This window comes from Glandiceps talaboti, chromosome 7 (assembly GCF_964340395.1).
Source record: "Glandiceps talaboti chromosome 7, keGlaTala1.1, whole genome shotgun sequence".
NCBI classification, from domain to species: Eukaryota; Metazoa; Hemichordata; class Enteropneusta; family Spengelidae; genus Glandiceps; species Glandiceps talaboti.
In genome coordinates this window covers 6,802,902-6,863,849 of record NC_135555.1, presented here as the reverse complement: position 1 = coordinate 6,863,849, position 60,948 = coordinate 6,802,902, and the positions used below count along the sequence as shown (strand labels likewise).

The following is a 60,948-nucleotide window of genomic DNA, read 5'->3' as shown; positions in this document are numbered from 1 at the left end:
AATATCCAATCCGCCCTTTTTCAGACATTTCCATGTGTGCAAACGTTGATATGTGCAATCAGAGAAAAAAGAGTTCAATAATGATATAATTATTTTTACCAGTAAAAGCTGCAGGATTAAGATTGTTGACTTGATAACATTATATTTTAATATTATAAATAATGGTCAAATCTCCTGTTGTATTAAAGCAATAAAACAGAACATGGCAATTACATTTAATACTCAATCAAGTAGGAAATACTAGATGGCCATGCAACCGAATAACAATTTCTTCCCGACAACAACAACAACAACAACAACAACAACAACAACAACATCAACAAAAACAACAACAACATGGGATCAAATGACTTGTTCTTTGATTTGTTGAGGACTTGGTTGATATTTGACTTACTGACTCAATAATGAAAAGCAAAAGGACAATTTGAAAGAAATTAGTATTTTGTATTAAACACTGCAAAAATGGGTTTGCATTAAACACGTTTTTTTGCAACTTTACAATAATTCATTATTGAAGAAAACAATCACACAGAAACGTCAAGAAAGAAGAAAGTTAACAAATCTCACCATCACATGTATTATTCGCTCTAAAAAAATTCAATTTAACTACAATTTTAAAATCTTCAATTATCAATGTTGTAACCGCTGAAGTAAATGTAGAACACCATCATATGTATTATTCGAGCTGATCATTCAAATGTGTGCATATCATATAGCTTTCGAGAGTAAAGTAAAGCTCTTGATTTACAGAAATAAAGTGTCACTGTGGCCTTTATCTTTCCTCAGATGTAAAACTGATCTTTTCACATAAATCTAATTGAAAGGTGTTGGTGAAAAGAGACATTCATTGTCTCGTGTAATATACAACACAAAATACAGTGATCAAAATTATTGTTGGTGCTACTAGAATACAAAATCCAATTCGAAATGCGTCATGAATTGTCCACTCCGGTTCTGCTAACATTATTAACTCTACATTAATAGTTATCATTCAAAATGATGGCAATATAATATCCAAAACGACTATTACTTTAATGTTCACTATACTATCCAGTATGTTAAATTTCTTAAGTGTAACACAGAAAATCTTTCAACATGGTATTTTCAATTAAAACACAACCTCAATACAAAATCATTTTCATGCAAGAAAATGTCCTGTGTATTTTTTGCGAGTAACCATAATGAAAAGTACAAAAGTAAAAATGCTATAAAATGGGACATTAGTTCACTCTTAAAATCGGCCTTCTACTTTGAATATATGTTTGTCTAGGAGATATCCGTGATTTCGAATCATTTTCCACGTTTAGAGGAACGTGAAGCTGAGATGAAAATTCAAATAAAACCAATCACAATGCAATTAACAACATGCTTCTGTTAATCAATCACATGCACAGAATTCTGCTCAATAATAAGTTAGTGTTTATCGTGAACAATAAAATAACGTCCCAGCATGGTACATTTGTCATCTCAGGACACTACTTAATGGACTGTTCATGTCATTCTAACATTTGGAGGTTTACTCGTTTGATGCACAACGTTCTGTTCATGACTTCTGATTTCTCTAGATTTGGAGAAGGATTCAAAGCCATGGATAGTCTCTAGAATAAATATGTGTGGAATTGATTGCATGTTCTCAATGTATAGATGTTTCATAAACTGACATATAACGCCTAACAATATTAATGATAACATTTCCTAATATTTCTTAGTAACAAGTCTGGTCAAAGACGTTGTGAGCAGTATGTTGTACATTACATTTATTGTCAAACTATAAGAAAAATGTCTAGTTTCTCTGGGGGGGGGGGACACGTCATCGTGTGATTTTACGAGATCAATCCAACATGTCACTAGGGTAACACTTATGAATATTTACATACGACTTGCAATTTGTGTCTATGATAAAGAAAAAAAATGAACAAGAGTTTGGGAAAATACATAAAATTGAGTTTTGAATTAATCCAAACGGTTCACAGTCTTGCCCTAGTACAAATATGTAGATCGAAGGAATGACGGAATGAAGGTTACATGACTCGATAAACTTCGAGAAGTAAAATAATAAAAAGTTGCGGCCCCCCCCCCCTCCTTGAAATAAGTATGGGTATATATTTGATTGTTAGTTCTAGGTATTATTATGCATGGTACATAGGTAAGCTGTCATATTATTTAGATAATTATTATTACTGCATACGAATGGGTGATCTAAAATAAGTGCTTGACTTGGATGATAATAAAACAATCCGTGTATTATTAAAAAAATGCAAACGTACAATTCATTCAATGTTTTGAATGAGAGATATTGACCTTCCTTCGAGCGCTTTCACTTCGTTGACTCAAGATTACTCCTTTATAAGATTGATATAATATGGCAATATTGTTGCTTTAAAAAAGAAACAAGAACATATTGTCCCTCTTATGAAAATAAGAAAACAAACAATTTCCAACCTGTGATAGCTTCTGATAAGAGCAGTATTTATGGAAGATTAACCAGAATACAATTCAACTTTGATGTAGAATTTGGTGGTATTTTCGTCATACTCAATAGCTATACAACTTTCAAACTTCAAATCACAACTATGAAATATTTCGACAGTCGATGTGGTAATCTCTGTCTTCGAAGTAATTAGATGTTATTCCCAAATATTTTTTTTTCGTTTTAGCCATGGCAAATATGAATGACCTAGGTGGCATTTGTAACTACGAGTCGATATAAGAGTAGTGACAACCATTAGGTCACGAGTATTTTCCGGCTGAATGATTATACCAGCGCCAGTAATAACAAAGAGAAATCGGAGAAAGTTATTTTTATTTTGAAACCGTGCATTATCACTCATCTTAGACGTGCTAGTTCGATGTCTAGACCAATCAGATCTCTCGATTTGCGCCATCAATATACTGGTATAATATAATGTCCTGTATAGTGGATGCAGCTGACATATATAAGTTAGACAATCTCGAATGGATTATGCTTCGTATCGTCTCTGGCAAATAAACCTTCTACTGAAGTATTAGTGAAAGCATGTCTTCATGTCTTCATATACATATTTCTTCAAACTGCGGTGCGCAAAGATCACTTCCGATCCAGTGGAGGAACTATACTAGTCAGGTAAACTTGAACTGGACACAGGCAGATTACCCCTGGAAGTAATGACAGAGTGAGGGTACATCAATGGGTGAATATGATTTACTATGGTTTACTATGATCGCCATGGACGAAACCATGGCAAAACAGGGAAGGAAGCCTAATATAGTTAAGATATGATTACCACTGCATGCCTTTTCGAGCAATGCAATCATTGGGGTCTCTCTGTTGGTCTTTCTGCTTTAACGACCACAGCCTTAGAAGAATTTTGCTGTCCATGTGTAGTAGAGAATTGCTATGTCATACATTATACCTGGGACGTATGTCTTCGTGCTGAGGATATATTTCAAGTGCACACTTAAATCATTAACTGAAAGGAGATAACAGTTTTGAGAGTTGAAGACTGTGTATTAAATGTCAAAAGGGTTAGTGAGACATATAGAGGTAAATGATCACTGAACAAGTGCAATATTTAAAAATGGTAATTAGGTAAAAGTATGATTCCTACAAAATAACACATAAGGCCTAAACATACCTTAATGTATCAATCTCCACTTTGTCCTGCTCCAAGACATTCCTTACAATGTGGCATGGAGAGACCATCTCTGTTCTCACCTTCCTTTTCCAAAGTCATCATTTGGGGATTATAGAAAATATGATCATTAGGACACTTCAGCCAATCTCCAACAACCCAACTTCTGTACTTGTTGCGGGAAACAGCTTCCGGAGTTGACGGAATGATCAGGGTTGACAGAATCTGATTGTTCTCAGCTTTTAGTCGTCTCAGGTTTAACTGTAGATTCTGTATGGTACTATTGATACAGTGCTTGTAAATGTCAGTTGTAGGTTTCAAGACAAGTCGTTCAAAAAGTCGGAAAGAAGCAAACTGGAAAGCACTTTTGTACAAATCTTTCATTAGTCCAGTTGTCAGCCCTCCTGCCTTGTTCATCCATACATCAATATCATTTATAATTTGTTTCGTATCATCTTCAAATGATTTCGGAATGATACCAACTACGTGCGAATGATCCGATGCATGATTCTCAAAAGCCAGCAAGACATTTTGCAGATTACATCTAGCTAGGGCCAATTCTCTGTAGACCATTACGTTGTACTCGATATCAATGATGCTTTGAAGATCCTTAGCATTTTCAATGTTATCATTGAATAGACTTCGATGCTGTGGAAAGATGACTGCATTTACCATGTGTCGAATCTGGTCTTTCGCTCCATCAAGATAAAACTCATCACTTTCTTGCTCGAGTTTGATCATTGTCCGTTTGATATCCTTGAAACTCTGCTTTATGACCTGACTGTAACGGCTACAGTTCAAGATAGTTTTACTGCACTTTGGGCAACTTTTCATTCCGATCACTGTACTACTGGCAGCGGATTTTGCTGTTATTCCAACCATTAGGCGATCTAAGTCTTTCATTTCATATACATGTCCACAATTCAGCTGAACAAATCGGCTCTTCTTGGTGTATCTCCTTCCAAAGAAAGCTGCTGAAGCCTCCAATTGGGACCTGTTACACTGTCTGCAAAGGTTTGGGCAGATGTCTCCACACAGCCCAATGCATCTGTGACCATATCCACACCGCAACTCTAATGTACATGGATGATTGCATCGTGGTCGATCACAGGGTTCATGACATTTTCTATAACATCGATGATGGACACACTTCCAAAGACATGGTGAATTGCAATCTCTTCCACGGGTCCTATGTGCACAGAATTGATTGTGGGGCAATTCACAAGGACCACACGACTGAAAACACGGCTTGAAACATGTATGGCCACAGATGAGTTTTCTTCCACATTTCTGAGTGCAGAAATTGTGACTGCCCACAGCCTTGCATAGACCACATCTGCCACTGCACTTATGACCACATCTAAGCATGGCACCACAGTACATGGGACATGATACCATCTTCTCGCAGCATCTCATCATCACATTATGCCCACAATCCTCAACTTTGCGAACAACAACTTCCATACAAGCCATTATACAATCTTCATGGCATTTTTTGGTACATTGATGACCACATTGAAGAGATTTGTTGCACGACAGATCACACTGTACATGTTCCTGACCATTTTTACACTCCCCACAGCGGCCTTTACATGTATGGCCACAATCAAGATTACTATTGCATGGTATTGGACAGTCTCTTGCAGTGAGAAAACAAGGACCATTAACCTTATGACCACATAGCCAGTCCTCATGTACCACAGGAATATGGCATTTTTCTGAACATTTTTCTCCGCATTTATTTTGGCAAAGGTGACTGCATGAGAGATGCTTTTCACATGGTTCTCCACAGATATAGACTTGTGGGTCTTCTGAACATTTCATCACTTGGGTATGGCCACAACCTGGTATAGACTTTTCAACCTGCTTCTCACAGAATATTGGACAGGCTTGCCAACATAACTTTGTACACATGTGCCCACATTTTGATATTTTTGGACAGGGTTCTTTGCAATGGAACAAAGTCACATCTTGGTAACACAACATCTTTTGGGTATGCCCACAGCTTGGAATGACCTTATCAGTAAAAACTTGACAATCTGTGCATCCTTCATGGCATAGGAGAGGACATGGGTGTCCTTCTTTGCAGAGAATTTGGCAAGGAGCCTCACAGTTGTATTCGTTATGATCAAGGTCATATGGATGACAGTATCTCTTACACACATGTCCGCAATCAAGTCGGTAGTCACATGGTTCCTTACATCCTCCATCAGGTGAGGCATCAAAATCATCCTTGCAAGAACAGTTTATTATTACATTTGGGTGTTTTCTACAATATAACTGCAAAGCCTTGCCAATGTTGCCACGAGGACGAAGGTCTGTTATTATTTTCTTCCAGAGTTTGTTCTTCTCCAAAAGTAGTCTGAAATTTCCGATGCAATAGAAACCCATTCTTGCTCTGCTCAGTGCTACACAAACTCTGTTGGCGATGCCTAGAAATCCTATGCTGCCCTCAGGGTTACTTCTTACTAGTGACAGGAGAATGATGTCATTTTCTTCTCCTTGGAAATTATCAACTGGACAAACACGCACACCACTGAAGATGTCCTTAGGCATCATATGTTTGATTTCAATCAGCTGAGCTGTATACATAGTCAAAATAGTAATCTGAGCAGGTTGATATCCTTGTTGTAACAAGTATTTGCACAGAGACACGAGGTATGTTGCTTCATGGGTGTTTGAACGACTCTGGATTTCTTCCATAAGCTCCTCTTCCTCTTCATGTTCAATGAAGAAAAAATTCTTACCGATACCATTGATCTCTTCATAATGCTTCACAGAGTCATGATTTTGTAGGCTGGTATAGATGTGCTTCATCAATTCTGCTATTTCGGGTCGCATGCGATGCTGCAGAGACAGTTTGTCATACTGTATACCATTCTTAATCATCCTCTCAAATAGTGAAATATCCAGATTGTATGACCTGGCGAGGTCATACACCGATGGATTGGGCCTTAGCTGTTGATGGTCACCAATGAGGATTAGATGTTCACAATCTTTAGTGAGAGTAGTTATTATGTGAGATTCAAGAACTTCGGCAGCCTCTTCAATTATAACAATCTTAGGATTTACTTGTTTAAGGATGGACCGATATTTGGCTGCACCAGTTGTGGTCATCCCAATAATCTTTGCATCTGTCATTATTCTTCGGTCCTCTTCTTCATTGATTTCCTTTAACTGGAGAGAGAGTCTTTCAAACTCTTCAATATAATCCCTTAGTTTTCTTTCTGCATGTGTTTTGAATAATTCTAACCAATATTTATACAGCCTCCATCGATCAACTAATTTCAGAGACCAAACATCAGTGACATCGAGGCCTTCCTCCTGGGTCATTGGCTGTGTGCATTCCATTAGTTGGGTGAGCCTTTGTTTTAATTTCTTAGTCACCTTCTTTTTATTTCGCTTGTCTTCCTGAAATCCATCACTTGATTTCTCAAACACAAGACCCTTCAAGGTTTCGAGAATTCGTGATAAGGATTGTCCTTGGTCTTTAACACTTGTGCCTGGTGGTTGGATCTCCTCCTTGATAGGTATAGCTTTACTGCTTTCACCTTCAATAGTTCTCAATTCATTGAGAAAATCACCTTGACCCTCAATATCGATTGTTTGCTGTTTTCCATCACCAGTGTTCTTTAATGAGCCATTCTCAGTTGTTCTATCTTGCCTGTCATGTGAGTCTTGTTGACTTGGCTTTTGTTGGCTTCCTTCTTTTACGGTCAATGGAAGAAAGACTCCAATGTCTTCATCTTGTGTTGAAACAATTTTCTCCGACAACCAAAGTGCTATCATGCTTTTACCATCGCTTCCTTGAAGAAATTCCTTCTGGTAACCAGGTATAACAGATAACAATTCTTCGTCATCAAGAGCAACATTAATTTCACCTTTCATTCCATCTCTATATGTTTCAACCATTCTCTCTGTCGATTTCAATTCATGGTATAGACCATGTCCATAAAACCTACACCTTTGGTTTGATATCTGAAATTTCTCCAGTGTTTGACTCTTACTTCTGCTTCCTACTCGAACTATGCCTTTATCAAGGAAACGATAAATTCCTTCCAAAAACTGATCAAGAGCATGGTTTGTGTAACATACTATGAGAATGGGGAAGCCCTCTCTTCCTATGTCATCACCTGACTGCCATATGCCAGCATTACTTAGGAGAATTTCTACTATCTTCAGCCCAATATGTGTCTTTCCTGTACCTGGTGGTCCTTGTATAACTGTCACTTCGCGGGTGAGAGCAGATTGTAAAGCCTTCAGCTGAGAATCATCTAAATTCAACGAACTTGCTGTTGGCCAACTAGATCTTTCAAGAACTGGTATTTGCATTGAACCATTAGATTCAACATTTGCCTCTTGACATGTGTGTTGTCCAGTGGTATTTGTAATGCTATCATCATTGGACTGAGTTGCCCCTTGACGAGCATATCTACTACTGTGAAGACATCGGATGTCATAAATGGGCCTATCCACTCTTTTTAGGTATATGGGTATATCAACATCTGTTTGACATTCAACAATGTGCCTCCTAAATGGTAGTGAATAATCATCCAGTTCTTGCAGACCTTCAAGAACGTATCTGTAAGCTTCAAAGAAAGCTGTTGATTCAATCATTGTAAAGGTTTGATCCGGTGGTTCATCCAGGGATTCTTCGATATTCTGAAACTTCAACTTGGTTTTGCCATTTTCTAGCTGACTTACTTCCCGTCCTGCCACTGTTGCAAACAGGAGTGTTTTGAACTTGTCTTTGGACAAACAAACAAGAGATCCATAAAGTAAACGCTTACTGGTGGCCCATCGAACACGTTTCAGGTTGGCACTCTGGAAATCTATGACATGACATATGCCATCTACACCATTACATGTAGGACTCAAAATACGCACATCTTCATATATTCTAACATCACTTAGTCTTGTACGTTCTCCCTTCGGTAAATTTTGTTCTGTTAGGTACTTTGTTATGCCTTCACGCATAGGTGATATAAAATCTTCCCGAAGAAGTCTAAATTGAACATCTAGGTAGTGGTCTGCATCTCTGAACGCACCTTTAGGAATGTTTGGCCGCAAGTAAGGCTCTAAATTAGTCATAATATCTGCAAAGCCAGGAAATACTGATAGACACCTAAAGTCATTCGGAGGTTCATCTCTTTCTTTGAGATGCCTTTGATGTGTATATTCTTTCATCTTCAATTGCCCAGTGCGAATGTTTTCGACTTCTTGCTTCATATCTGTCTCGAGAGTTTCAATTTCTTCAATTAGATCTTCCTCTAAGTCGATTCCATTATTCTTCGCAGTGCTAAGTATTGTGGTAAGAAGGCTGATAATGGGTGAAATCTCCAAAAACTTGCTTGGCATACAGAGTAATGTTGACTTCAGGATCGTCACTGTGTACCGAATCATTGCCTCTGATCTGCTGTTGAATGTACCACGTATCAAATCAACCATCAAACCTGATAGATGTGGTGCAACATGGCGGTTGAAGAAACCACACTCATTCAGTATGCTAACAATGTAAATTACATTCTGGGGCACTGTGGAACAGGTGGTCGCTCTCGCTAAAACTCTAAATAGAAGTTGAAAGTAATCTTTGGTCATTTTCTCATCATTTAGAATTTTACGGAACTCTGTTGATTCTTTACATAGGTACAACACCACGTCCTTGGAATCCTTTTCATACAGACTATCCAAAGCCTGATAATGTAGTGACCGCCTTGATCTCGGTTTTGCTTCACCTGAAGACGTATCACTCTCCTTAGTGTGTCCGTCTATCTTGTCACCATTTTCTTTTCCTTGCTGATTCTTTTTGAAATATTGATCTCTGTAAGGCCGTTTACTCCTAGCACCACCACCTCTTCCATGTCTACTGGGCTGATCAGACCGGCTAGCTTTCTCGCATTGTGCCGGTCCCTGTTTCCCAAATGAAGTCCTTGTCTTCTGATGGTATTCTTTTCCAAAATCTGGTCTCCCTAAGGGTCCAGTTCCACCCATCATCTTGAATGGATTAGTGCCACTTTCTGCCTCCCCATCTTTACAAATGACAGGTTCAATCTCATCATCGTCAGCATCACTCATTATTTATCAATTATTTCTTGACGTGTATAGGTCTACTATCAGAGTGTGAAAAAAATGTTGATTGATGAAAAGTTAGAGATAAAAACAAAATAGCATGATTGTTAGGAAAATCAATCAATTCTGAATAGAACAAATCAATCAAATCTTGAAGATAACTGTCAAACTAATTGGAAGTAGTTTTATGTCAGCAAATATGGAAATATGTCACGAAGGAATCTCACGGGGTAGAATATAATATGCCATATTTCACTACACAAAATAATGAATTGTGGACATTGCTTTTCTCGAAAACCTAAATGTTAACATCTTAATAGCAGACATAAACAAAGGAAGGATTGACTTTAATTCATTGTTTGTGGACAATACTACAAATATAAATCCAACAACTAGATAAGGACTAAAATACGAATTGAATAAAATTGTCTGGCTCTTTCACATATATATATGTTGTGTACAAATGATAAGTCAGATTATAGCGTATACACCGTAGATGTTCATGTCGGATTTGCCTTACCTTGATATCAAAAACAGGGATCAGAGACATACATGCACACGCATACGCACACACACCCCCACATACATACATACATACATACATACATACATACATACATACATGCATACGTGCATGCGTACATACATACATACATACATACATACATACATACATACATACATACATACATACATACATACATACACGCACGCACGCACGCACACACGCACACATACATACATACATACATACATACATACATACATACATACATACATACATACACACACACACACACACACACACATACATACATACATACATACATACATACATACATACATACATACATACATACATACAAACATGTACATACAAATGCGAAAGCTCGGTTTTGAATTTGTTCCCATTTTAAAACAGTACTGTACTAGTCATAACTGTGGTATCATTTTCTGGTCAGTCAACCACAAGATATTCACTACAAATTGTTAAAATATCAATAATTATACATTTTGCATGTTAATCAGTGGTCAATATTATGAATAAGCAATACAGAAACAGGTGGAAATTGTGATCACCGTTGAGGGCGCTGATCTTTGGGTGCGGACTCAAAAACAATTTGATTTGACATCGTGTATAGAGCTACACAACTGTTCATGGTGTACAATATTTTAAGTTATTTTACCTATGAAACAAAACATTTGTTTTAGAAATTAAAAAAAAATTCTTCGTCCATTTAGTTATTACATTTACTCGTAAAATGCCATTAACAAACTTATACTTTTTCACCGAGCAGGTTTTTAACACACTTTCACTTTTGTTTAGTTAAAGTGAAAGCGTCTAAATCAACGCAATAGAAAATCATCGCAAACTGTCAACCTATTAAAACCTTAAAATAATCATAAATGAGTACAAATAGGAATGGTATTTAAAGACAGAGTACTATTTCATGCAACAATCAAATACCCATATTATTCTCCTCTCTCTCGATTTATATGTTTAAACCCCTATAGATTATGTAGTTGTATACACGCATGCGCAGTTCTGTGAATGTGTCAAGTTATGAGTTCATGAGAAAAAGAAACCAGGTAGTAGACACTCTATCTGTAGCTACAAAACGTTCTATTTTTACTCCTGGTAACTGACAAATGTTTTGTGAATTGTTCTGCCTGACTAATTAACTTGTCGTTAAAAGATAATTCTAGTCCTATCACAAAAATTCAATTCCAGTTGCCATGATTGGCATCAACATTATAACAAAATGAAAGTGATGAGTTTTCCATTTTTTAAATGAATTCAGATGTGACACAAAATACATTTACATCCGTTTTCAATAGTGTTTTGATTAGATAATAAATGATTATTAATCTAAACATATAACGGTCAAACATTATATTTATATTAAGATTTATATTCAACTTTCGCTTTAATATGTAGCATTTACATTGCCATGGTGGCAAAGCGTTTTAGCGGTCAAACGATTTCCTAGTTTCATTTTCCGAACGTCTGGGCAGTCCACTCACCAAACTCCTTGGGATAATGTAGTAATCCGGCGCTGAAAATGACGGGGTCCGGGCACTGCTCCACGGGGTTCTGGCGAGTGTTGAAACGCAGTAACTTCCCTTTTCGACGTTCCGTTGCCTTTTCTTTATCCGAAGTTACGCGCAGTCGCACAGAAGATATTGTCAGTGTTTTCGTAGAACTCATTATATATTCAAGTGAGCAGTCTTTCACCTTTACAAGGGACGTACGCATCGTTCAATGAACTTTAACCTTTCTTTGATGAAGTATGTATATATACCCATATATTTTAATTTCATATTTAAACCATCTCAACAATGAGATGAAGGCGTCTCATATATATATATATATATTTGCTATTACGTTCTGCCACTGCGGTATAGAGCACTGTATGTCTTAGCAGATTGATACTCACCGAGTTATATATATATATATATATATATATATATATATATATATATATATATATATATATATATATATATATATATATATATATATATATATATATATATAACTCGGTGAGTATCAAGCTGCTAAGACAGTGCTCTATACCGCAGTGGCAGAGCGTAATAGTTTTGAACTATATATATATATATATATATATATATATATATATATATATATATATATATATATATATATATATATATATATATATATATATATATATATATATATATATCTGTGTGTGTATGTGTGTGTGTGTGTGTGTGTGTGTGTGTGTGTGTGTGTGTGTGTGTGTGTGTGTGTGGACCTAATGCTAAATAAGTGTCCTCTGTACACTGTTTTTGGGAAGGAAAAGTGGTACAGGAACAGACAGGGGCAAGACAAACGGACACTCGACATATTGACAAAGACATTCAATGTCAAATTCATAAAGATAAGTTATGATTTCTCTGTCAAACCTCTCTGTCAATATTTAAGTCTTAAAGTTTGTGCACGTGGTCATCATTCACACCTCGTCTGTGTCATACATCAACCCTTTTTATTTGTTCACAAGTGATTATATAATTGAGACAGTCAATTGCGTAAATTTTCTACTTCGACACTAGTGATAATTCCTTCCTTATTTGTTCGGTGACTAATTATTTTAGTTTGTTCGGTGACGTTATTGTTTTGGTAATTTCCAACCGATACTGTACCCGACGCCGTTCAATGAGTCAACAGAGTTAATATAAACATTATATTTGAGTGCTGAAACTTAATTAATTTTGTTACAGCAAGATTAAAGAGCTGTTTCAGTCTGTCAAGGTTCACGGTGTGTGTGTCATGGTGTGGTGCTTCTTCAAGGAGACAAAATGGAGCATAGCCATCGTCTAATTCTTAGCAGCTTTTAGGAATGATTTACAAAGGTTATACGCACATTTCAAGCAGTTCAAATTTTTTTAGCATTGAGCTTACGATCTGTCCTCATCCTCATCAGAATGACAAATTCCATAGTTACAGCTGACCACGAGGTTTCGGAATATATTAGGAATGCTGATTTAGGTATATATGGTAAAGAACAAACACAAACTAGAAATAACAAATCACTGAAGAGCAGTATTCACATTTAGAGAACAGAAACTGTGAGGTTTTCAATTTCTCTTATTCATTGTGCATTATGGTCAATGTATTTCTTTTCAAGAAACACCTGGTGTGTACTTATTAAATATCAACATTTCTCTATTTTTATGCGCATACTTTGTTATGCTACAGATTGAAACACGTCGCACCCGGTAATGAGTGTACACATGAACAAATTCACACCTAGTAACCGTCAACATCGGTGATTAGACATGTTATAACAAGTCTTCATTTGTTTATTCAAAACACTTGTGAATTTTATTAATTTCAGTCGGCAAATTTTCCGTTGTGACAAATTAAATAATTTTGTATTTACTAGAAACCTTTGAAATTTAATTCCTAATGTTATGGTTGTGGAGTGTGATACGAACGATTGGCGTATGTGAATAAACTGATCAACCATCATTTGCTCTGAGTGGTATATAAATTAATATCCTGTTACAGAATCAATGTCCATGCAGAAAAACATTGGAATATTATGTTCATTGCAATTGGTAATGCATATTCATGATTGACGTCAAATGTCTGATGTCATTAGATTTGACTGAAATTATTAAGCCAGGGTATGCTATGAGTACAGTTTCATGAAAATAACTATCTTCAGGTTGTTTGCAAAGGTAAAGAATACGTCATCGATTTTACCATGGCAACACCTTGTATAATAATGATGTCATCTGAAAAATACGCTTATAAAATTATCTATGATTTATTAGATAAAGCACTTAGTTGTTCAAGATACTTCGTGTTCAATTGCGACACTGCGAGTGGTGCTAAGATAGGAATGCCGCAACCAGTAGTTGTAAAACGCTCAAACTGATGATAGTGTTGAAGTCTATATCGTCGAAAAAAGCTGAAGTCTCTGACCCTTCCCACAGTTACCGGTATCACTGATGATGAAGCATATTGTTTTATCTACCGTGTTTGCTTTTCTTGGATGGGCTATACGTGAGTAATATGAAGTCTTCACTATTCTGGAAACTAGGCGTGTATGCGTAGTTAGTTTCATTTCTTCAATTTATCATTTGCATTCCATGCTACGATCCCAGAAACATTTTACAAATCGCACTGTTGATGATTGTAGTAGTTCCTGTCAAATGATAGTAAAACATAGTGTAAACGCGCAACACAAATTGACGTGTACGATATATATATATATAGAGAGAGAGAGAGAGAGAGAGAGATGGGAGACAGACAGACAGCCAGACAGACAGACAGACAGACAGACAGACAGACAGACAGACAGAGACAGACAAACAGACAGACAGACAGACAGACAGACGGACGGACGGACGGACAGACAAAGAAAAATAGATAGATAGATAGATAGATAGATAGATAGATAGATAGATAGATAGATAGATAGATAGATAGATAGATAGATAGATAGATAGATAGATAGATAGATAGATAGATAGATAGATTAAGAAAGGGACAGGGAGCGACTAAAGACAGGGACAGAGAGAAAAGAAGGAGGAATAGAAGGAAGAACCGTAAGGTGGCTTTGAATGGAAAATAACAAAGTGGCAGGGACAGACACCAAGTGGGGTATACACCATAAAAGAGCGTCTTTGGTACTGATGCACGAGAACTCGTGTTTCTCGGATGAAAACTTAACTCTATGAAGAAAATATCATTTGGTAAACCAGAAACGGTTGTAGATCAATTTTTGTATTTCATATTTCCAGTGGCCAGTGAAGAGGTCGGAGCTTTCTTATTATGTGAGGAGTGTAACTACACTACTAACATCGACGAAGTAAGTTACTTCAAACACCGTTGCTTTTATATTACTCAATAAATTTTTTGGATGAATATTTAGAAATAAAAAACAATCCTCTTTTTTTTTGTGTGTGTGTGTGTGTGTGTGTGTGTGTGTGTGTGTGTATCGTGTGTTTGTTTCTATCACTGTGTTGTGTTTTTTGTTGACAGATGAGTGTGTTTATCTGTATTCTGTATGTGTACAAGTTTTCTTGCATGGTGTATAACGAATGTTTGTATTTACTCATGCTGTGTGCATGATTGTGTAAATAGTTGAAATTGTCTGTCTGTCTGTCTGTCTGTCTGTCTGTCTGTCTGTCTGTCTGTCTGTCTGTCTGTCTGTCTGTCTGCCAGCCTGCCTGCCTGCCTGCCTGTGTTTGTACTATGTTTTGTTCATATTCTTTCCTTATTTCGTAACTAACATTGCGTTGTTTGCGTCACCGTTTGTAGGATGCACCTGTAGGAGTTCAAATTTTCTCCTTACCTCTTCAAAACACCACTCTCGTCAAAGATATATCTATCAGGAGCGGAGACATGGTAGGGTATCGTGTGTGTGTGTGTGTGTATGTGGATGTGCGTGTGCGTGTGTCTGTGTATGTGTATGTTCGATATAATTTTATATTGGTCTTTGAACATATCGTTGGCGTCTCTTGAATGCTACAACTTTCATTGATATTATCAATTCTTCCTAGTAGTTATTCTGCACACCTTGACGTAAAGAGATGATGAATCTCCACTTACGTGTCATAATCTTTATTCACTTGTCTATGTCTCGAACAGAATGATATGTTTTCCGTCAACCAAGCTGGAATGATTCAACTAGCTAAACTACTTGATTATGATATTATCGCAGTGTATCGACTGCATCTATACATTACAACAACGACAACATTAACAACGGTAAGTCTGTCTGTCTGTCTGTCTGTCTGTCTGGCCGTCTGGCTTGACTTTCTATCTTTCTGCTAAACAGTCAGTCAACTAATCAATCAATAAAGCATATAAACAAAGAAACAAACAAGTACAATAACGCAAAGGAACAACAACAACAACAACAACAATTGAAGTGATATCGGTTCGAAACCATACAGTAGTCTTAGACTTTGTGATTTGTGTTCACTAATTATTGCTATACAACTTCATTCATACTGGTCTCTAATATTTCAGTCTTAATTTGTTTGCAGAATTACGTAAACACTTATGATGCTACCATTACAGTGCATATCAATGACGTCATTAATTGGCCGCCATTGTTTAATGAATCGTGTAATGTAAATACAAATTATGCCATGAAGTCGAAGGATGTGAGTTTTAAAGTGTTTATTTGATTTTTAAACTCGTTATGTATGGTGTACAATGTTTTTCATCAAATGTATTACATGGAATGCCATGGTATTGCATTGTATCGCATCGCATCGCATTGTGTTGTGTTGTGTTGTGTTGTGTTGTGTTGTGTTGTGTTGTGTTGTGTTGTGTCGTGTCGTGTCATGTCGTTGTGTTGTTTTGTGTTGTGTTGCGTTGTGGTGGGGTGGGGTGTGCTATGCTATGCTATGGTGTGTTCACTGTATGGCAATTACAACGTTAACTATATATATGCCATTTTTGTGATAATCGTCGAGATGAAAGAAGCCAAGTTTTGATAAATGAATTGGATTCCATTCTAGGCAGTGTTGTATGATGTATATGTAGGTTATGGCAAGGATCGAAAACCCCTAGAGGAAATGCTTCTGTTGAAAGACAAAACCAATCTGAAGCAATCGTTCAATGCTGACTCTTACAACGGTAACTGTGAGTATGTCTAACAGAATGTTAATAATCTTTCACTTTAAGGATTCATATGTATTTGTTATTAATCTTTTTAATTTGTTAATATCAAGTTTGATGTGATATGTTCACGTGTGTATGATAAGTGTGTGTGTGTGTGTGAGTGTGTGTGTGTGTGTGTGTGTGAGTGAGTGTACGTGTGTGTGTGTGTGTGTGTGTGTGTGTGTGTGTGAAATATTGATGTGTGCTAATGTCTGTGTGTGTTTCCTCAATCAAGTGGCTCTGAGAATATGTTCTCCACTTGGAAAGTTTTTTCTAGTAGCGATGCTTTCTAGTTTTTCCCCCCAAACGTATCAATGTTTGCTTTTCGGAATCGCAATTACATGTTATCTAGTCATTATTGAAGGCTGCAAAGATGTTTACCAGTACTGTAACAAACTTGTCTTACTGTTCATAAGTCGACCGTACAATATATTTATGGCAAGTGAGACCCTGTCTCTTCTTGTTTTGCAGGTAACGCTCGCCTATATTTTGGCGGACACCATACAGTCAAGTATTTTCAGAATTATAGAATTATGTGTGACACCGTAACTCAATTCTCACCTGAATTTGTTTCACCGGTTTGTATGCTTTATCAATTTGTAAACAGTGATTGAGGTGAAAATAGAAGTTGTTTACATATCATATCATATCATATCATGTTTTCTTTCTTTCTTTCTTTCTTTCTTTCTTTCTTTCTTTCTTTCTTTCTTTCTTTCTTTCTTTCTTTCTTTCTTTTTCTTTGGAAAGAATTGTCATTTTTTTCAATTTTCTGTTCGGCTTTAACTCTATATGTATCGGTGTGTCTGTCTCTGTCTCCCTCCCCCCTCTCTCTGTCCGTCCGTCTGTCTGTCTGTCTGTCTGTCTGTCTGTCTGTCTGTCTGTCTCTCTCTCTCTCTCTCTCTCTCTCTCTCTCTCTCACTCTCTCTCTCTCTCTCTGAGTCCGTCCGTCTGTACTCTGTCCCAATTTCTACACATCTGATATTCCGTCGCTTTGCCATGAGCTGGAGAAGATAACATAAATGTATGTATAACTCTTATGCCCAGGACGACAGCGCCCTCACCGGTAATCCATATGTAAGTAAGGAATGGTTTCCTGACTACAACTTAGTAGTAGTTGTTGGAATTTTACACATGATTACGAGCACAGATTCAGGATTTTGCAAGATGATTTATCATCCACTCAACGTAGTAGTTACCGACATAAAAGTTGAAGTTGTACCCCAAGGTAATTACTATAGCAATCCTCATATAATGCACAAAGGAACTCATCTTTCACCTAAATATATCTGTGTGTGTTCAATACTGCAGAATAAATAACATGAAGTTCAGCATGCATGTGTATTCGTTATGGTAATTGAGAGCTTATAAGTTTGTTTAGGAAATCGATAGCATGGTAAGCATAATTAGCATATTTGCATATGAATGATCTCGTTCAGGTGTTTCATTCTAAGTGTTGCTTAATTCATCATATGTCGTGAATATATTAATTGTATCAAACGTACATAATATGTATGTGTTGGTGTTGCTTGCATACTATATTACTAATTTTACATAATTAATGGTAATTGTATAGTAGGATTCATGCCAACAACGGATGTTGAGAATTTCATCAAGCTACATAGATAACTGACATGTTATTTATTAATTTTAAAAATATTATGATGGGTCTGGCATGACCAATTGTAATAATTATAGTAATACTTATCAAAGATGTGTTATATCGTAAAAGGTTGCTTAGTACGTCATGGCACACGTCTTCACACAAATTTGTTGGGTGATGTGGCTTGCATCTTGCATTGACTAATTTGCATAATTAATGACTTTAACTTAGTTGGAGGATTCATTTATATCATGAAACACAATACCTTATACATATATGATTGACGTGGCTTGCATATTAAATAGATAATTTGCATATAAGTAAAACAACCTATAGGAGACTGTATGCCAATAGATGTTCTTCTTCACTCTTTTGGGGGGGGGGGTATTGTCAAAAATGTCCTTTAGAGAGATGGATAACATGAAAGAAGCCCTTGAGAGAGTAGCTCAGTTTACACCTTCTTTGGTATATTTTATCAGGTTGCCCACCAGGAAAGTACGGCTTCAAGTGCGAGGACGAGTGTATTTGTCAAAATGAAGCGACGTGTCATCCATTCAACGGTGCTTGCAGATGTGCTTCTGGTTGGATGGGACCTGCTTGTGATATAGGTAACGTATGGTCATGTCTTGATAGGTGTTTGGTATATTAATAATTGAATATGTGAATGTTTATCGACCTTATATACGCATGTGATCGTCTGACACTCGCCAAATGCAACCATGTGTTGTCAGTAATGCTTTTGTACCTTTCCCTCACTGGCGGGGTGCCACAGATGACAAACTGGCATAGGAATATAGCAGCCAAAGACATATGTCAGAAAAATTTTGTAGTTGTGAGAATCAAATGAAAATCCACAATATAAGAGGCAAGGTCATAATGGAATCTGTTTTTTATCCCTAAATACAAATATTTCTTTTAAAAAATAATGTCAAATCGACAAATGGAGGAGTTTTCACTCTAGAAAATGTATAGCACTAAAATACAGCAAAGTGTCAATAAAAGAGCCCCTCTCCTCACTACATATTGGCTTTGTATTCAGAGTACTACATACTACTATATACTGGCTACATACTATTACATACTGATTTTAAAATGTATTATATTGTCTGAAACAATATTCAATTTTGACCAATTATTAGAGGGGGTCTGAGGTCTATTTATCGGACATGTATTGAACCAGAACTTCGACAAAATAGGGGATTAAAATACAACAGGATTGGTAAAGTTAAACTAACTATGCGCAAGTAATTTCTAATTTCACTAATGTTACGTTTCCTTTGGAGAAACTATTTACAACTTAGTATCAGAGAACTTAGACACAACAATTTGAAATATTGCTGTTTTGTTTTACAGCTATTAAGAAGCTCGAAGTACCAAAGGTAACCCACGTCGTTTATGATGAGTTTCTGACTCTCAACTGTTACCATTACAATATGAAGATTGAGAATGCCCACCATGGTGTTCGCTGGTATCATAATGGTACTCTCATCGACGATGACAATATTCCATTGGTACACATCCACACCACCAATGACGGGTAGGTAGTTGTGGCATATGTTTATGAATATGAATATAGATATGGATATGTAATACGAATATGAATATAACTATAGATATGAATATGAATATGAATAAAATACTTGTGTCACATTTGTTCTTGCCACATGGACTACAGTCTGGACATTCGTCTGCGCAGCCTGTCTGCGCATATTTATCGTGCATTTACGTTGAAATCCATTTCGATCTAGATATTCATAGAATTTGATGCTTTTTTAAAGTTTGAATTTTTAAATACGACATGGCAAGCATTATTATGAATAAGGCTCTCTGAGAAGTGGAAATTCCAGCAAATGTTCCGAAAGAATTACAACATTTTTATCGATTGATCACAGAGTGCATCGTGACTTATCCAAGTGACATATTTTTTATACAAAAAAATATACGTAAAGTGAAATGTTCTTTGATGAAAAACATGTTTACACATAAACAAGCAACAACAAAATCACATGGGATGAAGTTTATATCTGGAAAATACATGGGCCAATTGTGTTTATTATTTTTAAAACATCGCATAGAAATTATAACTCCTAGCTGATCAATGATGACTAAAACTGAATTATCGAAAATAAAAATCGCCTTGAAAGTTTGACTGTCATTTTACTTTATCGGCAAAATTAAAGACTGTGGTCAAATTTCGTGAATTTTCATACAGTTATTAACTGTGCGGCGAATTTTAGCATGATGCATTTTGATCACATTTTACTTGCATACGGACGGAAAACGAGCCGGTAAAACCTACAGAAGTCTAGAGTACGTTGCACTAAATTTTAAAAAACAAACAAGGTTACATGTTCAGAGATATAGTTGAATATCATTGCATGGACAGATTTTACGTTGCAGGGCTTCATCTGTGTAGAATTTAATAACAAATCGAATGATGTGTGTGACATGCTTAGCCCGTGAATCTTTCTCTTAGCCCAGGCCGTTTTACGACGGGTATGTTTTCTTCACGGAAGTGAAACTGAGAAATCTGAAAACGAACATCGACCAAACAAAACGGTATTGTGAAAAATCTCACGTAAAACTATGTTTTTTGAAGGTACAAAACATGTGAGTATGTCACTTGTAGATTGTACTGTGACTTTGGAACATTGTACATGTAGCATTCTAAAAATAACACTGTATTGTTATGTAGATAGCATCTCATGGGAACACATGAAATAGCGCGCCATTTGACGTGATTCAACTCTGACCGTATGCAAATGAGATCGAATGTCCAGACTGTAACATGGACCGGCGCAGTGGAGGTTCGCAAATCCCATCCATACTATCCCCACTTGAGCTTAGCATCACGTCACGTCACGTCCCATTACATCTCATGAAATCACATACTATGGTTCATTAATTTGGCTGATGGAAAAAAACTTAATGTGTATGCACCTGTATAATGACAAACTTTGCATTGGTCTATATATACTAATATAAACCAATGTGCACAACAAGCAGTATCGCATCATTGCAAGCAAGGTGCGTGAAATTTAGAAGAAGGAAAAAGAACCGAAAAGAATGAAGATGTAGAATCTGAATAACTTATTATTTCTGATTCCTTTTATGTTCTTAAGTTATTCGTCTCTTGGAATTCGAGGGATAGTTGATACTGATGCCGGTGTTTACGATTGTGAAGTAACAGACATGACAGGACAAACACAAAGCGCATCTGGTAAAGTCATTTTTGACGGTAAGTGGTCTTTTTTTTTATCAAACTTAGCTAGTTGATGATTACATTTCATTAAACGTTGACGCAAATGACGTGGTTGTTACGATGTGTTTATTGCATTATTATTTTCATTATCTTGTCATTCAGGTTGTAATGTAAATAGATGGGGAGCAACGTGTGAAGAGATTTGTAACTGCCAGAATGGTGCTACGTGTAGTAGGTATAGAGGGTGTATTTGTACGAATGGATGGAACGGCACCATTTGCTCGCAAGGTACGGAAGTCTGAGGGCGTGTAATGTGTACCTCTCGCCCGTTCTTACCTTCTTTCATTTACTTTCCCTTATCAGAATAGCACTTACATTTATGTTGAGTGAGACGACATACATGTGTACTGAAGCATGTGCAGTGTTAATGTGAGTTTTGACAAGATTTGTTGGACCAAACAGTAATATGTAGTTATGTTACTAAGATTTAGGTCGATATTTGTTGAGCCATATGGTAGGAATGTCAGTAAGTTTTACCCAGTCATACGGCGTTATGATTCAGGTACAGGTTAATTAGTTTTAATATACTGTAAACATTGTATTGTGCATTCTGAGGCACCTACACTATGACTTTGACTGTCGAAACTTTGTTGAGTAATCGTAGGTGACCGTAAATCATTGATGTTATACTTACACTTGAATCATTAGACATACAGACGCCAATCATTAAAGGTTGCCCTGGAGACATCGTTCTAACCCCGAATCAGCAAGACAACAATTTCACTGTGACCTGGAAAGAACCAATCATAACTGACAATTCAAATGAACTGAACACGACCGCAAATTTCCGTCCAGGTGACCAGTTCAAATATGGTAAACACAGCGTGACATACAAGGCAGTCGATGGAGGTGGCAACGTGGCTACTTGTGCGTTTAAAGTTGATGTTAATAAATCAGGTAAGGCACTTTACTGATACATTTTCTTCCTCCCAATAATGGAATAATACTACATTTTTGTACAGTACTGATATGTTTTGTTATTCAATTCAATTTCGTTTTATAACCCTTCTGCAAAGAGAATCCAGTAAAATGCCGCTCCTGTAGTCCCTGGTTTGAAAACTTTTAAAGTTTTAAAGAAATAAACAAACAAACAAACAAACAAACAAACAAACAAACAAATACACAAACAAAAACAGACATGTATGTACAAAGCAGTGATAGCATAGGAATGATCAGAATGTTAAATATTGATTCTGTGACAGAGTAAATATCTTGTGGTGTTGACAATTTTTGAGTAAGAGCAAAGTTTGGTGTTGACAATTTTTGAGTAAGAGCAAAGTTTGGTGTTTTGCTATGTTTATTACTAGGAGATGAATGCGGTGCATGTGTTGATAAGGAATTATAAACAGTTTACTGATATGTAAATTAGTCAATCATACAGTTTCTTAGTTAAGTCAGCAATTATTCACAAATATTCTTATCACTTTGAAAACAGGTGGTCTTCCCCGACCTGTCATCGGTGGGTTATCAGCGTTGGCCTTTTTGCTGTGTGTTCTCTGTGTAGTTGGTCCTTACGTTGGGTACAAATACCGACACGAAATCCAGACCTTAATAGCTGACAAGTTGCATCCTTATGAAGATGATGGTAAGCTTTTTTTCAAAATTGCTTTCTAATACCGATGAAGTGTCTTTGCATTGCAAAAATAATAGAACGAAATTAGTAACAATGAAATAAGTCACACTTGAACTGCGAGGGCGCTGCCTCTGAACTGTCACTGTCTTTGTTCTCCTCGGAACGGTTTTGGTTGTCATATCCAAATACAGAGCGATGACAAGGTATCATTTGTGAAGTTGTTTCGCTCTCACTAGTAACACAGACTATACATGCATATCTTGACCCTTTACAATCCGTAAGACCATCGTGATACAAGTTTCCGACGGATATGTGAAAATGAGACAGTTGTTCATTTTGCAGTATCCTCCTTGAACATGGTAAAAATATTTAGTTCCGCTTGTAAATTTGAACACAGACACAGCTTGTACATTGGGATGAATCAACTGTGATGTTTTTTTTTATCAAAGTCATCTACTTAACATTCTTCTTCTGATGGCCCTTTGAGCAGTTTACAAATTCAAAATACTAAATTTACCTTCTTTCACTCTCTTCTCAAATTAGATGGTAGACGCTTCGATGCCTTCGTGTCAGTCAAAGGAGACACGCCAGACGAAGTGTTTGTTTATAGAACACTTTTACCAACTCTAGAAAAAAAATACGGGTTCAAACTTTGTCTTCACCATAGAGATTTCATAATAGGGGAAGGTGAGTTCTACATATCGACTTTGTCTTCACCATACAGATTTCATAATAGCATATAGGGAAGGTAAGTAAAGTCAGTCATTCTACCAGGATAATAAACATAACAAGAAGATCTCATTGACAAGTGGTTAAGCTTCCTAAAGTTCAATTTTCCAAGGCAGTGAGTTCGAAGACCATACATGATGTCAGCTACAGAAGATGATAACTGCAGACGGCACAACACCATATACAAAGCATAAAAATGTAAAAGGCTTGCCAGAAAACAAAACACTTCATGACGCATGTACGATTCCACCGCATTATATGTTAACATTTGTGAGGTTCCATTCAAATCGCCTCTGTTCTCAGGAGTGCATGTGCAAGTCAATAAAATCATATCAAGACGTAACTTCCCCTGTGATGAGTAGTGAAAGTATTCCCACAGTGGAATTCCTGCACTGCTGTTGCAGCTGTGTCTTTATATTGCAAATATGTAGAGAGTTAATGACAACGTCCTGTATTATATTCTTTTACGTGTGTTAGCAATGATGTTTCTTATACAATGCTGTCACGTGTAAGACTGGAAGCTACGTTTCTAGTTTGTTTATAAAATATTATTTTTTTAAATATTATTTGTTCTCTTTTATTTTAGCTATTGTTGAGAACATTATCACGTCAATCAAAGACAGTCGTCGAACTATTCTCATTTTGTCTCCCGCCTTTGTAGAGAGTGAGTGGTGTGATTATGAGGTTTTAATGGCACACAGAGAAATGATTGGATTGAAACAAAAACTGATCCCACTAATGTTTGATGACGTCACAAAAATGGGAAACATCCGACCAAGTTTAAAGTCCATTCTCAACACCATCACTTACATATCATGGCCGGGAGAGGGCGATAATGTCAACGCGAAGGATGTTGACAAGTTCTGGAAACGACTTGTGAAGGCAATGCCAAGGAAACGAAAGCAGAAACCTCGTGGGGAGCTAGCGCAGTTTGAATTCGAAAAGACGTCTGCTACTATTTTCGTGAATATTTGGATGACATTAAGAAACGTGTTTAAGAGATGTAAGAAAAAGAGTGGTCTAGGTGAGAGGAACCAAGGGATTTTGGACATCAGAACGACCGAAGGTGACGACATTGCACCGCTAGTGCCTCCCGGAAATGACGTCATTATTTAAAGGTGATTCAAAATGCTCACATTCACTATCGCTAATTTGCTAGACGACATGTTTGTGAAATACATTCTGGTTTTAAAACTTTTAAAAAGCGTCTGCAAACACCTTAAAATGACCCTTTTTCAGTCAGTTCCCTTCGGATTTGCTTCGAGAGTTTTCGGGTATTTCCGGTCACACCTACACAATGGGATTTCATGACGTCATAAGGAGTAATGGTTAGCACGTAGCCTATGACGAGCGTAGTCACTAGGTGAATAAAACTCAACAGCATTGTGAAAAAATACATTGTTGGTGGTTGTAATAGACATCAGTAAACAAAAACTACACTCTACATGTCTTATTAACCAACATTTACCGATATTTACTCACACTTTCTCACTAATTGTCAGTGTCTGTGGGTATAAATGCTAAACTATTATCTCCCCATATTATGGCAAAATAAATCAAAACGGCTAGACTAGATATACATAAACACCTGTAATGTCGCGTGTTTCACCTTTATTGACTTTTATTTATCTGATTTTGTTATTATTTGCCGACAAGAAGCATTATGATACCGTCGTGATGCGTTGACGGCATCCCGCGCCGAGGACGGCATATATTTAGCCCAATAGTATTCGCGTCGCCTTTTGAACCGCACATTTAACAACAAAGTAAACATATTTCATCTCGAATAAATATACTAGCTATTTGGCTTGTGAACACAAGTTTACGTCTATTATTTTCGGCCAGGGCTGTCTAGGGCGCAATACTCTAGTCCGAGTCTGAGACACTTGTAAAACCTCAGAAACTCGCATTCGGATCGGACTGGAAAGAAGTACAAGTAGGTCTCATCGACTTGTTGGGGACTCGAATTATTGCTTGTTTTTATCACTGTATACAGGTGATTATTATATATCGGTAGGTGGGTAGTGTTGTCAAGTTTTGTGCAGTCACCGCGGCCGCGGCAGTAAGCTTATACTATATACTAGGATAGTTCCGCCGATCAAAGCTGAAGAAGTGTATGTACGTATGGAATCGGGAGAGCACATTTGTGTCGGGTTGAATTTATCTACGTGTTGATATAATCCATATTTATCAATCAGATATATTGTAAAATTCTTCAAGTCGTACAGAAATAACGTCTCTAACTTCAAAACAAACCCTGAGAAATTGGACCTGACGTGGCTAATTATCTAGTTGCAGGCTTTCTTTCATAACCATGTACTGGGGTCACGACCTTGATTGCCGACGTCAATATTGTCCAATCATATTTAATATCTTGAACACATCGCGATATTTGATTTGTTGGTTTCCTAAACTGTATACTTCGAATACCATGATTCGTTACAAAATTCTTCTAATGAATATTAAATAGGCTCGTTGTATTACGTGATATCGCAACATGGGAAACCATACAAGTTTTCTTCCAGACGAGTTGCTAAAGTCATGTAAATGATAACACGAAACTCACGAAATTTCCTCAATTCTTTACAATTTTATTGCTGATAATATGGGTAATCTAATAGCTAGTATATTTATTCGAGATAAATATGTTTACTTTGTTGTTAAATGCGCCGTTCAAAAGGCGACACCAGCGAGTATAGTCCAGTATAGTATTAGTGGGCTAAAATATGCTGTCGACGCCATACATGTCGAAGATATTGTAATGCTTCTCCTCGGCAAATAATAAAAAAATCAGATAAATAAATTGAAACACGCGACCGACATTACAAGTGTTTATGTATATCTAGTCTAGTCGTTTTGATTTATTTTGCCATAATATGGGGAGATAATATTTTAGCATTTATTATACCCACAGACACTGACAATTAGTGAGAAAGTGTGAGTAAATATCGGTAAATGTTGGTTAATAAGACATGTAGAGTGTAGTTTTTGTTTACTGATGTCTATTACAACCACTACCAATGTATTTTTTCACAATGCTGTTGAGTTTTATTCACCTAGTGACTACGCTCGTCATAGGCTACGTGCTAACCATTACTCCTTATGACGTCATAAAATCCCGTGGTCTAGGTGGGACCGGAAATACCCGAAAACTCTCGAAGTAAATCCGAGGGGAACTGACTGAAAAAAGGTCATTTTAAGGTGTTTGCAGACGCTTTTTAAAAGTTTTAAAACCAGAATGTATTTCACAAAAATGTCGTCTAGCAAATTAGCGATAGTGAATATGAGCATTTTGAATCACCTTTAATATCATCGAACATTTCCAAGGAAAAACCTTGCAGATTATAATTATTACCATTGACCAACAATTGATATAAGTAAACGACCAAAGTGGTAGATGGTTGTTAGCTAGACTGTCCCACCTAGCTACCGAGCAGAAAATTTGCATACAATGTCAATATATCAACAAATCTCGTATTGACAAGATTATCATTCCTGTATTTGTATTCGATTTTTGTTTTCGATATATTAAGTATCCTTTATTGTTCCATTATTACATAGGAAGTAGAGTATGAACAGAAATAAACATTTAACATAGACAAAGTCATTTCCTTACGCGTTATTCATGTTTTTTTTTGTGTGTTACCTACACAAATCATAATTACCTCTTCTTGTAGGACTTCATATTCTTATATTGTATTCAAACTGTGTTATGTTTTTCATCAGACTTGACAAAACAACATTAATTTTTGATAAAATTCTAGACCAACACAAGTCTAAAATGGGTCTATGATAACAACGAGGATCAAACCATATCTGATAATAATCATATACTACCAAATATGGTATAAGCTAATTCAAAATTACCAACTGATGCATTTGATAATTCCAGAATGACTAAATATGGTAAATACAAATATCACAATGACCAAATATGGTAACTACTAATACCAGAATGGCCAAATATGGTAAATACTAATACCAGAATTACCAAATATGATGTTGATGTCCAAGCATGGCTAAGTAGGTAAACTTAGTAGAATTGCTTTATCAATCGAAATCCAAAATGAATACATTTTACGTTGTCATGGCTACATTTGGTTATAACCAAGTAATTTTCATCGTTTGACTCCATGAAGATTGGCGTCCCAATAATATTTAAAATTGGTGGGACAAAATTAAAGCTGACTATCAAATCTAGAGTACATCTCCCTGGCACATAATGTGAATTAAACAATTATAATAAAATTCATAGTACAATTGTAAATGACAATACAACACGCTGAAAGTAACGCCAGAACACCAGGTCACACTACTTTGGCTTGCCAATAGCTTACGCTGTCTATCAACAGCAATGAAATCATTTAGTTATAGGTTTTCTTTTTCAATTCCATTATTGGAACAAGTGGCAAGATTCTGCCTGCAGCATGTTTTAAATTTGAGTTGTACTCCGTAATGTTCAGTCCCTCCAGTAAGCACGTGCTTATATGACTAGAGCTTGAAGTCAGCGTGACAATACAATCCGAGTATATGTTCAAGCTCCCCCACTTCACTACATACATAGATGTATGTGTAATGGTTTTGAGTACATCCTTATAGTGGGGTCTGCTGTATTTTTAACTAACCCCCCCCCCCCTGCCTAGTTTTAATATGTATTTTTAAGTGCATTGGCAATGTTGCGGCATGTAGTAACCCCTCTGTTTAAAATCGACTTTTGGGGTCATCCTCGATTCAAATAAAAAGTATATGGAGCTGCAAAGTTAAAGGTGAATGCAGTTCTAAGTACTTGTTATCCTTCGATTTACTGGTTCCATTGACCTCTCTCATGTGACAGGATTCTGTACGGGGTTAAGTCTCCGGTGAATACTGTTAAAATATGCCACATAGAGGATTTCAAGGAAGAGCTGTAGAAATTCAACCATTGTAACGAATGAAAATCCAATATAGAGACCAAGTGTTCCACCAATATCACTCAGAAGATTTTCAGCCTGTGGAAATAATTGACATATGTTCATATTTGATGACATGGAATGGCAAGTGTCAAATACATTACATACATTAGTCTAGTTCCTATACGGTATCGTTATGATTTACACGTCCACGCACAGTATATAGTCAAAGTCGTTACTCTAGAAGTCCTGAGATGCATGAGATGTGATTTGAAATTCATCCACACAGTCACCCACACAGTGATTAACATCATGTCTTTGTTAATCAATCACAAAATTCTAACCAATAACACAGTCCCTCATAAAGTTACTGTTTATTGGGGCAGTTATGTCATGTCCAAATATGATCCAGACTATATATACATAAAACAACACATAAGTTAAATGGTGACAACTAAAGAAAACCGACAGTTATAGTGGGGGGGGGGGGGTAGGTGCAGCTAGGCAATTCGTTGTTGTCGACCTCGTCGACCACAATCAACACAAACACAAACACAAACACAAACACAAACACAAACACAAACACAAACACAAACAACAACAAGAATAACTGTTTTCAGGATATCGACTTATTGGTGTAATCAGTTTTAGCAAGTGATGTTAGTCTACGCCAATGAAATCATGTAAATGTGATTAATGAACAAACTTGTGATACAAATTCATAATGATAGTAAATTTTTTCCGATAAAGATCTCGAGAAGATTAGTTGCTATACATGTTGACTTTATATGGGAGAAGGTCTCATCTACGCCATTGACTGACAACTTGCCCTACATACTGTGTCAAACCATCGCTAAGTGTTTATGACAAATTGCACTCACCGTGATTGCAGGGATTTCAGTTATGCTTTCGTAGTTCAGTTCTTCAAAGTAAACTTCTAATCTGATTAGGTTTTCACTGATGGAAGTTAGAGAGAAGAGAATGAAGCCACCCATTAACATTAACAGGTTTATTTGTTTTTATACAATAGTCTGTTAAGGAATGTTATTTAATTCGGTAGACAAGAAATCTTTGAGCTTGGTATTAAAATAAATATATTATGTGGACTCGAAAGTAAATGAGAGAAATTTTGCTGTTATAATGTCACTGGTTCAAAAAATGACTACTATGTGAAACCCTACACACCTTGTACTGGTGGCATGACTAGTATGTGAAACCCTACTCACCTTGTACTGGTGGCATGACTAGTATGTGAAACCCTACACACCCTGTACTGGTGGTTGACTAGTATGTGAAACCCTACTCACCTTGTACTGGTGGCATGACTAGTATGTGAAACCCTACTCACATTGTACTGGTGGCATGACTAGTATGTGAAACCCTACACACCTTGTACTGGTGGCATGACTGGTATGTGAAACCCTCCTCACCTTGTACTGGTGGCATGACTGGTATGTGAAACCCTCCTCACCTTGTACTGGTGGCATGACTGGTATGTGAAACCCTACTCACCTTGTACTGGTGGCATGACTAGTATGTGAAACCCCACTCACTAGTATGTGAAACCCTACTCCTACTCACCTTGTACTGGTGGCATGACTAGTATGTGAAACCTACTCACCTTGTACTGGTGGCATCATTTATATCCAGAGTCTTTGAATTTTGGTCGTGGATTTGTTTCAATAAATGTTTCTGAAAAACAATAATTACAGAACTTTGTTATATCTCTCCCTTCAGGTAGTTGAGTTCAGGCATGCGTATCGATTGAAGACAGTATTTTCGAGGCATTAAAAAAACACATGTATAAACAGCAATCGTGCATACAATACGTCATAATAAAAGTAAGCTAATAATACGGATTGGTTGGATACATTTTTAGTCACTCGACTGAATAGCGTTGTAAATATTGTTAATGATTTTCGACTCACCAGGTACACTTTAGACGGCCAAAGCGATTGTGATAATGTAGTTTCATACCAGCTTTCTCTGAAGATGGGAACATAACTCACGTTATAGATGCATGACTGGGTGATGGTTACTCTTTAAGTAATGAATTATGCGATTTTCTATAGAGAAAAAGTGTAACTATATTGACAGATACATGTACTAGGTCTAAGAATCTCATTACTTTTGCACTCCTAGGTCTAAGAATTTCACTACTTATACTTACTCACATGGCTGTCTACAATCACATCCAAGCATTTGCTGCCGTGCAAGATAATGAACCACTTGTCTGCAAACATCTTAAACAAGAAAACAACCGCATTCAAAGGAAAATGACAAAAGTTAAAATAATTGATCTTAGCTACGGTCTCATCTGTCTCTAGCTCTGTCTTGTCTGTCTGTTCCTCCCCCCCTCCCTCCCTCCCTCTCTCTCTCTCTCTCTCTCTCTCTCTCTCTCTCTCTCTCTCTCTCTCTCTCTCTCTCTCTCTCTCTCTCTCTCTCTCTCTCTCTCTCTCTCTCTCTCTCTCTCATATGGTCTCAATTCCGTACCTTTCTCCTTCCTTATTCCCCACCCTTCCTAGCTATCCATTTTAGTATACTAGTATTACCTTGTGTCCTGTTAAGCATTAAACATCTTTCTGCGTTCATGTGCAATGTATCTACACATCCACAGTATTTTAACATGGTTTCATGGATGCACGTTTCTTCGCACGCCTGTAAATGAATCACTGTGATGAAAGACTTACAAGAAATTATACATTGTGCGACGCTTGAAGTTATAGTCACATTGCGATAAGCACCATGCATATATATAATACAAAGTCAGATATATACCTTAAAGTATTGTTTGTTGGGATTTCAGCAATCAAGCCACAAATACGTGCTTCAAACAAGGCAATAGAAACACACTCCTTTGTAATTTAAAAAGATCTAATCAAAAGTATTAATTAGTCCAATTAAAAAAGTATAATTCGATTGGAGAGGCAGAACCGTGAACTAATTCATGAGGTCCCTTTCGATCACCAACTATAGATCTCGGACAGACTCTGGTGTATATGAAGCCTATGATCTGCAAGCATAACTCGTGAAAAATCAGGAAAAATACCGACGATTGTGAACGTTTTTTGACATATGAATGAGCACCGCAGATGCGTTGTCTTGATGACGTAAAACAACTCGGGTATAAATGCCATATCATGTGTTCGATTGCGTGTGGTATAATTGTACGTATATCAGAAAAGCGCATAATAGATTGAAAATATACCTTACCACTTCACTGTAGTATGTTCCATACGTAGAGTTATACTCTAAGTCTTCCAGACAGGTGCCATACGGATCGGGTTCACGATGAATACTTTTCTGTGAGTAAAGTGGGCAAATCAATAATATATCATTACCTAATCGTAATTACATATCACAGGAGAAATGAAGATACTTTGGTGTTTCAGTCATGAGACAATGTTTTGTACACACACACACACACACACACACACACACACACACATACACACACACACACACACACACACACACACACGCACGCACGCATGCACGCACGCACGCACGCACGCACGCAGACAATTACAACTTCAAATCAAAGTTGGGATGTAACAACGGACTGGTTATGTATGTTGATTACAAGTTGGAAACTTGTGATTGGGTAAAGGATCATGCTATGTGTTGTGCGTATGTTACTGTTAATATAGTTGAATTGCGTCTATCTTTGTGTATAAACACGACAACGATTGACCAGTAGCAACAGCAGCAGCAGCAGCAGCAACAACAACAACAACAACAACAACAACAACAACAACAGCAGCAACAACAACAACAACAACAACAACAACAACAACAACAACAGCAACAAAATAAAAATCATGTCCCATGAGTTAAACATCAAGGCAACTTTATTTCTCCTGTAAAACGCTTGTGACATTCATCGATGCTGTAATCAAACGAAATCAATCTGCAACTACGTACTCAATGACCATCAACCAGTGTTTGGTCGTGGATTTGATAGTTAAAAATTGCTAAAACATGTCTTAGGTACATGAACATTTAAGAAGGGTGCATATGCAGGGCAAATACTTATAATTGTGTATTTGAAGTTTACAAGTAGAAATAATCTATTCGTGATACTTAACATTTGTGTCTCAAAGTAAAATTTCTTAATTTCATATTATACATGTAAATATTTCACGATATTCCACATAAAACAATTGTGACTGATTGGTAGACAAACCTTTTTGATTCCGATAGACGTTATCATTCCCGGTCTTATGGTAAATCCCTCCACCGACGGTAGAGCTGCCAACCCTGGAGGATTGAGTACAATACGAGCCCCCGCGTCACGACCGTACACACTTATATACTCGTTCTGTTCAAGGAAGAGTGTCATTTTGAGGCCTGTATAGAGTGAACAACGTTGAAAAGATTTACTCATGAATATCTTGGGATGACAGGACACAAGATTCAAATAACAGCACATAAGAGAGAGAAATTGAAAAATAAACCCTGTGAACGAGGTTATGACGTAATTAGCTTCCTCTCTTACCATATTTTGCACCCGTTTTCGTTGTATATAAGGCCTCTTGGTTCGCTACATTTTCAAGATAATTAAATTGAAAGCAATTACCATATCTGTCATCATGATAAAGTCTGAAGTCACTAAAATAAAAATATTGAAATTAATTTAAAATGTAATTAATGTTATACATAGCAATAACACAGTGAATAGTTTTAGATATTACATCAGACTCTTTGAACATTAGTACCGATGTTCCAAAATGCTAAAAATTGTTTTAAAAAACCTTACTATAGGTGCCTATGGTGACATTCACCATGTTCCAAAATTCGCTATTGTACAAACTATGTGAATATACGTATATGCTATGAATTGCTGCGCGATGAAAATGGTCTGTCCAGCGTCCATAGAAAACAATACCCCGATTAAAAGTGTTAAGACTTTTCACCACACACTTGCCTTACAATAAAAACCTTCGACCATTGAATAAGCAGCAATATAACTTTCTTATAAATGAAAATATGACAGTTCTATGTTTACCCGTCTTTACTGAATAAATCTCGAAACTGTTTGTTGATTGGCCAAGTTTGCAGTTAGCTCCCCCGAAGGGCAGGACAATAAAAAACATATTCACCCTTACGTTTCTAGATCGCATGCCTGTTTATCAAAGGTGCAATCCAATACAAAGTCATCAATTTGGTGTCCAAGTTCTTCTACATCGTCTTTATTGAGTTTAAGAACATCTTCTAAATCGCTATAGTCAGGGGTCGAACTATAGGCTGCAAAACCGTACCAGTCAGCTGGATTTTCACTGACAACTCGTCCCAGCATGTGATCATTGTAATACTCCTCAATGAAATTTTCATATGTTGACATATCATTAGAGATATCCTGAAATTGATTCTGTAAAACCCGTGGATCAGGTGTATAGTCGGCTGTTAAGCCTGTAAATGACAGAATAAGAATACAGACTCTCACATATATCATGTATAGAGTAAATTGATGTATACGACATGGTGACAGTTTATATATATATACACTAGAGAGCACATTATTGAAGTTGCTCGGGAAAATGCATGCGAAAATAGTACTAGTGATGAAAGATTGTGCACAAAAGATGAGGAATAATACAACTATCCAAATGTATATCTCAAATGTAGATATATCAACATACGCTGGTGGAAATATCAGAGGGTTTTGTTCAGCTATTCGGATCTGTATTGCTAACAATTCAAAGAAGTCAAGTGATATTAGGGAAAACAACAAATCTTTATAACAAACAGCTAGTAGGTTAAGTAAGTCTTGGACAAACGCACTTCCATTAGGTAACGCCGGACAGCTGGATGAATGGACAGCAAGACGTGTGGAACCCAACGTAGTAGCTTCCTTCTGGCTTCATACAAAAGGCTAACGTAGTATTACACATATTTTGCTTTGCTACGTGTAAGTCAAAATAGCTCGATTATTACCCATCATACTTTGCCCACGAGTAAAATCAGTTTACGTCTGAAAAACGTACGCGTTTATCAAAATTATTCATGATTATTCTGGTCAATGATCTCTTTCACTACTCTGTGTTCATTGCTATTTGCATATTATCTGGTGGGATAAACTGGCCTTGTACATTTCCATTTCTTATTTTCACGTTCAGATATCTCATGCGTATGAATTCACCTCATTACCAACTCGACAGCGCAAATTGTCTCTTTGAAAATAATCTACTTACTCTGTACACAAGATGTCTCATCACTGGCGTCTTCACAGTCCACAACATTATTGCAAACATATTTTCTGTCTATTTCAATCCCAGATGGAAAACAAGTAAACGTTGTGGCTACATGAAAATAAAGTGATGATTAATTTTTGTCATTGCGTTAAAGTGAGTAATTATAGTGTACATACATACATACATACATACATACATACATACATACATACATACATACATACATACATGCATGCATGCATGCATGCATGCATGCATGCATACATACATACATACATACATACATACATACATACATACATACATACATACATACACACATACATACATACACACATGCATACATACATACACACATGCATACATACATACATACATACATACATACATACATACATACATACATACATACATACATACATACATACATAATGTACAAACGTACATGTGAGTGTGTGTGTGTGTATGTGTGTGTGTGTGTGTGTGTGTGTGTGTGTGTGTGTGTTTTGTAGGACACATTCCAAGCTGTCTTTACTTACCATTTTCTAGATTACAGTAGAACTCATCAGATCCATCGTAACAGTCTACATAGCCATCGCACACACTATACAGTGGTATAATTTGATTGCCATCAAAGCAGAAATGAGTGTTTTCCGACCCTTTATTGCAATAACAATTTAAGAAAAGATATACGTCATCCAACTGTACATAGACAACATGATGCAGTGTGTAACTGACGCAGCATGGTAATTGATATTATTTAACTACTATAGAAACATTTGTATAACAAGAACCTTTGAACATACATACCCTGACAAACTGTAGTATTTTCATCAGATCCATCCTCGCAATCGGTAACGAAATCACATTTATAGTGTATTGGAAATGTTTTGTTGCCACCATCGCAGCTGAAAATCTGAGATTCTGAGGATATAAAACAAAAGAAGTAAATCTCCCGATAGCGATGTGGTTCATAAACACCGTACCCAGATGTATAAACAATATAATTATATGTTAATATACATTGTTAAAACTCAATTAAATGCGAACACTGGCAAACAAACAGTTGACAGAAATCGGATTCAAGAATATAAAACAAAAAAACCCAGATAAAATCCTGGGTACATTCATTATAAAAGGCGAAAACATCTGACGGAAGATGGTTGCAGTTACTTTATACATCGCCATGTCAAAATGTGAAGTTTGTTAGTTACTTTTTCACTTTTGCTCGAAATGTGTGCCTGCTGTTAGCTTTGTAAGTGTATATTATTATGCTCGGGTAGACTTGTTACCAGTACTCCATGTATACTTCTGCTGCAAGGTTTTTTTTCTGAGGTAGAACAGCATCTCATTTATTTTTATATTTTTATCTTGACATGAAGGTCGGGAGGTTATTCCTGAACTTTAGATTTCACAGAGATACTTGATTACAGATTTGAATTTGACAGAGATTCCGATTGCAGAACCATCAGAATGTTCGATCGGAGGTTACAAGTTCTAAGTTTGGCAGTCAACACGGACAGCCTTTGTGATTGTTATCTGTGATGTGATGTGATAATTTTGATTTTAAAAAGCCCATGAATTCAAGTTAAATATTATTCCCCAATGTTTGTCTTCATCAGGGCAGAGACTCAGAGACCTATAAGGGGCCTTGGCGCTACACGACTCCAGCGACTCATAGTGACTAAACAGTTAGTATTGTCAGACTGAATGGAGAAAAATGGGGAATAACATAACCATTACCCCTAAAGCATAATTTAAGCAATGAGGATTTAGAACATTTTGACTCATATTTCGATCACCGCCAAACCAGGACGAGTTATCGTGACGTAGAATGACCAAGGTATATAACGCGTTTTCTCTTAAGCGTCTTCGGTCTTTAGCATTACTCTTTCAGTGCAGTTATTATTTCATATTTCAGATTACTTTGTTTTTTTATAATTAAAGACCCATATTGTAATGGAACGAAGGCAGCCAGGTTAGAAAACTCACCACAATCATCTTCGTCGCTGCCGTCATTACAATCAGCATACATATCGCATACCCAATGTTTAGGAATACAATTTGTAGAATTATCACATGGAACGTGATCATAATCACAATCTGAACCTTGACTCTGATCTACGATACAGAAAAAACATAATTATTATTAAAAAGAGTTCAGTGTAGAATTCTCGGTGGACGTTTAATTGATTTATTCTTTAAACTCTCTTTTTTCAATTTTTTGGAGAGAGAGAGAGTGAGAGAGAGAGAGAGAGAGTGAGAGAGAGAGAGCGAGAGACAGACAGACAGACAGACAGACAGACAGAGAGACAGACAGATAGATAGTCAGACAGCAACACACACATACACGACAGACAGACAGAGACAGACAGACAGATAGATAGATAGACAGGCAGCCACATACACACATACATTCAGACAGACAGACAGACACAGACAGACAGACAGACAGACAGAGACATACACACAGACAGACAGACAGACAGACAGACAGACAGACAGACAGACAGACAGACAGACAGACAGACAGACAGACAGACAGACAGACAGACAGACAGACAGACAGACAGACAGAGGTATAGTCTAAATAACACATGCGACACTGTACCTTCTCCATGTGTATAATTGTAATCATCATAATTTGATATTGCAGTATTGCCTTGGCTACATACATCGATGCCTTCGTCTGTCTGATCCACACAATCAGCAACCCCATCGCAGACCCATTCAGGCACTATACAATGTGTAGTATCACACGAAAACTGTGACGGGGCACAAGCTGAAAGAGAACGCATTGAAGTTCATGGGTCATCCAATAATATACCACATACACTTAAAATTCTAAAGTCAAACCGAGTTCCTTATCGAGTTATTTGTAAGCCTCGTTCTTTATACAGTTCACTTCACACAAAAAAGAGTCAACCATGTCAGTCTACGGTACGTAATAAGTTTCATTATTCCTTTATCTTATACACTTTCAACACTTTTCTTTGTAAGTAGAAGCGACTTACTAGAAGATTGTTCTTCCCCACAGTCCATTTCATCAATACCAGTCATACAATCAGGATAACCATCGCATTGCCAGTTTAACGGTATGCAAATATATTGGTCACATTGAAATTCTGTTCCTCCACACACAACAACGTTATCTATGTCATTAAAAGAACAGAATAAGTGTTTAATCAAACTCTGCAATTAATCAAGTTACATTATGTAAAAGGAAGCTGATATTACGAATTGATGTACAACGAAATGATTAAAGTGTGCAATTTATGAATCGATCAGAAGCAATAATTCTATATATATATATATATATATATATATATATAAAGATTCAGTGATAAATCACTGTCAAGTACAATTGTTTCACTGATGACGATTTCTGTGATTTACTATTTAAGGAATTTTAAAAAAACAGTAATGCCATGGAACAAAGTAAATTAACAATTTCTACATGCGGAAACACACACACACATAATTTGCTATTTTACTATATAATAAACGAATTATTAGTGTGTGTGTGTTTGTGTGTTTGTTTGTTTGTTTGTTTGTTTGTTTGTTTCCGCGAAAAAGGTTCAAAAATCAAGGGAATATCAAGGTCATGCCATACTGAGCAAAGATCAGTCCCATTATAGACTTGCTAATTGGTATACTCATAATCCGTGAGAAGTTGCGTCCAACCAACCCTACAATACTATTTCAATAATAACCTGGCGATGCCGTGCCGCATTCATCTTCATCCGTGCCGTCATCACAATCCTTCTGTCCATCACACTTCCAGCTGGGTGGTATACACTTCCTATCTCCGTCACATTTAAAATAGTCCGTTGCACAATACATTCCAGATCGAGTACCTGTTCCGGAAAACAAATGTTTGCTACTACGCATTTGAAACTAAAATGTATGAAAATCTTTATGTATGGATCACACTCGACGACTTGGAACGTGATTTAGTTCTAGATATATCCTCTAGATAATATACCTCTTGTATATTATCACAAATCGTGTATTGTCACATGTAACTTTTATGTTCCATTGTTATCAATTCTTAAAGACTTGAAACTTGACCTGACATAACCTTTGCACATCTGTGGGCTTAAAGCACAAATCAGTACACCGTCGTGTACGGAACTCATTTCTGTGTGATTTTTTATTCAAATGTTATGTTGATATATGTTCACCAGCAACCGCCAAAAAACAACAATCAAACGTACACACACACACACACACACACACACACACACACACACACACACACACACACACACAGACAGACAGACAGACAGACAGACAGACAGACAGACAGACAGACAGACAGACAAAACAAAAATCACACACACACACACACATATATATATATATATATATATATATATATATATATATATATATATATATATATATATATATATATATATATATATATATATATATATATATACATACACACACGAACGAACAATCGAACGAACTTACAATTAATTTCATCACTGCCGTCATTACAGTCGTAATAATCGTCACATAACGCACTGATCAGAATACAACGACCGTTGTCAATACAGGAAAACTCCTTTTTATCCTTGCAGTCTGAAATATGAACAATGAAAAGTAGAAATATCCAATGAAAAAATCTCGATGAGATGTTCTCAAGGAAAAGTGTGACGGTAGACGATATTGTGATGTACCCGGGAGACTCGCCATTTCTCAAACCGAGATTAAAGTATATTGCTGCTTTTCATATTTTACCACTGTTTAATCATTTTCAGATAGAAAGTGTCACAGACAGACTAGACATGCAAATATATAGAAAGAAATCAACTTACCACAGAAGTCTTCATCTTCTCCGTAATAACAGTGTAACGTTCGATCACATCGGTACTTAGACTGGATACATACACCCATATCACTTCCATTGATGCATTTAAATTGACCAATACCACAATTACCTATGATGTAAAAAAAGAATCAGTTAATCAAACACATTTCGCATTGCAAACCTAGCCTTGAAATTACATATATCTATGATAATGATAAAGCTGGGGATACTACCACCTTCAGTACAAATTGATCAAAACTGACACCCTAGCCGTAGCATGGAAAGAAGTGGAACGAAACCAAAACAAAATAATTATAAATAAATGATCTCCGTGACACGACCATGACATCTCTGCGTCTACTACTTGGTGAACTTCAATAGCTATAAAACTTCAATCTAATTTATGCCACTTTTTTGCCATTATGTTTCAATCGCTCGATCTTTCGATCTATCGATCGATCGAATGATCGATTGATCAACCAACCAACCAACCAACCAACCAACCAACCAACCAATCAATCAACCAACCAACCAACCAACCTATCAATCAATCAATCAATCAATCAATCAATCAATATTCTTACAAACAGACAAACAAACAAACAAACAAACAAACAAACAAACAAACAAACAAACAAACAATCAATCAATCAATCAATTAATGATGATATGGAAAAAATGAATGCTTAATTTAAATATGTATATACTATTACAATAATTCACAGCAAAGGTTATTATTTTGCATTGGGATGTGACAATTTTCTCTTACCGTATTCACATCCAAATTCGTCACTTCCATCTCGGCAATTGTCGTAGCCGTCACATTTGAGATAACTCTTAATACAGCCGTTATTGTTACAGCGAAAGTCTCCATCTAAACATCTCTCCGCTAAAAGGAAAAGGGACAAACAGACAGACAGACAAATCACACATTGGGAACTTCTTGGAATTCTAAATAACTATGTTTATGATTTGACTAAATAAGATATGATCATTTAAAATCAATGTCAATGGTTCATCTACAAATTACCTTTTTTTTTCTACCAAGTGAAATGTAAAGTTTATATATCCTTAGTTTCATAATTTACAATTATTACGTTTTCCACTAACCTCCACCTAGTACAATGAACATGCTCGGCTTACAGTAACATTGCTAACTTCTCGATAATACATTTCGGGAAGAATTCAGTATCTGAAACAACAAGCCACATCACTTACCATAATATGGCCTGACAACTTCTGTGTCAATTGTTACAAGGTCACGATATAACGATCCTACTATCGCTGATTTTCTGAGTTTGTTCGTATTGCAAATAGACACACTGGGAAAGTGTAGGCCTTGGGCTGTTACTACTTCGATCTTTTAAAAAAAAAAAGATGAATGCTATAAATGTAGTTATTTGTATAAAAAAGTAACCAATACAAAAGTCATAAGATGTGTACAAATCATAAATTCTTGGGTATTACTATTAGGGAGAAAGGAAAACGGTGCTAATAACGAGGCAGTACTCAGGAATTCCATGAACTGCCGAATTTAGATTGGTTACATCTTAACCGGTTAACGTTTCTATCATCATCATCATCATCATCATCATCATCATCATCATCATCATCACTATCGCCTACCAATACAACAAAACCCTCAGCCATTCTGAAAGTACCCCCCCCCCCCCCGCCACATCCTCGTCAAAGTTACCGTAATGTGTGGGTGCCCCAGTGGTCAACCATAAATACAAAAACAGTTCTATAGTCCTAATCGTTTGTACGTTTTGCTTACCCTCACGTTGACATCCCGGTTTTGAAACTGTGATATCAGTTCATAAATTTGCCAGGTCGATACCCCTAACGCAGTAAGAAATATAACTGCCCAGAAAAGTGATAGTCCCAAGCCACGGCCTTCAAATATTCTTGGTAGTCCATGTGCCGTAGTACTGCCAACAAAATCAGTAAGAACCGTCTTATGTGTCCGTGGCACTTTATCAGAATCCTTCGTATTCTCTTCTTTTATTGGTTTTTCGGACGAATTTGTAATCTGGTGGTGCTCTATGTCAGTTCGCGAAAACTCGTTTGAAGTCATTGTGGTAAACTGTGTAGAAAGAAGAAACATAGATTGTACTATCTAGATCGTTATATTGTACATGTCAATATAATGAAATAGAGAAACATATGGTTGAGAAAGGGACAAATAAACGTTGTCTTTGACTAATTGTGGAACTTAACTTTTGCGTAACAGTAAACCATGTACGAGTTTACTATAGTTATAGTGGATTTCCTAGAAGCAAGCCATAGTCATCTGGTAAGATATCAAGTTTAGTAACTACAAGATTTTGTGTTAAGATAAACGCAATACAGATAGCAGAGATTGACCCATCACTGTGAATGTGTTTAATTGTCTGGTTACTGTACATCACTGAACACTACATGAATGCTTGTGCCGAGGATGCGCCCTCCTCTCTTGTTTAAATGTTTTAGCTTTACACTTTCAGTTATAACTTGGCTGATAAGTCAGTACATGTTCCAATGAATTGGTAGTAGCTCCATCCAGTTCATAAACATGGTGTAGAGAAAGAGAGAGACTAAGTGGAGACTGTTCTATAACATGAACAACCAACAATTTTAAAAAGTCTACCTTGTGTATATTGTAATAGTAGTAGTAGCGTGCATGCTGTTACTGTTTACATCATTAACAAAATAAGGAGCCCATATGAGTGATAAGTGATGTTTGTGTGTTATTTTTATGGTGTTCCGCTCAACAAGAAACCTTGTGATCAGGCTCACGGATCTTGATAGTTTTAATAGCTTTGGCTCGCTCCTGTAATTCCCCCGAACGTCCAATCGATCCCGCACCTATGAATAGAACTGATTTGAAATTGGCATTTCCAAAATTTGCCATGATGGCGCTGTACTTCCTATCTGTGTCATGGTATATGTTACTAGAGCACTGCTGCTTTCCTCGATGTCTGAACAATACGAAAACCATCCCTGCCTTACACTTCTACAGAATACCAAGGGACAAAGCTTATAAGAAAGGGTACTCTGAGATGATGATACCCCCAATTAGAGCGAGGGCGCTGTACTCTCAATTTCCTGTTTGCAGTCTGAAATGGCCATTAGCCAGTACCTCGTACCGTTATCTTGTCGTAAACTTGATCGAGCGAATGGAGAAATACACATACCGACCCCAAGGCTAATGTCAAACAGGATTGCGAAAAAGTTCACAGGAATGAATTAATGTTTGACAACAATTTATTTGATTGATAGTGAAATGTTAAGAGTCAGTCCGTGTATCAAATTTGGCGGAACAAAAACCTACTAATAATTTCTAAGTATGTGCTTTTCTCTATCCCCTACGCCTTATAACCTCGAGGCTCCATTTTTGTACGTCAAGTTTTGAAGCCTTTCTAGTCCGTGAGGTAAGCATCTACCGATGGCTGATTTTTCCAATCATATTGCTTACAAGCACACACGTACGTAGTTTTTGCCAACTTTTGGATGCAGAGGGCGTTATTATTTATATGTTATAATTAGCTACAAATATTTCGCTTCAGCGCCCATTTTCATCGCTGCGGATAACGGGTATACTATAGTTTGTCAATCAGGTCAGAATGTATAGAAGGCGCCTACATGTCCTGACAATGTGATATCGTGTAATAATGCATGCCCATTCAACTGTGAATTAGCACAACTACCTTTGAACATATACTGAACACTTCATTAAACAAAACAAATATCGCATTGCATAGAATGGAGGGGAACTATAGATTCCACTAGCCACGGACAGTCTATGGTTCACAATATAATAGAAGTGACTGTATGATTGTACTAAGTGTATCACAGGCCATGATGTATTAGGGGAGATACAGCCATGGCCAGACTGATTGTACAACAACGAAAATGAAGAACTAGAATGTGGGTTGGACACACTTTACTCAAATATGTGAAATGGTATTCCGAAAAACCAAACAGAGGGTTCCTTGTCTGTACTGTGCTAAGCACTAAGGACCGTGATAGTCGAGTGATATACAACCTGGTTATACTCATTTAAATCGACGTGCGAAAGAAAAGGCATATCAAACGGAACTCACGTTCTCGCTTTCACTTTCAGGCACGTACTGACGAAAGACAAAACAATGACAACGTAGCACAGAGCAAGAAATGTATGAGTTAGTGGTGTAAACTTTAATCAGTGACTGTTGCTGTTATTGTTCATTTGCGAATATAGTGCCACGTGTCAGAGTTGATATATCACACTCTGTTGCTTCTTTTCAAGGGATTTGGGTTTCCAACTTTCCTCAGACCATAGTGGTCTGAAAACTGCCAAAGTAAAACAAACCCTTGACTGAAAGTCAGTAAGGGAGTGTACATTTTTAATTTCCAGGGGGAGGCCGGAGGATTTCTAATGAAGCAAGGGATTTTTATTGGTGCCCCCCCCCCTACAAAAACTGGTATAAATTATCTGGCCCCCCCTAAGACTTCTTCTTTTTATTTCATGGCCCCCCCCCTGAAACCACTAACAAAAATACGCACAGATGAAACACAGATACAGCAACACATTGATTTGCCAGCAGTTGCTACATGTATTAACTTATTCCATATTTATACTTACTTCAGAATTGAACCAACAAAGTTGTTGAATCATGGACACTCATAAAATCACAAATAAAGACTATTATTAGTTAAATTGGCTGACAGGATGTCTACTTACAACTGAGGGGTGACAGAATAGACTACTGGTCTGGCTACACTTTTTCTTGGATTTTTAGCCCATCACTGACATAAATAAATTAGCAAATAAATGAACAAGTAAATATATATATATATTACTTATTTATCACAGGTTTGGAAAAAATAGTGCAAAATTGCACCATGAGGAAACTTTTTTCCATGTGAACATATTCAAATATTAGGATTAATTTGCAGTGGTTGGTCACACAATCATTTATTATTAATTTAAACACTTCATAAATTACACATTTTAGAAACATTTTTAATTGCAGTGCAAATGGAAAACATGTTATTTAAGATTGAAATACATATTAAGACCCTTCCTATATTATAGTATTCATATTATCTCTACGCAAAATATAAAACGCTTCTGGACTATATTTCAAGAGACTTTAGTAAACTGATGCGCTGGGGGGGGGGGCAGTACATGTATCACTTCAAAGGGTTGAATAATATTTTTATGAATGCATGGCTTGTTATGAATACATTCCTCACCCAGCACCTGTGAATAATTTTGTGTTTAATTCAAACTCACAAAAGCTATCATATAATACTTGAACCCTACCATGGTGATAGAATGAAAATTTATTGAAACCCATTACAATATTGGTGAGCTCTATATGGAATTTATTAGGGATTCATGTATACAAAATGGCTCAAAGTGCAGTTACTGTTCCACTACAGATTGGGTATCGCCATCTATGAACAGAATACCACATCCTATGCCAGATATGCACAACCCAGGTCATTATATGGATGTGTTTGAAACACCAAACACAAATCGAACTGTTGATGACTACCAACCATGTGCTAACTTTAAAAAGCTCTATGTTTCAAAACAATTAAATGATGAAGCTGCTATTTCTCGTTTTGCTGAAAAATATATTGTCAGTGTGAACAGTGTTAAAAACTACATTGAACATTTGAGAAATTTGGAGAGGATGAAAAACATTAGATCCAGACATCGGTTAGAGGTACAGAAGAAAAGAGAAAACAAGAATTATAATGACTATGACTGGTTGCAGTTATTCATAAGTGGAACTCTAGAAAAACTGAACGTAAAAGAGCTAGATAAATATCTAGACAAGCATAAATTGCCAAAATATAGAAAATTAAAAGGAGAAAAAGTAGACATAATATCAACGCACATACTTGGAACACCTGAATTTAGGTCAAGTAAAGTGACTGCAAATGAACTTCAAACTACAACTACAGACATCTGATCAGTGATACAAACAGTAGTGACTCTGAAAGTGAAAATGCTATAATAGGTGTTATAGACAGTGATGATTGTTTTTCTGATAACTCTGAAACTTCAAGCACGGCTGATATCTCAGACAGTGATTGTGATGAAACAAGTCCTACACAATTTCATGGGAAAGTTACCTTGAGAAGTGGCAGAGTCGCCGGTCAATTTTTGTTTCACTGAATACAAATATTGTGATTTAATAGGTTTGTGCACTGTGTTATCATCAATCCATGTTAAATGCTACTTCTGTAGGACATTGTGCACAGTCAAGTGTTGGGTTTTGCCTATATTTTATTTTATATACATATCTGGCACTTGTCCATCCTGACATTCAGGTTTAGGTTTTTTTTTGTGGCCCCCCCTAACAAATAGTGAAATTTTTGTTTAGCCCCCCTAATTTTTCTTGAGAAAAATTGGTGGCCCCCCCTGAAAATCCTCCGGCCCCCCCCCCCTGGAAGTTAAAACTGTACACTCCCTAAAGCTGTCTGACACGGGTCAATGAACTATGGTGGGCAAACGTGGACGGCTGGTGAGAGAGAGAGAGAGAGAGAGAGAGAGAGAGAGAGAGAGAGAGAGAGAGAGAGAGAGAGAGAGAGAGAGAGAGAGAGGGGGAGGGAGGGAGGGAGGGAGGGAGGGAGGGAGGGAGGGAGGGAGGGAGGGAGGGAGGGAGAGAGAGAGAGAGAGAGAGAGAGAGAGAGAGAGAGAGAGAGAGAGAGAGAGAGAGAGAGAGAGAGAGAGAGAGAGTCAATTCATCTCGTGCTTGAGCCGTGGAATGAAACTCCTTACAATATTGAGTAGCGTAAAAGCTTCTAAAAATATGGCGTACCCGAGGGAATTACGAAATATAACCAAGAAGGTTTTGGAAAATAACAATTTAACAGAGAATGTCTTTGTCCTGTCTCATTCGCCCCAATTCCGTATCAATGTCGCCCAAAAGTAGCATAGTTTTATTGTTAGAACATTATTTGCAACTTTGTTCTAAATCACTGATGGTAGTCCTCTTTTGTGCACTGTTATAGGTATATAAAACAGCATTTTCAGATTTATGTAGGTTTTATCAAGAGTTAATGATCACAGCTGTACTCTCGAGACACCAAGGATAAGTATAATTTGTGGTAACGTTGTGTAACAAAATGAAATGTCACTATTAGATGGTATAATAAAAATTGCATTTAGTTCATGAAAGTGAGGATGAATAGCGTTAGTCTCTCAAAATCTACGTGGAAGGTGAAATGACAAAACAGCCGATCCGCGACTGCGTTGTTCTACAAACGTAACAACTTGTCCATTGTTCTGATTTTATATTATGTGTAACCGGTAACCATAGACTTGTCACGTGAGACCAACGTTTGTGTGACAGGTGATTGGTCAGTCTAATGAAATGAAGTGAGAAGATTATTTGTCTGAATATATTTGTTTTATTCAGATTCGTCATTTGCATATCTCACGTGACTGACGGACTTCTTCGACAGATTTGATCATAGACCCTCCACCGACGTTGGTGGAGGGCCGGGTCTATGATTTGATCAAAACATAATAAGGCTCACATTACATGCATGCTGTCGACTCTGTTTTGGTACGTTATCGTAAAACGTGTATAAATTTGGTTTCAGATTCAGATTCAGAATCAGATTCACACTGGAGAGCAATGGGACACTAATCTCATACTGAGCCTCAGATTCATCCTCATATAGTCTCAGAACCAGAAATCATGATCAGACGAAATGAAATCAGTGAATTGAAACAAAGGGAAATAGCCCCCACTCTCAACCCACCATAAAATGTTAATTCTACAGACTTTAATATTAGATTAAAATCTTTCTAAACGGCAAAGTTACAGATACAAAAATATGGCCTAGCAACAATTATGTATCAGCTGAACTTTGAACTACAAATTTCATATCTTTTATTTTTATTTTGTCATGTATTTTTTCAATACTGACTGAGACTATCCCTTCTCCCGTCGAGTGGATGTGAATGTAAAACATGTCCAGTAACCTAGCTCAATGGAATTATTTCTTGTTTGACTGCTGTCGTATAGTGTCACAGTGATATTCTATAGGAGACTGAATCAGAGGCGCAATATGAGTCTGTCCAGCAATGTGCATTTGACTCTCAATCTGAGACGAAATTTAGGCACTTTTTACGATAAACTGTTCGCAACTGCTCATTGCGTGCCTATACTAATCTGACTTTGGACTTGCTCAAGTCTTTTTTTTCATTCTTTATTTGAATAAAGTAATTAAAAAAAAAACCAACTGTATATTCTTGTGTGAAATGATAATCTTCCAGAATGAGTTTTTGCAAAATGGTCGTGTGAACGCCAAAGGCAAGACTAGTAACGAGGAAACCTAAAAGGAATTTCTTAAACAGCTGTAGTTATTCAGTTTTGAATCAGTTTCATTTAATAGTGGTCTACATGACGTTAGATGAATAACTAATGTCATACATGTAACTAATTCCGTCTCTGCTACAACTCTGTAACGTTTCAAAGAAATACAACAAAACATAGCCGTTTACTACAACTAGTATGGAAATCTCCGAAATTTGATTGATAGCTTCCCATTATCTGTAATCGAATATCTAACCTAATGATGCTGAATATTATCGAAATGAAACTCTTACCAGTTGCATGACTGCATGATGCAACAATGGGTTGTCAAATAAACTTGTCATGGTAAATGGTTATTTCGTCAATGTACCGTAAAATGCGTAACAGCTCATTGGGAAAAGTGTAAACACGCATTTAAGCAGGCACGAACACAATTTACCCTTTGTGGTGCAATTTTTGTTGATATTTACAAGGTACTCGCAGTATATATATTCTACTTACTGAAGCAGTTAACTGAACTCAAACCTAGTATTACGATATAATTTACAAACTACCTGATGACGTAATTTAATCGAGGTTGTTTATGTTAGTATTTTCATTTCAGTATTAAGCGACGTATAAACCAGTTTGTGCCACTTTACTCCATCGTCAAATCCTTACTGACTAAATAATACCATAGAAACGTCAATCTAATGTCTGTGATAGTACATGAAAATCATTTAAACGTATTAACACAACGGAAGTAATTAACTATTGGAAATTGTGAACGAACCTGACAATGTGAAATTATAGCAACTAATCAATGTGTTGAGGATTTATTTACTATAATGAATGGCAATGTCACTCATTGCTCATTGCGTGATGAGAAATGTGATCTATTACAGGATATTAGTTACAAAGTAAATTGTAATCATAGTTGTAGTACACGGACTGGGTAGAGGTGTTTGTCTTATACCCTGGAGGGTCTATGGTCATTCTCAATAAAGTCAGTGGCCTAAGTGGCCTGATGATAGGAGAGTGTGCACTTTACTGAGGACACGACAAGTATAATAACATTCTTTCATTTGACTAAAGAATGTCCTTAGTGTACAAAAAATAGGTCTTTGTGCCCTCACCCCCATCTCTATTTTTCGCCACCAGTAACTGTACAAGCATAATAACATTCTTTCATTTGACTAAAGAATGTCCTTAGTGTACAAAAAATAGGTCTTTGTGCCTTCACCCCCATCTTTATTTTTCGCCACCAGTAACTGTACAAGAATAATAACATTCTTTCATTTGACTAAAGAATGTCCTTATTGTAAAAAAAAATAAGTCTTTGTATCCCCACCCCCATCTCAATTTTTCGCCACCCGACTCCTACTATAATCTGGAATGGCAATGGCTGTGGTATATATATGATGTAGTGAAGCTATATCGTAGACAATGTGCGCACTTATCAAAAGCTGTCCATCTAGGTAGCTAATGACAAACTCATACCTGTACCAGTTTTGTAATGTAGTAAAAAATATTCACTAAACTGTGTACATGGACATATATTTGTTCGATAGTGCTTGAATTGAGTCATTGTTGATATAGTTATAACGTTATGTTTGTACGGGAAAGTTGCCAGCTTCAAAGTTGACCAGCAAGGTTATTTTTCATTCGAATTCTGTAATCTGATTGCCAATTACAACTTCCCAGTGAAAAGAACTTGCATGTTCACAGTCGATGACCTACAATATAGTGTAAGGCCTTCTGAGAGCTGAACTATACTGTAACAATGGACAGTGGAACTGTGTGTTTATGTACATATACAAGTAAACTAGTTTTACTACGCCCGTTCTGAAAAGGTAGGCACATAAAATATACGCTCTATACATGTATGTATTCACGATCTTAGACTTGTATTAGTATTCAGAGTCACAGTGTATTAAATGAATCGAAAAATATAAATAGGAAATATTTTGTAAGTAGCTAAGGCGTAAAAAAAAGTTGTGTGGTACCGATTACATTCAATTTTTAAATAGGTGGGGTTGGTAGATTTTTTATTTTATTTCATTTTATTATATATTTTTTCTGTGTGAGTGTCTAGTTCAGGTTTTCCATTGTTTTCCACATGGTCTATGTGTTGTTTATTTCTTCCTATCAGATGTACAACCATTACAGATTGGAAGAATTGTCTTTTTAAGTTGATGTCAGTTTTCGCACCCACTATTTCTTGCGAGAGTTCACAATTTTCGCGATTTTATTATTATTATTCTCGAATACGTAAAGTAAAAGTTTAGGGTCGGCTTGAAAAACTAGGTGGGGTCGGGTAACCGGAACCAAACAACTTTGTTTTTATTTGGCCTAAGGGACTTGTTTTGACGTACATTAATTTTATGGTTTTTATTACATAAATAGGTGTTAGAGAAGCTCTCTACAGTGGAGCGCTTTTTAGTTAGTGACACAAAGACAAGTTTCTGGGGGCTATTTTGCAAGGTGAATTGATTCATTTTGTTGGTATATGTAATTCAATATCACACGTAAACTACAGCATGGATGTACAACATGTACTCCACTATTTCATCCATGGCCCGGTTACATACAGTAAGTCATGCTACGTGTATACGTACTTACCCGATAAGCATTAAGGCTTTAGTTCCGGCACCTTCTGTGAATCACGCGTAATCAAGTCTCAAAGTATCCTAGAAGCTTAACAAGGTCATTTGAGTCGTTCAAAATTCAGTGGACCAGGTATCCAAGGATTGTTGATGACCACATGATCAGTCACCTCGATTCCAATTTTAGGGCGCAGACCTCCTGATTGTAGTTACACGTATTCAACAGCTGCAGGACGCTGAAAAAAAATGAAATTTAAGTTCAATCAGTTGTGGAAGCTTTCTTGACATTCCAACCCAGTATGTCACTCCCGGTCGTCATTGTGTACTGCAGGAAGACAAGGAGTAAAACTACACGACTTGTTACCAAAACAACTATTTTGACTAAAGCCTAAGGTTTACCCCAAGTATTATTGCCTCAGTCACAATGGCTATTTAGAGAGTCAGACTAGTCTATTTGCAGCTTCTAGTCGTCCGAGATTCAATGGACTGTTCCAAGTACATTGCATGCAACACAGAGAGCAGCAAGCACGTTATCAACAATCTGATTTCCGTGCAATGGCACTACTTTTCTCTTTCCGAAAATATCATACCGAATTAGCATCCGAATGAACGTTTAGTAGTGTGATGCCTGAAGTAAAAGACAAAGTAAATTGTCAGAGCTTGGAGTATTTGGTCATAGTAACTCACCATGGTTGTGTCATGAATTTGTAATTTCTGTGTTTGGGTTCTGACATGTCACTGTTTATACATGTCGCCAAACACCTAGTCAGAGAAATCATGGAGGTATAAGGGGAGATAAATGAATATATGTTATTGTAGTAGCTCACATGTGTTTCTAGACAATAGGTACATTAACAACGTATGTCTGGAGATGTAATAGTGTTTTTTGTCCTTATGCATGACCTATTTCTATCTTAGGAGGCTCGTCGCATATGCGTGAATTATTGTGATTTAATTATTGTAATGACCATAGCGTCGCAGATTCAGGACTTGGCTCTGGGACCGCGGAGCTGTGAGCATCTGTCAGCTCCTGGCCCTGGTCTTGGAGTGAGGGCATCAGGGCTTTGATAAATAAAGTCTACGGTTCCAGTTATACCACATACATCGTCTTGTGTGCAGTTTATCCTTTCCAACAATACTGGCTGACCACAAAAAGATTTTATAGTTGGGGAAGTTTAAGAGGTTAATCTGTCAATGCTAAGGTTAGACTGGCATAAGTCCCTTGGCAGATGTTTCAGTCTCATAAATCTTCAAATATTTTGAGTTTGCAATTCTCTTTTAGTCTATGTAAAGATATGTTGTCCTGCATTTTTTTGGTGTGTTTTTTCAAGTCGCTCTCAATTCCACAAGGCCGGTTTTCGCGTTCACCCAAATCAGGCTGCTTCACAGTACAATCAACCACTCGGGTAATTATTTCACATATGAGGACACGCTGGCAGTAGTGTGTTTATTTTTACAAGGTATAGTATTCAAATTAAGTATGGAAAAAGACTCTACTTTTAAAGGAAGTCTAGGTCAAGTTGACCCATATTTCTTTAGTAAATCAGACGCCAATGCCCAAGTTAATAGACGTGCTTTACCTAACTAAAATACGGTCATTGTTACCCCATGGTTGGTTCATGCAGTCACCTTTTGAGAAACTGAAGGCTGCGTATTATGTTGAAATATGTAGCGGCTGAATGTGGAAGCACTTAGGGACCGGACAGAATTTACGGCAGGGGGGGGGGGGCCTGGGGAGAAATTATCTCTGACTTGTTTTTTTTTCCTGGCCCCCCCCCATCCACTGTGACCAAAATTTCACAGCCCCCCCTTTCAAAAGTATAAAAATTTCATGGCCCCCCCCCCCAAAAAAAAAAAAAAAAGAAAAAAAAAGAAAAAAGTGCACAATATCCTGCCCCCTACAATAACTAAAAAGAGTACAAATTTTTTTGTTACTGTAGCACAACTGTAATATTTCTTTTGGTACTACTATTATGTTACTATTTCAGCCCAAACAACTTAGTAGTTGTAGAGGAAGTTTTTTAGAAAACAAAACAAAATAAAACATTTTGACCATACATGTAATCATACACATGTGGTATAATCTTGTTTATTTCCCAACTAGACACCATACGTAGTCATCACTTAATACCTAGGCATTTGATGTGGTGGTTTTAACCGTCATTCACTGATACATACACAGAAACACAGACACAGAGTAAACACACATTCACATGCGTGATTTCTGAAAAACTGTAGTGGGGACATTTGTGGGGAGTATCTAAGGACATCACATCACCTACATAGTGTATTCAAATATCTATTTATACTCATAACACAATAACTATCTAATGTCAGACATTTGTGATGTCATGAAGTGCTAGCAAACTAAGGATTTTATGCACACTGAGGTCTGACAAATATAGCTTTCACTTTCCTACACCAAATGCATTACCAATACACATGTAAATGTAAGACATTTGTGACTTCATGAAAGTGCAAAGAAATTCAGAATGTTGTGGAATACTTAGATGTAATCAATATGCTTTCAGTTCCAAAACCATACATATTTAAACCTATAGTGTCAGGCATTTGTGACTTCATGATGGGGACAGCAAATTCAGAATTGTATTCAATACACTGTACAGTGATCAGATGAGTATATACGGCCAGAAGGCAACTACCAAAGTTAGTGCAAAGTCACTGATGAAAAAACACTTAACACCACGCAGACATCTAAATGCTTTACAATATTTAGTACAGATAGATGCATTTGATGATTCTGAGGAGGGAAATAGTTTAATTTCACTGGTTTTAGATAGAAAGAAAGACAAGTCTTGCCTCACATCTTCAGACTCTAGTGAGTCTGAGAGTGAAACTCAAGAATAGTGTCAAGGAAAGAAATAAAACACCTATCTAAATCAGGTCCTATGCTAGTATATATATATATATCCGCTCTGCGTGCAGACGTATCGAGCACTGTACTACGGACAAATCTTACCACTGACTTCCTATATATATATATATATATATATATATATATATATATATATATATATATATATATATATATATATATATATATATATATATATATATATATATATATATATATATATATATATATAATTGACTGGATGTAGATAAAACCACATAAAAGTGCTCAATACGGGTAGTAGAGCGAATTATATACAGGTTTTGAAAATTTGAACCAAATTATATGCTATAGACCCTACAGAACTGTTTCGTGAGGTGCGTAGTCCTCACTCATCAGGGGTAGAATCAATCTGATTAAAATCCGATGTAGATGTCGGCTAATCGTGCATTGCTATCTTACCATCGTTATTTAGCTTGAATTGACCTTCGTAGTAGATGTTTACGTTTTTAGCCTGATCGCCTCCTCTACTACGAAGGTCAATTCAAGCTAAATAACGATGGTAAGATAGCAATGCACGATTAGCCGACATCTACATCGGATTTTAATCAGATTGGGGTAGAATGGAATAATTTTATGTTATTCCATTCTACCCCTGATGAGTGAGGACTACGCACCTCACGAAACAGTTCTGTAGGGTCTATAGCATATAATTTGGTTCAAATTTTCAAAACCTGTATATATATATATATATATATATATATATATATATATATATATATATATATATATATATATATATATATATATATATATATATATATATAACTCGGTGAGTATCAATCTGCTAAGACAGTGCTCTATACCGCAGTGGCAGAGCGTAATAGTTTTGGTAGTACTGGAACTCTTTCTTGGGTGTAACTCGGAGTTTCACGCATATTGCGATCATCAGACACTCTGATGATGATGAGTGTCTGATGATCGCAATATGCGTGAAACTCCGAGTTACACCCAAGAAAGAGTTCCAGTACTACCAAAACTATATATATATATATATATATATATATATATATATATATATATATATATATATATATATATATATATATATATATATATATATATATATATATATATATATATATATCAAGTGCTATCTCATGCAATGCTAAATTTTCTAACATATTAATTTTTTTCAATGACAAAATATTTCGCGGCCCCCCCTTTCAAACCATGAGAATTTTCATGGCCCCCCCTTCAAGCCTCCCGTTTTTTTCATGGCCCCCCCAATTTCTCCCCAGGCCCCCCCTCTGCCGTAAATTCTGTCCGGTCCCTTAGTAATGTATCCGTCCGATTCAATCGTCCAATCCCCGCCCGGCGATGAATTACCATATGTGACTTCGTGTTGATTAAAACAATACACTGAACTCTCAACTAGTTATACAACTATGTATTATGCTATCGAGGTTTAGGCTTTATAACTCCATGGTTATTTCGGTGTGATTGTATCTAAGACTATTTAGCGCGTTTGGGGTATATATGAAAGACAGAAAGGGTTGGTGAGTACCGTACAGAAAGTACCATACGTAATCCAGACTGTAAAAGCTTTTCTTTCTTCTTCTATTGCACACAGATAAACATAAATGTTCTCGTCTAGCCATTGTATATGACATAATATAATGAAGCTTAGCGCACTAATACACGCAGTGAATCGTGAATATCCTACAAAATAATGAATATCTAATGTCCCTGAAAATTCGTGTACAATGTTCGCGGACAAAATTTCGTCCAGCGTCAGCATGTGGTGTGAATTTGATCGTAGAAATGTTAGTAAATTAAAATGGTTTACATCCTTTTTGTTAAAAATGATTGTTTATTTGGTAAATGTTGTTAAAACCACGATTATGGAAATAAGTCATAGGTAAACTCATTGATGAGGATGGGCAATTGTAGCAGAACTGGTCACTGCCTAGCTTATAGGCATACTGGACTATACGTACATTAACACATGTAAAAGAATTCGCCCCTTCCTCTATCAGTAATAAACCACGGTGATTCTGTAAAGTCGACCAAGCGGTTTCAACAAATCACCACAATCACTTCGTCCCACTCGACTTGCTATACCACGACAGACTTTCTTTATAACTTTGCTGGTTTATGTTTAAAAGGTTGTAGTGAACGACTTTTTGATGTGTGATCGTGACTGAGAAAGTTTGTGGTCTGAAACGACTAGGCACTGCGTCAGTCACGTGTCGTGACGACAGACTGACACTTTACAGATACTCTGTTACATCAAGAGAAAATCAATACACTTTAATAGCAAATTAATTAAAAGTTGAATTATACTTTGATTGTAGTAGTAGGGCACTCTAGTTTCCTCATGCTCTAACACTGAACCTTCCTCCTGTTATTTGGCAATGTTGTTTAGATATAGCATGAATCTAAATACATAATATTATGAAATAAACTTTTTTTTTTTTTTTACACACATTTTCGTTTTACTTTGGGCAATGTATTGAATTACAAACACGAGCTTGGTCTATCTTGTTTCACTTTGATTTCAAGTAGGTAGGAAGCCATAATTTTTTTAATAACCAAAATAATACCCAATCCTCATCCATATGGCCACTTTTATTGTGATATAATCACCATTTCATTTGTCCTTATACATTATTTGTCAGTGGCCACCATGATTCTGATTGCTTCCTTGCACATGAGTAAGAAGCCATTTAGCACAAAATAACTCCTAGTAGGTATCGAAAAATACATTTATTAAATGTTGAGATTGTTTTGTTCAAAACGTTGTCATTATTAATTAACTTATTATATTCCATTGCCGTTAAGATTTGACAGAATGGCAGCAAGCAGTGGTTCAGACATCCCTTTCAACTATATCACACAATATAATTCGAATCTTGTTAATATGTTTAATAAAGATTCTGGCTGGTGCATTGTGCAATTTTGATGTGAACGTTAAATGATGACAGGCAGTCACTCATAATGAAATCTTTTGTTGACATAATTAAACTAAATCATACAACAGTTAATTGGTGACATCAACCGTTGGCTATTCTAAACCATATAATACTTGTCATATATCAATGTACTCGGGTATGACAGTGACGTGCGTTTACTGGTAGTACTAGTCCTGTGGTACCATTGTGGATGTATTATAGTCGAGTACCTTGATCTGAAGGTAGAAGATGTCTTCTATCACCACAATCGCTCCACATTTGTTGTCGATATGGGAGTTAAATCTTGGACCAAAGCTATGTTAATCAGTGATCAGTGGGGGGGGGGGGGCGGTTGAACCGCTTTGTAAAACACAAATTGAAAACATCCAAGTATACAAAGAAAGAAGAATTACTAGAATATCGAGACACTGAGTCAAAACATAGGCCCTGTACATATGTTAGTAGTTCATTCCGATGTATATGGTCTAGACACAGTCCCCCTGGAAACGTAAATAGAGGGGCTGTGGTCAAGGACAACAGAGTGAAACAGATACATGTAGGTGTACTAAAGGAGTGTCACATGGGTGATACTCTGTGGATGTACATACCTTTTCTCTCATTCAGAAGCTGTGTAATCCCGCTGACGTGTTCAACAAACCTTAATGATAACGTACGGTATCGGTAGACAGAATCAATGACGTTATTTAGAGTCAAAACGTGCACGTGTGAGTCAATCTAAGAGATTTGTCTAAGTTACCGTCCAATGTTCAGCATGTCATGTCAAAGCACACATTATATATCATGTGACCCATTGAAAGTTTTTATTGGGGAGGCTAGGTAGGGTCTTTTGGTATTCAAACCCAGGGGGCGGTACCACTGACCAGCTCTGGAAGTAGGTGTGTGGCCAGTTATGGAAACCCCAGGCCTCATTTTAGACCCAATTAGACCAAAAATCAGTACCCCATTTTAGACCATTACAGGTTTCTAAAAGATGAAAGTTTAGATCTTAATACATTTTCCTTAGGAGGCAACATTTTGGGGCAATTGATGGCAGTTATGATTTGGTAAAGGACAATGGACCACATTTTAGACCAAGGAAAATAAAAAATAATGCAAAGTGGACCCCGTTTTAAACTCAGCTCGAGAAAAACAGACCCAGTTTAGACCAAAGCCAAGGGCTAGCAAAACGCACCCAAAAGGGCGGCACACATACGTATACTTAAACGTGGACAACTATAGAGACTCAAATAAGGGTGTATCCCCCGGGATTCAAACTCAAGGTTTCATTGTCGTTTCACCCACCCGCTTTCTTGTGACATTGATCCCCATATCAGTGGTCGACGACCTCTTTAAAATAACGCTATTGATCACGAAAGAGAAAGAACTCGTACCTACGTACGTAAAGGGGAGACCTTTATATTGTCCATTGTTATTCCGGTAACAAAGCGTCAATGAGGCCTAGGGTGACACCGTCTGTCTATGATACGCCTGTCTCTGGGCATTTTGACAATCAAACTAATTTTAAGTTTCGAAATTAATTCATGTAGTTGAGTAAATTATTTAGAAAACTGTCAGCTATGTGTTATCTAACGAAAAGATAAACGTGATTATAATGTCACGTGTCTATAGGGTTTGTAATGCGAACAGACAATAAAGCCTTGCTCGATGCGGGTAACTATAATGAAGACAGAAAATAAGCTATTGACATTCAGGCCTAAAATGATTGCTTGATTCCGGTTACCCGAACCCACCTAATTTTTCACTGCCGACCCTAAACTTTTTTTACGTAGAAAAAAATGAAATCACTAAAATTGTGAAGTCTCGCAAGAAATAGAGGATGCGGAAACTGACATCAACTTGAAAAGACAATATCAAACTGTTCTTCCAATGCAATCTGTAATGACTGTACATCTGATGGGAAGAAACCAATAGCACAGAGACCATATGGAAAACTAACCATTCACACATGAAAAAAATTAAAATAAAATAAAATAAAGTCTACCTACCCCACCCTATTCTAAAATTGAATGTAATCAGAACCACATAATTTTGTTAGGCATCACTGGGGGTCTTATATCGCCTGACCGCATGAGGGCGGGTTATATTATTGCCACTCAAGATCAATATATTGATACAATAATTGTAATTATATTATAGCATTACCAATTCCAGTGAATTTTGTGACGTCATCGCTGTACATTATTACTGATAATGTACTCCGTTATTGGGCATCGTGGCCCCGGAACGAGCATAACAATACAAGCTTATTTGTTCTGTTTCTTCATACGCCTAGGTATTTTTTCGAAATGCATGATGTTACTTATGATTGTCATTTCCACTGTTTAAAAATACAACGCATTCATGAAACAAATTTGTGTTCACAGCAGTTCATTGGAGTGTATGTGTGTGTGTACGTGTACGTACGTGTGTCGCTATGATTAGTATTCAGCTTCCGGGCCGAACATGGCAGACGATGTTCAGCGCTGTGTATATTATACGTTGTTTTGCGTTTCTCGGTCTACAAATTCACTGGAATTGGCAAAACTATAAAATAATAACAATAATGTACGTCCTCCCAGTCCATAATGGACTCAAGCAAACTTTGCACTCCATAATGGGCTCGGCTGTCGCCTCGCCCATTATGTCGTTCAAAGTTTGCTTTCGTCCATTATGGGCTGGGAGGGCGTACATTATTGTTTAAATAATTTCTTTCCGAGTAGATTCTGTGCAACGTTATATTTAACTATAGGAACACGACAACTCATAAGCACCACGCTGTAACGTTATGTACTGTGGTAAATTATTTAAGAATTGATACGATTTGGTTGACCATGCAGGTGGAGTAGGCTTACTCGTAAGTTCTACCTCTGTAGCTGTGACTAATACGTCCACGTTAAAGTTACCACACCTACTCTGGTACTGAATTAAAAATGATAACATTACGACAATGTTTTGATCAGGCGACAGGAACAATACTTTCCATCCACTTGAAAAGTGCCGTGGATTAGTTACATATTATTATTATTATGTATAAGTTTTCAATGCGTGTGCACATGAATAAAAACCGTAAAGAGGGCGCTCTTCAAGTTACCCGGCATTGATGAGTGACCGACTGGGCCGTCGACAATGATACATAGGTTTTGTATACTAACTGATAGTACTGTATCAAACATACTCCTTGATTTCCCAAGTTTACTTTTACATGAGAGTGTTCAAGAAAACTATACTGAATTCAAACCAACAACTTGTCCACAGTGCCGTAATGAATAGTAAAAGCCCCGACATATATTCAACTTATTGGTATAAGATTCACATTTCGATTTCTGAACGAGTAATCAAAGAGTCTACAAGAAAAGGGAAATGTATTTTTTGATAATTAGTATACAAGACTCTAACTCTGGGAATTTGCATAATTGACATCTTAAATCTATAGACCACCAGAGATATGACAAAGTTAGATAACTATAAAACTATGACGTGTATGATCAAAATTATATATTTTAACCCAACAAGTCATAAATTTGGTGTATTTATTAATAACACAATGGTTTAATTGAATAATCAATTATTTACACTATTTCTGTTCATATTTTCACAAAATATTGCACAAAAGTATTCATTTGTCGTCAGGTGTGTAACTATAATTCTTTGGGGAATTTAGTTGAAATGAAAAAAATGTTAATTTGCACTTTTTAATTTGCCCAAGTTCATCGAACCGAGTCATTAGACGGATTACTCGGTATGATGGTGATTAAGTATAATGCTGACCTAGCTAGAATTATGAATGATTAACTTTCAACAAATTATCTAACATGATCTAAGGCAATTAATTATGGACTGTATGGCAACGACGTGTTATAAATGCTCATGTTACCGTGACTAAGCGGTAGATCTCTTTTAATTGTACCCTTGTGGTGCATCAAAACACGTTAAATAAAGCAAGAAATGTCTGTTTCCGATAACATGTCTTTCGAAAATAGCGTAGGTCGTAAATTTCATTTGATCTTTTTCTATTCCTTTTGTTGTTGTTGTTGTTGCTGCTGTTGTTGTTGTTGTTGTTGTTGTTGTTGTTGTTGTTGTTGTTTCTCTGCAACAGTATTTATATTTTAAAAATTGATAAAGATAGTTTGGCAAAAACTTTTACAGTCATGGAAATAGAATTGCATTGTCATTTTAAGTAAAGTAGGAGCGGTCGGGTTATCAAACGCACAATTGTTTTTATTTGACCTGAGTGCAATAATTATGTCTTCACACGGGACCGTTTAGTAGCTCATACCACTATCTTTTTAACGACGCACTAGCTGTAACTTTTTGGCTATATTGTTTCAACACAACGACACATGTACCGAAAGT

The 60,948-nt window shown here is 36.7% G+C and overlaps 3 protein-coding genes across 3 annotated transcripts; 2 read left to right on the top strand and 1 right to left on the bottom strand.

The window, feature by feature from the left end:
- Positions 1-475: 475 nt before the first annotated feature.
- On the bottom strand, positions 476-11,833 carry LOC144437837 (NFX1-type zinc finger-containing protein 1-like). The gene is made up of 3 exons (XM_078126866.1): positions 11,706-11,833; positions 3,615-9,721; positions 476-3,135 (listed from the first exon to the last, which is right to left on the bottom strand). The coding sequence occupies exon 2, from the start codon at positions 9,684-9,686 to the stop codon at positions 3,624-3,626; it is 6,063 nt and encodes a 2,020-aa protein (XP_077982992.1). The 5' UTR covers positions 9,687-9,721; positions 11,706-11,833; the 3' UTR covers positions 476-3,135; positions 3,615-3,623.
- A 3,057-nt stretch (positions 11,834-14,890) lies between these two features.
- Positions 14,891-18,456, top strand: LOC144437456 (uncharacterized). Its single transcript, XM_078126399.1, has 7 exons — positions 14,891-15,025; positions 15,808-15,927; positions 16,209-16,328; positions 16,689-16,812; positions 17,302-17,408; positions 17,875-18,055; positions 18,407-18,456. The coding sequence occupies exons 1-7, from the start codon at positions 14,891-14,893 to the stop codon at positions 18,454-18,456; spliced, it is 837 nt and encodes a 278-aa protein (XP_077982525.1).
- Positions 18,457-21,419: 2,963 nt separating this feature from the next.
- Positions 21,420-25,110, top strand: LOC144437455 (uncharacterized). The gene is made up of 7 exons (XM_078126398.1): positions 21,420-21,457; positions 21,553-21,668; positions 21,795-21,920; positions 22,341-22,589; positions 23,128-23,277; positions 23,809-23,952; positions 24,581-25,110. The coding sequence occupies exons 1-7, from the start codon at positions 21,420-21,422 to the stop codon at positions 25,108-25,110; spliced, it is 1,353 nt and encodes a 450-aa protein (XP_077982524.1).
- Positions 25,111-60,948: the final 35,838 nt, after the last annotated feature.

Bases quoted from the DNA above. Each gene is read 5' to 3' on its own strand.
- LOC144437455 (XM_078126398.1), top strand. From the start codon at position 21,420: ATGTGCACAACAAGCAGTATCGCATCATTGCAAGCAAG. The intron at 21,921-22,340 runs GTACGGAAGTCT...TTGAATCATTAG, and splicing joins CGGCACCATTTGCTCGCAAG to ACATACAGACGCCAATCATT. The intron at 23,278-23,808 runs GTAAGCTTTTTT...TTCTCAAATTAG, and splicing joins GCATCCTTATGAAGATGATG to ATGGTAGACGCTTCGATGCC.
- LOC144437837 (XM_078126866.1), bottom strand. From the start codon at position 9,686: ATGAGTGATGCTGACGATGATGAGATTGAACCTGTCATTTGTAAAGAT.
- LOC144437456 (XM_078126399.1), top strand. From the start codon at position 14,891: ATGAAGAAAATATCATTTGGTAAACCAGAAACGGTTGTAGATCAATTT. The intron at 15,928-16,208 runs GTAAGTCTGTCT...ATTTGTTTGCAG, and splicing joins CAACGACAACATTAACAACG to AATTACGTAAACACTTATGA. The intron at 16,329-16,688 runs GTGAGTTTTAAA...ATTCCATTCTAG, and splicing joins ATGCCATGAAGTCGAAGGAT to GCAGTGTTGTATGATGTATA.